At 41.1% G+C, this 53,690-nt stretch overlaps 14 protein-coding genes across 14 annotated transcripts; 9 read left to right on the top strand and 5 right to left on the bottom strand.

Moving 5' to 3' along the window:
• Positions 1-5,142: 5,142 nt before the first annotated feature.
• On the top strand, positions 5,143-6,684 carry EAF01_010887 (uncharacterized protein; the record flags this gene model as incomplete). The annotated part of the gene is made up of 1 exon (XM_038919144.1): positions 5,143-6,684. One exon carries the CDS (start codon positions 5,143-5,145, stop codon positions 6,682-6,684), a length of 1,542 nt encoding a protein of 513 aa, XP_038765427.1.
• A 2,761-nt stretch (positions 6,685-9,445) lies between these two features.
• On the top strand, positions 9,446-10,622 carry EAF01_010886 (uncharacterized protein; the record flags this gene model as incomplete). Its single annotated transcript, XM_038919143.1, has 2 exons — positions 9,446-9,454; positions 9,507-10,622. The coding sequence occupies 2 exons, from the start codon at positions 9,446-9,448 to the stop codon at positions 10,620-10,622; spliced, it is 1,125 nt and encodes a 374-aa protein (XP_038765426.1).
• Positions 10,623-11,739: 1,117 nt separating this feature from the next.
• Positions 11,740-14,084, bottom strand: EAF01_010885 (uncharacterized protein; the record flags this gene model as incomplete). Its single annotated transcript, XM_038919142.1, has 8 exons — positions 11,740-11,828; positions 11,900-12,173; positions 12,240-12,525; positions 12,572-12,951; positions 13,001-13,168; positions 13,228-13,787; positions 13,842-13,978; positions 14,080-14,084. 8 exons carry the CDS (start codon positions 14,082-14,084, stop codon positions 11,740-11,742), a joined length of 1,899 nt encoding a protein of 632 aa, XP_038765425.1.
• Positions 14,085-14,875: 791 nt separating this feature from the next.
• Positions 14,876-16,831, top strand: EAF01_010884 (uncharacterized protein; the record flags this gene model as incomplete). Its single annotated transcript, XM_038919141.1, has 2 exons — positions 14,876-14,885; positions 14,958-16,831. 2 exons carry the CDS (start codon positions 14,876-14,878, stop codon positions 16,829-16,831), a joined length of 1,884 nt encoding a protein of 627 aa, XP_038765424.1.
• Positions 16,832-17,386: 555 nt separating this feature from the next.
• On the bottom strand, positions 17,387-19,012 carry EAF01_010883 (uncharacterized protein; the record flags this gene model as incomplete). The annotated part of the gene is made up of 3 exons (XM_038919140.1): positions 17,387-17,585; positions 17,688-18,502; positions 18,557-19,012. 3 exons carry the CDS (start codon positions 19,010-19,012, stop codon positions 17,387-17,389), a joined length of 1,470 nt encoding a protein of 489 aa, XP_038765423.1.
• A 406-nt stretch (positions 19,013-19,418) lies between these two features.
• Positions 19,419-20,903, top strand: EAF01_010882 (uncharacterized protein; the record flags this gene model as incomplete). Its single annotated transcript, XM_038919139.1, has 1 exon — positions 19,419-20,903. One exon carries the CDS (start codon positions 19,419-19,421, stop codon positions 20,901-20,903), a length of 1,485 nt encoding a protein of 494 aa, XP_038765422.1.
• Positions 20,904-21,589: 686 nt separating this feature from the next.
• EAF01_010881 (uncharacterized protein) lies at positions 21,590-24,513 on the top strand. Its single transcript, XM_038919138.1, has 3 exons — positions 21,590-22,120; positions 22,532-22,984; positions 23,040-24,513. The coding sequence occupies exons 1-3, from the start codon at positions 21,985-21,987 to the stop codon at positions 24,089-24,091; spliced, it is 1,641 nt and encodes a 546-aa protein (XP_038765421.1). The 5' UTR covers positions 21,590-21,984; the 3' UTR covers positions 24,092-24,513.
• Positions 24,514-27,148: 2,635 nt separating this feature from the next.
• On the bottom strand, positions 27,149-30,805 carry EAF01_010880 (uncharacterized protein; the record flags this gene model as incomplete). The annotated part of the gene is made up of 4 exons (XM_038919137.1): positions 27,149-27,310; positions 27,365-30,555; positions 30,615-30,733; positions 30,789-30,805. The coding sequence occupies 4 exons, from the start codon at positions 30,803-30,805 to the stop codon at positions 27,149-27,151; spliced, it is 3,489 nt and encodes a 1,162-aa protein (XP_038765420.1).
• Positions 30,806-32,520: 1,715 nt separating this feature from the next.
• EAF01_010879 (uncharacterized protein) lies at positions 32,521-34,396 on the bottom strand (the record flags this gene model as incomplete). Its single annotated transcript, XM_038919136.1, has 3 exons — positions 32,521-34,128; positions 34,183-34,284; positions 34,343-34,396. The coding sequence occupies 3 exons, from the start codon at positions 34,394-34,396 to the stop codon at positions 32,521-32,523; spliced, it is 1,764 nt and encodes a 587-aa protein (XP_038765419.1).
• Positions 34,397-34,675: 279 nt separating this feature from the next.
• EAF01_010878 (uncharacterized protein) lies at positions 34,676-35,272 on the top strand (the record flags this gene model as incomplete). Its single annotated transcript, XM_038919135.1, has 1 exon — positions 34,676-35,272. One exon carries the CDS (start codon positions 34,676-34,678, stop codon positions 35,270-35,272), a length of 597 nt encoding a protein of 198 aa, XP_038765418.1.
• Positions 35,273-35,919: 647 nt separating this feature from the next.
• On the top strand, positions 35,920-37,473 carry EAF01_010877 (uncharacterized protein; the record flags this gene model as incomplete). Its single annotated transcript, XM_038919134.1, has 2 exons — positions 35,920-36,120; positions 36,175-37,473. 2 exons carry the CDS (start codon positions 35,920-35,922, stop codon positions 37,471-37,473), a joined length of 1,500 nt encoding a protein of 499 aa, XP_038765417.1.
• A 349-nt stretch (positions 37,474-37,822) lies between these two features.
• On the top strand, positions 37,823-39,164 carry EAF01_010876 (uncharacterized protein; the record flags this gene model as incomplete). Its single annotated transcript, XM_038919133.1, has 2 exons — positions 37,823-38,274; positions 38,330-39,164. 2 exons carry the CDS (start codon positions 37,823-37,825, stop codon positions 38,940-38,942), a joined length of 1,065 nt encoding a protein of 354 aa, XP_038765416.1. The 3' UTR covers positions 38,943-39,164.
• A 1,942-nt stretch (positions 39,165-41,106) lies between these two features.
• Positions 41,107-42,087, top strand: EAF01_010875 (uncharacterized protein; the record flags this gene model as incomplete). The annotated part of the gene is made up of 2 exons (XM_038919132.1): positions 41,107-41,357; positions 41,727-42,087. The coding sequence occupies 2 exons, from the start codon at positions 41,107-41,109 to the stop codon at positions 42,085-42,087; spliced, it is 612 nt and encodes a 203-aa protein (XP_038765415.1).
• A 1,451-nt stretch (positions 42,088-43,538) lies between these two features.
• On the bottom strand, positions 43,539-44,564 carry EAF01_010874 (uncharacterized protein; the record flags this gene model as incomplete). The annotated part of the gene is made up of 2 exons (XM_038919131.1): positions 43,539-44,241; positions 44,308-44,564. 2 exons carry the CDS (start codon positions 44,562-44,564, stop codon positions 43,539-43,541), a joined length of 960 nt encoding a protein of 319 aa, XP_038765414.1.
• Between the last annotated feature and the right edge of the window lie 9,126 nt (positions 44,565-53,690).

The raw sequence follows: 53,690 nt of genomic DNA, 5'->3' as shown, positions 1-53,690 counted from the left end.
ACCTATTTTTGCAATCCTCATTCCAAGGCGAACCTCCTATCCTATCATCTCACAATGATCTATTGAACATTTCGTGTTTCTATAGGTGTCAATTGGGTTTATGCAAACTGATGATGGTGCTTTGGGGAGACTTATAAACCGCGGATAGATATATGTGGGTTTGCCAAATCAATGATTTCTATGTTGGTACAAATAGATATATAAATGCTAGAGATAATTCATGGGTAATGGATATGCATTTGCTTTACGAAATGACCAGATCATGACTGAATCAGCATCATCAGACAAAATCTCCTTGAGCCGTTCGCAATCACTTGCGGCTTATTGATCTAAAAGTCCATCGTATTTATTTTACGGGAAAGCCATAGTTAGTGAGAGAAGTGTACTAGGCGATATTATTGAAGTTGGCGATGAATATCTAGCTGCTGTGAGATGCGATGCAATCTATATTAAAGAGTCTTCGTGCGTTGATATTTTTGATCTAGAGTATGATATTCCTTGCTGGCTGAGTTTTGTCAACCTTTGGCCTTTCTTCACAAATCGTTCTTGGAAAATTAGACAAATTCTCTTTGGCGGCCGAATTTGAGTTTTGATATTTCATAGCAGCTTTGATTTTAACTTGTTTTAATTTTTTTTCGCCATACTCTCCTCGGTGGACTGGGAAAACTCTTCAAAAAATGATCTGATACATCAATACAATCTGATTTATCAGGATTGCAAACGACTCTTGTGGGACTATGGACTATCATCATGGAATGTTTTGATCAACTGCTGTCTTTTTTCATCATACTTGAGAAAACCGGAAGAAGAATCAAAACGTGTCATTTTAGATGAATCTTCCCTATTGGTTGAAATGGTGAAAGTAGGAGAACTAAGGCGAAACGACGTCTTACAAAAGAGTTGTGAAATCACCAACCCATACGCCGCAATCAATCCCCCAAGATTGAGAGATGACTTCGCTTCAAAAATCGGTTACTCATCATACAACCGCTCGCTTATCTGAGGCTTTGATGCGAAGGTATCTTGCGTTTGGTTAAACATCATGATAGCGATGACTGCGATATATTGTAGATAATCGACAGACTGTCATAGGTTCTTCTCTTCTTTTTGCCTTGAAGCTTTCCAGAAGTATGTAAATATTTTAGAAGCTAAGAACTTATATCTACATGGTATATAATATTCAGTCACTATATTTCGTTTCGTTCAATGGGACTTGGCCTCTGTAAAATCATCAGCTTTTATCAGTAATATTGCTTTACTGAGCGTTGTATACAGTGGAATAGTGCTGAAATGAAGCTCTTAGTCTACTCTTACACTATTCGCTATATAATCTATACTCAAGAGGAACGAAATAAAGGAGGTGGTATAGGGAGGTAGTATACTATGGGGTATGTCAAATCCAGAAGAGGAATATTCCAAGATAATGGATCCACGATTAACGAAAATTTAATCAAAAAAATCGCCAACTCGCGAACGTAGAATTGATGTCTTTTGGGTCCACAATGACTTGGTCAAATGAAGAAGGTCCGGTTGTACGCCATCCAGCGTTGGGATTTGTAAGGCTCTTCTCCAATTTTTTAGATTTTCCCAACAACTTTATTTTCAAATCTGTTGAATGTCTTGAATTCTCAGTTGCTTTCTTAGATTTTCTAAAGATTGAAGTAATGACACTTTTGAAGAAAGTAAAGAGTGGGAAATCAAGAATCCTAGTTTAGATAAAAAGGACCAATTAGAATACTAGGCGGGATATCAACTCATGAAATATATTATGTTACTATTCGAAGTTATCATCGTATGATATATCATTACTCAGGAAGTCATTCATTGGGATAATCACTTAACAGATGGATGTTACTTGTCATTATGTATACCAAGAAACTACCTAGTATATATTCTCAACATTTCGCTCATCTGAGGTTTCAAGGCGCACTGCAGCTAGCCGCGCTCAACAAGGTGCCCCTATCTTTATTCCTGGAATTGAGATCCCCCGCATGTATCAGTTGTCATTCAACTCGCGGTGTTACTACACTCGTTTCTGATGTCAGGGTCCTTTCGGTTTGGCTATTTGATTTGATAACTTATTCGGGGTCAATTCGATACATTAGGATATACGAGAGCCACAAAAAGGGTGATTATTAAATCTTTTTCCCGGGTAGAGGGCATTCTGATATTAAAAGTAAGTGCTCGCTTGATAATAGTTATATGCCGGACCACTTTCTTTTAAGTGTTCATTGTTGCAATATCGTTGAATTCATAGTATTTCGATGAATCATAATTTCTCTTGGTAAGTTCCTGCTTCCCGCCTTTTCAGACAATTCCATCGCAATTTTTCCCAAGAGAAAGTCTTGCAGCGACTGATTTTCAGAGAAACAGGTTTGTTTCGTCTCAAAGTCATCGATTTTATTAGTCAAGAAACTATGAAAGATAGACTACAATGACAAAACCTCAATCGAAAATATTGCTGCTAGCCAATGCAGTCGCAAGATACCCAAAGAAATAGATATCTGTTGAGGCTCCTCTGGATTTGGCCCTACTAGTAACGAAAATGTCTTTGGCGCAACCATCAACGAGACCGGTGTACTTAAATACGTTGTGCACAATCGGAACACACAAGGTGTTGTTCTAAAGTGCCCTCTCCCTAGTACACAACAGCATCGTGGCATTTTGTTGTCAGAAGCCCGCATTAGATGCTATCTTCACCTCAGACCATTGAGTGCCATGGAGCGAAGGGAAGATGTTAAAGTCGGAAATAAATATCGAGCTTTCAGGTGTAGATGATCTCAGGGCCATTCAGGAAGCTTAAGAAACGGTTCATAAATTTGAATCTATGGCTTACCAAGAAGCCAATATGACCACGGTCACTCCAGTCATATCGCGCCAGGACAAAATTTATCAAGCCTCGAACTCTTTCGAGAATACTCGGCACAAGGCAAGATTCCGTCAATCTTGAGAGACATCAAAAAAAGAGAAATCGATCATAAAAAGAAAAATCTGGATTGTCTATCATCAATTTCAGGAAGTGGAAAATCGGCTGCTATTTCATTCTTTGCTAATGCAACAACCTTACTCATTGCTTTGCTGTCAAATTCAATCCCTGCTGCTTCTTCCACCCAGATATCCTCGATTAATATACCAACGTCATCGGCAAGTCAAACGCATATTTTACATGATGCAGCTAACTCCAACAGTACATCCGGCTCACTTGTATGCCCTGGAGTGGTTTCACTTCTACGAGCGTCCCAACTCAAAGCCCAACGCCAACATTAGATGATAGTCTACGATGAGATTGAGTATTCGAAGAGATATAACGGTATGTTTTAGGGTAAGCATGTTTCATGACCCAGCATTATACAAATAGATGGCGACGATTATCTCAAGCGTTATGTTTTAACAAAAGTGAGTCCGTTTTAAAAGAGAACTTAAATGGTTGGGATATGATGCTTGTGTTGAAAATAAATGTGTATCATCTTTTCACAACCTAATAGTCGGAAGTTGCTTCAGAGAATGAGAACATTCTATAAGGTTGATCTTCTTATATAATCTATCTCATCTCACTTTATGTGAAAATGCTCAATTCTGTAGTAAGAAAGCTTCAAGGAACGAGGCTATCAACTTCGAACTACGGTTTGTAAACTTCGTCATATTGAAAATACGTGACTCATTTTTGTTAGGAGATGCTGTACCTATGTCTAATGACTAAACGCCAAGCAAACAGAGCAACTGATTAATTCAGTAGCGAAAGAAAACAAGCGATACCTGCCTAACGACATATTTATGCAAAAAATTAATTATCATACCGATGATACTCACCAGAAAAATATCAAATCCATACATTACAAACACGAGTATCGAATTGGATATTGAAATACAATCTCAAAATCTATTCTTACAACAGACGCATCGTAAATGTCATTGAAACATAAAGACTATCGAGATAGAATAACCGCATTTACAGGCACATCTTCCGAAACGTACCTTTGTTCCTCAATCTCATCACCTGTCCACTCACCAATAAGACAAACAAAAGATAGAGAAGCAAATCGAAGAATACGTATATACAAGCCAACTTTCAAAACGATTAGAACCAAAAAAATGATATTCTATCTAACTCTCCCTTGCCCAACAATAATTTTGTTGAGAATCAACTCATCTATACTCGTAAAAGACTAGCTGCTATCACTCTTATTTGAAGGCTTGTAGTATTCAGCCGAGATTAGGGCCTAAGGCGGCTGCTTGCAGATACGCAGTTACTCTTTCAGCTACATATAGATTAATACGAAAGTTTCCGTTAAAGTAGCTTTTTAATTCAAGTTTTACTCTTACTTTAAAACTAAGCATGAAGGAGATTTATTCTTAAAATAATTCTAATACTGAGAAGAGCATCTAAGTACAGCGTCGAATTAGGGGATGCCCTTCAAGATTTGAGAAGAAATCGAAGTAGATGGTCTTTCATCCTGACATGGGCTGAAATTTGGTATGCAGGCAAGCGAGACTAATAAGCTAGCATCTATCATTATTTCGCGATTAGCCTATCACACCTTTCCATCAAATATATTCAGGACCAATGAATAATTGACCGGTTTGCACGGCCAGACAGTAGGGATTAGCAAATGCAAATTGTTTCATCACATCTTTTCTACTCTCCTCTTCTTTTCCCCTCTTTTCATTTTATTCTCAAGTTTTTCAATCGTTCAATTTCCAGAATCATCTTAAGCAATTGTACAAAGGCTCATCAACAACCAACCCTAAGGTTCATTTTGGCATCAGAGTTACTCGCGAACTTCTCTGTGAGTTTTTTTTCCTGCGGACAACTTCATAATAACACTTTATCGTGTATTTCATTATCTCTCTTTTGCTCATAAGTATGAACTTTGTGCATAGCCTCTGAAGAATACTATCATCAATAGTCAGCCTGTGTACTATCGCATCAATTACTTGCGTTAATCATTATTCAACTTGTGTATGTGTATACCCGTTTGTTCGTAGGACACATCGGTGTTTAGAATTACACTTTGAATCTCAGCAAACAGCGTTGTCTCGTGTCTGTTTGTACAATTTGAACTGAATGTCGAGAATTCAAGTTTTGAATCGATGCTAATGCCATTCATTCATAGCATACTGAGATCATATACCCGCCAAAAGATGAACGATCGACCGAAAGAGGATGGACAAATCGCAAAATCAATGGCAATGAAAAGTGATACTCTCCAAAGTATTACGAGTGTTCCTCCTGTTATCAATTTACCCAAGCCTTCTCAAACTACTTCCGGTTCTAGTAACATCAAGTCTACTGATATTTATTCAGATTCTGATGACGAACTTAACGAAGATAAAGAGGTAGAGGAAAGATCTGCCAGACACGGCACGGCTGAGGAAGTGATCACGGTCTCATCTTACCCGAAACGAAATCGTCCATCGGTTAACTATGACGAAGGCATCTGGAGCATCAAAATACCCGGTCCAAAGCGAACTAAGCTAACTCCCACAAATTCGGTCTCAAAATTCCGTGGTGTCATTGTTGGTACTTGGAAGGACTCAGAGCAACTTGACGACCACGACAAACATATCGTCCATGGATTTATCGATGATCGAGAACGACTTCGGTTCAGGATCTACGGAACAAATCGTCAACACAGCAAGTCTCTGGCTATTTCTCCAGGAGCTTACGGCTGCTGGGTCAAATTCCAAAAGATCGCCTTTGATCCTTATCTAAATACAAAGACTCCCGATCAAATCAAAGACTACGTCATTTTCAAGTCACAAGAAAATCAAAAACAATCAGATGGGCTTTCGCGTGAATCCCATGACTTTGACGATGATGTTTCTGCTAAAGTCAATGACATTCAAACATCGCCTAAACCAGAAATTCTTCTTGGATTTTGGGCGGACTCAAACCAGGTGAATAAAAAAGACAAACACGCAGTATTTGGTACCGTTACCAATGGCAATCGTAAATTCAGGTTCATGATTCGAAAATCTACTCGTGATGGGCGTTTCGTGTTAGGCAATTTTCCGCTGGGCATTGGAAACTATCAAACCCGATACGAAAAGATTGTGCTTGAGGAGCATTTGTCTAAGCTGAAGCGCCCGGAAGTTGAACAGTATATTCTTATTCGTCAAAGAGAAATACTGGAAGGTGGTGATCGTGATTCGCGCAGCCAGCAACTCAACGCAGTCAGACTGGCCAAGGTTGCTGTGGCATCACGATATCCGTCAGATCGAAACGGCTCTAGCTACGATGTTTCCAATCCCGATCCCGAAATTGAACAATCTATCAGACACCGGGAGATATCGAGAGGAAAGATAGCAGATGGAAAGCAGCCGCCACATCCGCAGCGAGCAAATAATATTTCTGTCGACTGTACTCTGGGAGACCAATCTGCCCCCCAAAGAAAATCGTCGGCTGAGCGACAACTCGCAAAGTCGATGACCAAATTGAACAAAACATGGGAAGCTCAACAGGAAGCGAAGACTCAGCAGCCAGTCACCTCTACACGTCCAGAGCCTTCTGCGAGTAGCAGCTCTTTGTCTAACGATAATGTCAAGATACACGATGACATCAAATACACGAGAAGACAGAATGGTATATTCGAGGGGAAACATGTTGGACCCCCACAGCTTTTGAATATAGATGGAGAAGATTACGTCGAGTATCGAGTGTTGACAAAGCCGACCACTTTTTGAATCAAGATTGGTGACTAGCAAGTACTCCTCTATACATGGCTGGAGGCTGACAGATTTTGAAATTGTCGTTTCCTCAATGATTTGGATTCCTGTTTTCGTTAAAATCATTCTCTTTGGATTGGATTCTCCTTTCACATGTGATCTCTTCGATCCTAAACTAATATAACTTCAACAAAACATCTTCTTATACAAGGACGTCTCCAGCTTCGGAATTCTTTAGGTGTGCAAGGGGGTTTATTATTTGATTCTATTTGTTGAGAAATTAGTCTCAAAATATTGTTATCGGGATCAGAATAATCAAAAATGAATTTCATCAAAGTCAACTCTCTAAATGTCTATCATGATACAGAAGTCTTTCTTCAATCTCTGATGGTGTTGCTAGAACATATGAATTCATGTGGAGTGGAGATAGCAAAGATACGTGCGATGAGTTGATAGGCGTAGGCGAAGCATGTATAACAAAACTTGTCTTCTTCACCAAGAATTAGTTTAAACAAGAATAGCCCGGTTCTTACACCTACGAAGTCAGGGGAATTTGTCTAGAAAACAGGATATCCAAAAAGTACTTCTACAAAACAAAATACATGTGATAGTTCCATCAATTGATTTCTACACTGCAAGTCAAAAGTTTGAACAAGAAGATTAAACTAAGTTATGAAGAACTCAAAATAGAGTTTAAAATAGAGATCAGATTAGATATAAAGTGTATTATAACCAGTATAGGCAATAATATTTCCCGTAATTCGTATACGGGTTAGTTTGATAATACGTATCGATTTTTTTCGAAATACATACGTATATAATATAGAATTCAATACTACTAAAGATATTCAATATTATCCTAATATTAAATACTACTAATAAAATACAGGAATACAAATCTCTTATTAATATTAAATAAGCCAAAATATACGGATTTAAGGTTATCTTTAGATTTTATAAAAACCATTAATATTATCGAATATTTTAATCTTTTTGATATCTTTAAATATAAATATCGATATTATTATATTATTTTCACGAATTTAAACATTTTGAAAATATTCTTTCACTTATCTAGACTTTATTGAGATTAATTTTAATTTTTAAGTTTTTATATTTCAATTCTACCATATATCTTCGTATATACCCGTTTAAGTAATATATACAGCAATAAGTTTATATTTCTCCAACACATACTATCTATCATATCAAAAGCTTCATACGCGCCACCGTTTTACTATAGTATACTATTGCCTACACTGATTATAACTTTGCAAGCAAATGCGTCTATCTGAATGGATTACCCGAAGTTTCTATTAAAGCAGACGAATCTCTGTACAGGAATTAAAGGAACTTCGATATCATAGCTAATTTGTCAAGAAGAAATGCCGCAATTACTACAAGAATGGAGATAGATAGGCCTCTAAGATATAGACAATTCTATAGGAATCCTATACAGCTTTATTGTATCCGCACCACTAGAATCGATCTCCTGAGTTCAAGTGAGGAAAACGATGTGATAGATATATGGACAATACAAACATGTATTACCACTCCGTTCACCTGCTGACTATTGCATACAACGTATAAATTATCTATTATAACAATATACCTAAACAAACATCATCGCTTCCCTAAAAATACTCCAAGACGTTGATCAGCAGATTTACCGACAAAATGAGCTCCTCAGCATGGTTACAAAATTGCCCCAATATCTCCACACAAACAAGAAACCGGAGATGAATCAACGAAAGAGGTCGATACATTATCCACTGCTGCGATAATAGACGATTGTACATGTGAAAGATGGAACATTGAAATCTTAGGAAATGGTGAACAAATCAATGACGTCATAGGCAGATTGTGCTAGAAAGGCGAGAGAAATGAAGCGATTTGATAACACTAGTGCTTAATAGATGAACACTCGAGCGATGAGTATTGTAAGAGTGTTTTTGATCACTCAAGTTGAGTTCTTGAGGCACATTAAGATATGATAAGATACTATCATTTACATGTAATTTAGATGATCCATTCAAAAGATTCACTTGCTCCTGCAGCGATAGCATCTATATAGCATAGAAAGTTCAGAAAGTTCCCAGCTGCCACGCGACACTTATACATTGACTATGCTGCTTGAATGAATGTCATGGATAGTTGAATAATCTTTCCATGTGAACAAGCATTTATCATTTTGAAGTAGGTACCTCCCTGGTTCCTCCCCATTCCCATTTTCAATTTGATTCGCCAACTCCCCACGCGCCTTCCTTTTATCCAAGTTCACTCAAGGTTATTCAAACCTTCTTTCTTGTATCTTTACTACAATAATCAATCTTGAAACTACAAAAATCTTTGCTCATGTCAACAAATGTGAAGACGACGCAGAATCATCGTTATACACAGTATCATTTTTCACACGCAAGAAGGTAGGTTCACCTAATCTCTGTATATCAATCCACAAGAGCCATACAGTCAACAAGCGTATGAACTTGATCAAACCGTACGAGAGTGAATATAAAGATGCTAGTGCATCTTGTTACACAAGACTTGACTCAATGACCGTACTATCGTTCGATAATCCCAAGAGAAATTAACTTGGTTCGGTCATCTTCCTTTATATATTAATAGCTACATCAAGCTATTTGTTTGTTCAAAAGACTTCACATGTGTTCACTCTATTCCACATCTGATGTTAACAAAGTCAAATTTGCAACCAGATTCTCGCAACCCATTCATCTAATATTGAACAAATATTTTTCAAGTTTGTCAAATACCAGCAAATATGGATAGTGTGAGTTTAACCCTTTATCCTTAAGAAAGTATTAAAACTGATAGGTTTGAAGGATGCTGTTATGGCTGAACGAGATGGCATTATCGAATTTCGAACTGTAGTGAATGATGGAAGTCCAGAGAATTTTGTCCTTCTCACAAAATTTCAACAAGTAGTTCGAAAGGGACTGGCGGAGATGAACACAGCGTATATCGCCAGAACAGTTCTTGATGCAAGCCACAAAACTCTAGTCATGATACAGAAATCGCAGAGACCAATCAATGAAAAATTGAAAGGGGGCATTGTTCAAACTTTTGAAAAATTGGAGACTGTCATTGGTGGGGTTTGTTATCGTGTTTTCGAGAACCGTGGGTTTGTCGAAATGGTTTACGTTGTTGTTAGTGCGAACAAACAGGGAGGGGGGTATGGGGCGCACATGATGAATCATTTCAAAGACGAGATCAAATACTCTTATAAGGAAACAGTGATGGAAATTCTCGGATATGCCGATCTTACTGCTGTTGGTTTCTTCCAGAGGCAAGGCTTTACCAAAGACATTCAGTTGGAAGAACGCAAATGGGCGGGTGTCATAAAGGACTATATCAAATCGGAACTTATGCAGTGCACCTTGCTCCCAAGAATGCGCTATGTCGAAGCGGCTCGAATGCTTCGTAAGCAGAAAGAATACTTGATCGCCACAATGGCTGCCAACAACAAAAGCAAGGTTCTACATCATCCTCCCGCGCAATGGGCTCGAGGAATTGTTGGCCCAATCGACCCTTACACTGTTCCTGGCATTCGTCAATCTGGCTGGGCACCAGAAATGGACGAACTATCACGCGAGAAAGAACCGACACCCCTCCTCAATCCACTCCAGGATTTCTTAAATCATTTGAAGCAGGGGAAGCATGCCTGGCCTTTCCTCGAACCTGTTGATGTGAAGCAAGTCGAAGACTATTATACAGTAGTCAAGCATCCGATGGATTTGCAGACCATGCAGCAAAAGCTAGATGAGGGTCTATACGATACACCCAAAGCTTTCGTGGAAGATGTCAAGTTGATCATCAAAAACTGCAGACAGTACAATAAGCCAAACACATCCTTTTGTAAGAATGTGACTAAGCTAGAGAGGGAAATGAAGGCTTTCATAAAGAGTGTGCCAGAATGGAGGAAATCTAAACTTATATAAGTTGAATCGAATTCATCTTCTCTTATCGAGCGACTGCTTTTCACACACTTGCAGAAATCGAAAGATGTCAGTTGATGGAAGTTCCTTTGAACCACCCCACGTCTCCAAAAGGCGTTAGAGCATCCGCGTAAACAGCGAGCTATTAAAGCCATCGAAGAGTAATCGAGTCTTCGCTGGCATCGCGAGGAATTAGCTATCTCTTTTCCATAGTAGACACATACAGTAGCAAGTTCTCAAAGCGAATGCAAAAATACAATGGCTTTTCCAAACAATGCAATTATGAGATTCTCATCCATCATGTGGAAGACGAAGCTGACGTTAGAGGTTGGGCTCTTGAAGTGTCTCGTTTTGGACGTGTTTAGTCTTATTTTTTTTTAACTTCCTTAATCCCCTTAGGCTTAGAAAATGTAATCTAATTTCTCGATTATCTCATTGTTATCGTGCATATTCCGATTTACTTTACTGCATCTCGAGGTTCCGTCTCAAAATTCGTACAGGAATGAAAAGACGAAAATGTAGCCTTCTCTCCAAGTACATTAGTGACTCCAACAGATCTTGTAGATTTGATAACAGCCATCTGCTTCACTTACAATACAAATGCTTGCTTGCTTCCCTTTCGACAAGATTCCCAACCGTAAGATGAAGTGTTTTCTTGGGCTTGTGGAAGAATATGATTCCATGTTGCGAAATCTGTTATTGTTCAACGGAGGAAGAAAGAGAGAAATAGCCTGAGCTGATCAAACGTTCCTCAACGAATTCTGGAATCTGAGATGGGATGAAGGGCCACTGAGCGAATTAGCGGCAAGCCACCTTTTCCAGCCACCACATCTCGCTGCTTTAATCATAGGACGTCGCATCAAATACCTACTTATTAGACAGTGAAAAAATCACATACACATACTACCTGGGTATTCATTTTATTATTCTCTGTATATTCCCTGAAAACATCTAATGACGTCTTGATTATCATCCAGGAGATTGCGCCGATTATTATGTAGAACCCCTTCTCCAAGCTCGCCACAACTCCAAGTTCAGCTTTAGTTACAAGCTTGATACCGCTACTCTGCAAAACAACATACAACTACTTAATCCTCACTACTTACTTACAATCGTTCATTCACGAGGTCTGAGATGGTGGCACTACATCAGCATCCTCATCAGCCCTATCGTCGTGATCCTTTGGTCTGTTCCAAGTGCGAATGTGTCCTAGTTCGTGATTAGCTCAGTGATCCTACAAAGCATGGTCCTGAAGATAAGCGTATGAAGAGAAGACATACCAATTTTATCGCTAGTAATAATATGCTCTTCCGTAAATGCCAAAGAACACAGTGGATCATCAGCAACAATTTTCGTGCACACGGCGGGTAAAATAGAAATCTTGGCTCTTGGTTCTACTGGATGATCTATTGTGGCCTCTGATCGGCCCTCGGCGTAGGAAAGGTTTGAGTTTGAGCGAAATCGACCGGCAGTCGCTGTTGTGCCCTGCGTTTCAACCCTTGAAAGGGAGCTTGGCATTCGGGAAGATATACTACCTCTTTGACGAACAGAGGCCTGATTTTTGCGTTAGTCAACATATGCTCCATGAGCCACTGACAATATGAAAGAGTGAGGGCTTACGGCTTTAGGACGATGCAACATTCCAACACTGAAATCCCATAATAGGAGTTTACCATCTTCGCCCACACTACCGAAACGATAATTTCGGTCGTCGCAACGCCATGGATCAAAGGCTACATCTGTTACCCAAGATGTATGACCAGTGCAGCGAGCTATGATGGCAGAATCTGCCATTGACCATATAGATACGAGATCATCCTGACCGCCAGAAAGGACATACTTGCCATCAGGTGACCAGCAAACGCAAGTCAAGCCACCAAAATAGCTGTTGTAAATATCGAGTAGTCTAAGCGAATTAGTATTGAAAATGTGATGAGATGGGATTTGCTTACTGCTCTTTCAAATAGTCAATAACTCGCAAAGTACCATTTTCTGACACGACAGCCAAATGTCTGTTGTCAGGCGAGAAAGCGAAACTGTTGATGGGCTGGTTGGAAAGCTTCCAAAATGAAACTGGATTGAACTTTTGATTTTTTGAATGCACTGATTTATCGATCTGAAGTTTGGCTTTTGGCATGGAAGTTGGGTCCAGATTTTCTTCACTTGGTACACTGCCATTGCCATTGGGTCCGGCCTCTTCTGGCACGAAAGCTGCATCATCTTTCTCCTTGTCGTAAGCAACCAAAGAGCCGTCCATATGAGATGCTAGAAATAGATTCTCGGAACCAGGAATCCACCTGATTTGTGTGACGGGCGTTGAATTTATAACACACTGACGTTGTTAGAATTTCGTATAGACTCCCTCAGGAATTAGTGCTTACATTTTTATTCAACCGTGAATATCTCTGGGTGAAAGGCTCAAACCAGATGATTTCGCCAGTGGAAAACCCCATTATAATATCTATATGGTTTGGACTTTTGGTGACCTGATTGACATCATGACAAAGGCAATGGGCCTTAGTGAACAGAATTTTGAGTAATTGACCTTGCTGTTGTGATCATGAGCATTTGATACTCTAGGATATCCAATGATCGCGACAGAACTTACTTTGTTTGGAGAAGACAAATCCAGCCACTGAAAAGCTCTATTAATATTGGCGAACCCAAAGTACCCATCAATTGGACGATCTTGTAGCCTCTTGACCACATTTTCATTGACAATACATCGTGAAATAAATGAAGAATTACTCTTCAAAATACCACTCTTTGGTTTGCGACGTTTCCCAGTATCTTTAGTCGTCAACGACAACAATGAATTTCCCTCCCCAAACGCCGGTGCGGACCCTATGGATGTAGCAGCTCTCGCACTGCCATTGACCGAAGTTCCTCCACCATCACTACTCCCAGGTGCCTCCGAAGAATTACGATTCTCATATGGGTGTTCTTGTATACTGGATTGAGCCAATCCCGTCCGGGAACTTTTGTTGGTATCGAGCTTGTATAAAGGAGACGCGTAAGGTTTCGTGCTGAATGATAGGAGAGAAAGTTTGGTTCCAGCAGTTGCAGCTTGCGGTGTCGTAGATAATGGATTTGGGTTCATGACTGGAGTGTCGGATGGATGATGAGGGGGTGTCGCAAGATGCAGGTCATCCTGCAGCAGGTATGTCCCTATAAAAATGATCTCAGCATTGAGTGCCTGGAATCCTGCAAATGGGACCTCACCTTCGCCGGCAAGCAATTGGAGCCCCTCGGGATGCTTAAGCAGATTATTTGTCTCTACCATTGGCATAGCCATTCCATTTTGAACAGCGAGATTGTACGCTGCCTGCGATGGATACCGCGGCGGTGGTGGTAACACACTATGTTCATCGTTAGCCATGCGACACAATGCGACACCCATCGGTAATTTTGGCACGAGTTCATTTGCTGTACTCTGGATAAATTCGAATGCGACACTTACAACATGACGGCTATAGTATTTTGGAGCGAAAATCAGTGGACTAGAATCAAACTAATCTAAGGCTAAAGACTATGATGACGAGCTTGTAAGCCGAATGAGAAAGGAAGGTGTCAATAGTTGAGTTTCCTCACGAACAACCAGTTGAATGTTTGAAGATATTATTGGGGGCTGCAGGAACAAAAGTGTGGGGTAAGATGCTTGTATTGTCACCCTGAAGATCTGTTTAATGAAGGGATCGTGAGTGTGTGAATGATTGTACCAAAAGATCGGATGATTGTGTATATAAAACAGGTAGATGGTAGTCACGAAAAGTCCAATTCAATCCGTCGGAAATGTGGTAGAGATGGAATGGTGCAAGAGATTGGAAAGGCATTCCAAGCTTTATCTAAAGAGGACTTCATCCATTATCCTATGCCTATTATTACCTATTCATCAAGCATGGCACGGAGCATGTCAACGTCGCCATAAACCTAAATATTAAACGTGGAGAACGTATTCATCTCCTAGGACAGAAGTAGTGCTGATAGTCCGGAAAACAACCTCTCGGATCTGATTGTCCGAGTACCTGTACCTTCGTACGGAGTCTTTGAACAAACAATCAATCACATACACTCGTACAAGTAAGTTACACATTAATCAATCAACACTTATTGAGCCACGAGTTCTATTCCACCATCAAAAGAATACGACAAGCGCGAGTGCTGTATCTACACCGTATAGTGCTTGCCAGCTTGAGTACAGCGCCGACGGCGTGAAACAAGGATGAAAGTGTAACAGCCCAAGGCTACATATAAATATGGCTACAGGTTAGCTATCATACCTCCCTCTAGAAGCTTTCTACATTCTTCAATCTATGCTGACTGCTATGGATATACTAGTACGGATATGTGTCTGCGGGGACGATGGGACTGGGAAATCGAGTCTCATCACATCACTAGTTAAAGATGTATTTGTTACGAACAAAATTCAATCAGTTCTTCCTCAGATCACCATTCCTCCAAGCATTGGAACTCCCGAAAATGTTACCACAACAATTGTCGATACCTCTGCAGAACCCCAAGAACGCAATACACTACGGAAAGAAATAAGAAAATCAAATGTTATCCTCTTGGTATACTCGGATCATTACAGCTATGAGAGAGTGGCTCTATTTTGGATGCCATACTTCCGCTCGTTGGGTGTGAATGTGCCGGTAGTACTATGCGCCAATAAATCGGACTCGACTACAAATGGGAACACAGCACAAGTGGTAGAGGATGAGATGTTACCAGTTATGGCAGAGTTCAAGGAGATAGATTCATGCATACGGACGAGTGCTAGGGAACATCACAATGTCAATGAGGTGTTCTTCCTTTGTCAAAAAGCTGTTACACATCCAATTGCACCACTTTTTGACTCCAAGGAGGGAATTTTGAAACCTGCGTGTGTTGCAGCTCTAAATAGGATATTTTATTTGAACGACAAAGATCAGGATGGATACTTGAATGATCAAGAAATGCAGGACTTTCAAGTCAAGTGTTTTGAAAAGCCATTGGCTCCAACTGATCTCGAAAACATAAAGATCTCAATCAGTAGAGCTTCCCCAAGTTCTAATATGGAGAGGGGCATTGATCAAAAAGGGTTCATTCAGCTCAACAAGATATTTGCGGAGAAGGGTAGGCACGAGACTATATGGATTATTTTACGGAAATATCATTACACAGATAGTCTAAGTTTGAAAGATAGTTTCCTTCATCCTAAATTAGATATACCAGAATTTGCTTCTGCAGAACTCAGTCCCGCTGGTTATCGATTTTTCGTCGATCTCTTTCTATTATTCGACAAAGACAACGATGGAGGTCTAAACGACAACGAATTAAATGCCCTATTCGCACCTACTCCCGGTCTACCATCACACTGGCTCGAATCAAACTTCCCAGCTTCTACAGTCCGCAATGAAGCTGGCCACATAACCCTTCAAGGTTGGCTTGCACAATGGTCTATGACCACATTTGTCAGCCCCGCCACTACTCTCTCATACATAGCCTACCTTGGTTTTGAACCCACCCCTGGGAAACCCTCCACAACCACCGCTCTGAAAATTACCAAACCTCGCAAAAGACGTCGCCGACCTGTTCGTACCGAGCGCAACGTAGTTCTTTGCTATGTTCTCGGTGCCTCTTCGTCGGGTAAATCTTCCATTCTCGACGCCTTCCTCAATCGTCCCTTCGATCACCTCTACCGCCCCACTATCAAGCCCCGTGTCGCGGTCAACAGCGTCGAACTACCCGGAGGTAAGCAATGTTATCTAATACTCGAAGAACTCGGCCAACTCGAACCCGCCATCCTCGAAAACCAAGCCAAACTCGACGCCTGCGATCTCCTCTGCTACGCCTACGATTCCTCCGACCCAGACTCTTTCTCCCATATCATCAACCTCCATAAAAAGTACCCCGCCCTCTCATCTCTCCCCTCCATCTGCACAGCCCTCAAAGCAGACCTCGACAAAACAACCCAGAGATGCGAAAAACAACCAGATGAATATGCTCACCTCATGAATATGAATGCACCAGTGCATGTAAGTGTCACGTGGCATAGTATCAGCGAGCTCTTCGTTACATTAGCAGAAGCCGCAACGGATCCATCGAAAGCTTTTCCGAAGAGTGAGGAGGAAGCACCAGATAGAACGGGAGTATGGATTGCTCTTGGAGCTACGGCCTGTGCGCTTGTGGCAGCGGGCATGATTTGGAGGAGGACCTGGTATGTTGGGTAGAGAGATGGGGATCGGGATCGAGATGGTGGGACCTTGAAGGCTGAGACGTGGAAAATTATCTTCTCTGGGCTGAACGAGAATCTTGGAAGGATAAAAAGAATAGGTACGATATAGAGCAGGGAAAACGTGTTAAAGCTAGTTATGTGTAGCAAGCTCGCGAGAATAAATGATACCCAATCCAGTTCAGCTCAATCGAGTCGATGTCATGAAATATTTTGGAAAGGGGAGCGGAGACCATTGGGCCTTTTTTAAGATTAAAAAATAAAAACGCCTATCCTTCGCAGTGCCAGTACCCACCCAAAGGTCGAAAAGAAAGTAAGCTGTCTCATGTTGAAATCACTGTAGTAGAAAATTCAAAATACCATGACAGTCATACACATCAGTCACCTTCATCCTCACATTCTCATTCATAATTCATTCTGTGCCATTGTATGATTATCTTAATCTTACAAAAATGTATGTATTATGCATGCATGCAAGTTCATCTCTGGTATTTCTTTGCCTCTCTCCTTTTCACCACCATCTTCGCCTACTTCAGCTGGAGCTTTCAAAATCTTAGGCTCTCTCACTCCCCCTCAATCTAACCGCCTGTCCATATTTCTGCAATTTGGTAATCAGCTGATCACCTTGCTTGACAACATCATTGTATTGCTTATTCTTGTCGTCGGGCCTGTTGGTTTCGATGATGCCCTTGCCAGTGACGCGGTCAATGGTACATGGGATACGGTCTGCAGCAATAAATTTCGCCAAGTCACTATTGGAGGGGTGTGATGTTAGTTAATTCCATTAATAAAGTCAAGTGAGACTAGTAATTTGGGGGGGGGGGGGAGTAGTGAAAGGAGGATTGAAAACATACCGATCAAGGAAATCTACTGAAACACCGAAATCATTTGCCATGCTCTCGAGACCTACAACTCGGTAACTTTGAAGAAGTTGTTGGTAGGCTCTCAAACGCATTTCTCTGACAAACCAACCACGGTGCTCATAGAGGTAACGATCTTGAGTAAGGAAGTTGACTTCGACAGCAGCGAGGGCCCCGAAGAATGAACGGTAGCTACCTGTGTATAGACTTGAAACGAGTTGAGCCAAAGGAGAGAAATCGAGTGCTGCCTCTGCTTCTTGAACATCTGTGCCTGTGCCGAGGGTGGTGAGGTTTACTGCGGTTTTGGTAGCGGTAGGAGTTGCTGATGTAATATCTTGCATCTCTTCATCAGCACCAGGACCGGCGGAGATAGCTCCTGACAATGCTAAAAGTTTATCTTCTCCATCTCCAAGAATGGCTTTGATTTCTGGGGCATCGACGACTTTGGATTTGAAGTCAACGCGTTTGAGTGAGACTGAGCCGGCGAGAACCGAGTATACGACGAGGGATGAGTATGAGCAGAGTTCGTAACTGGTGAAAGTGGAGAGACTGTCTAAGAGGAGTGGTGCGGCGAGGTTGTATGACCTGACAGTCAAAAGGTAGAGTCCAGTGTATGCCTTTAATCTATTTCGACGATCCCAGTCTCCACCACTTTCTACTAAAGCCTTTGCGCGGTCAACGTGCTTCTTGACTAATAACTTGTCGCCGTAGAATAATCCCATGCGAATAATGGCGAGGACGAGATCAATCTTAGTTCCCAAAACACCAGTTTTTTCGAATATTTCTTCGTACGCAGCAATTGCACGGTCCTATTAATTCTCTGCATTAAAACCAATACGCACCCTCGCCATAGATTTACATACCTTGTCTCCAACTCTAGCCCAAAACTCTGCCCGCTTTCCTCTTGCAGCTTGTACTTCAGTATCTCCAGCCTTTTCAGCTGCTTCTTCCTCTTCCTTCTTGAACCCCTCCAGCTCCTCTTCATTTTCCTTTGTTAATTTTTGATACAAAGCTTCATCCCACGGTAAATCGACTTTTGGTATTGAGTTCTTGCTCGCCACCAATCCAGCCGCACTTGGCTTTCTACCAACACTGCTCGATGTATTTGAGGAAGTCACTCCAGCATCGTTCAAAATACCATCCTGTGGATGTGCCAAGTATCTGTAAAGAGGAGCCATCTTATGTTCGGCAATTGCATCTTGAAGGCTTTTCAAAGATGTTTGTTGGGTTGCTTTGGCAGCGGATGGGTTTGTAATGGTGAAGATGTGTTGGGCGATTGGGAGGAGAGGATACTTTGCGTATTGAGGATCGGAACCCATCTTGACAGATATATTGTGATATGAGATGGACAATGAGTATAGAGAGGGGAGTCGATTTTGTGATTTGATACGTTTTGGAAGAAGGAAAAGGTTTAGTTGTTGCTATGCGATTTGTATTTACCTATGAAGCTCTGAGCTACTTTTGGTATTCCAGGCACTAGTGTGAACGCGAGGCCGGCAAGGCTAAATTCTGGCCGCCCGTCATTTTTGGATCCTGGTGGTCTGTCTTACCTCTAAGCTTACCTACAATCTTTGTTCTCGACCTTCCTTTCCTTTCTTCAATAAAACACGAATCTCAAACACAAGAGTACAACAATTTAGAAATTAATATTCTTATTAGTTTCAAGTCAAAAAATCTTTCACACAATCTACAAAAACTTGACTTTTGTTAAAGTTGCTATTCAAGATGACGGCTGATGATAGTGGCCCTGAGGAACAACCTCAGCCTTTCAATGCTACAAAACTCGAAGCCGCAAAGAAACGCAAAAGATCAAGTTCACCTACGAAAGGCGCAAAGCGTGTCGCGAGATCACCATCTCCTTCTGATGTCTATAAGAGTCGTAGGTCACCATCGCCTGTCCGAAAACAAAAGCGTCCTGGTCAACGAGCACGAATTGGTGATTCCGAGCGCAAAGCAATCCGACAAAAACAAATTGAACGTGAAAGAGAAATCGAATCAGCCGTAGCTGCTCAAGGAATTCATAATGCGGTCAGAGAACATTATAATGCAGTTCCACAACGAGGCAGAGAATGGCGTAAGACGGACAGCAAGATTAAGGGCTTGAGAAGCTTTAACAATTGGGTCAAGAGCACGATCATCCAGAAATTCTCACCAAATGAAGATTATACCCCAGGAGCGCAAGAACGTGGATCGCGTGGAGATTATCAATTTGCCGAAGGACCAGATCCAAGTCAAGAAAAGGGTCTGTTGGTTCTCGATATCGGTTGTGGTAAAGGTGGTGATTTGGGAAAATGGCAACAGGCACCTCAAAAAGTGGAATTATATGTTGGATTAGATCCAGCGGATATCTCAATTGATCAAGCCAAGGAACGATATCGTGAAATGAAAAGTCGCGGCGGAGGGTGGGGTGGCAGAGGCCGAGGTGGATACAATAGACAACCAGCTCGAATTTTCCACGGAGAATTCTTCACTCAAGACTGCTTCGGAGAATCAATTGAACGAATTCCTATTATTCGAGATGTCGGTTTTGATAGCTCCGGAGGACCCGGAAGATTTGGTGGCGGTGGGTTCGACGTGGTCAGCATGATGTTTTGTTTACATTACGCATTCGAGAACGAGGCAAAGGCTAGAACCATGTTGAAGAATGTCTCAGGCGCATTAAAGAAAGGTGGTAGGCTAATTGGATGTATTCCTAACTCCCACGTCATATCGGATAAAATTGAGAAGTTTCACACTGGAGTTGCCGCAAAAGCAAAAGCGCTAGAGAATGGCGATGGTGAGAAGGCTGAGGAGAAGGTGGAAGATAACGCTGAGGATGGAGAAATAGAAGAGGGCGAAGCTGAAGATACAGCTCATTGGGGAAATGAGGTTTACCAGGTCCGATTTCCAGGCAAAACTCCTACCGATGGTGTCTTTAAGCCACCTTTTGGATGGAAGTATAACTTTTTCCTCCACGAGGCCGTCGAAGAAGTTCCCGAATATGTCGTACCATGGGAGGCGTTCCGTGCGATTGCGGAAGATTATAACCTCGAACTGCAGTATCAAAAGCCATTCAATCAAATCTGGGATACGGAGAAGGACGATGATGTCTTAGGTCCTCTGAGTGAGCGTATGAATGTCAGGGAAAGGGGCCATGGAAAGCTTCTTGTCAGTGACGAGGAAATGGAAGCTGCTAGCTTCTATGTGGGCTTTTGCTTCTACAAGGTTTAAGCTCCTGTACCTCGAAGGTTTCAGGTCCTGCGTTAGATAATGCAGATGCATCAGCGTGGAGTCGGTTGAACACCCCTTGGGTCGACAGCATTGGGGTTTTGGAGCATCATTGGGATTTCGCGGGGACTTGTTTCATTCATTTAGTTGTGCTCATGTGCATGGGATTTGGAACGAAAGGAGTATTCAAATATGGGGCTGAGCTAATAGTAGATATCATGCAATGGTTTGCCAATGACAGACACATATTCAATGAATTTTCACGGTATCCTTCTCCAATTATCTCGGGTTCTATTTATGTGCCATTCTAGAAATACAGAAAACATGAAGCCGGCCCCAACATTTGAACATCTTGACTACTGATATATATATGCATGTCGGTATCAGATATTCAACACCTTCCACATTGTGTGATGGTATAGAACATAATCGGCCTAAGCTGACAGTCCGAATGTTACCATTTGCCCCGAAAGATTTTTCATTCGATAGGTAAGTAGGAAGAATTGCATAATCTGCTTGCGTGCATGGTTATCTCTGTGAGATGATGCAGATTTATGTCTTGTGTTTCGACTTTTTGACATCTAGAATCGAGACTCAAAGCTAGACTGACAGCTAGAAGTGCTTTTAACACCTCATCTTGTCACAACGTTTGTTACTCTGTAGATATTCCCAATAAGCAGCAGATGTGGAGCACGGGTAGATCATACCCAACCTCTAACCTTAGTTATCAAAGCTCTTATCAGGGTCTTTTTTGAAACTCGACCTGTTTTTTTCAGACCCGTGTTTTCTTCCAGAATTGTTGGTGTTGTATGGTATTCTCTCAATACCAAAGTCATTCACTCTTTACCTACCTACCCCTTCATTATCGATCGCTTCATTCCGCTCGGATAATAACATCCATCTTGACTCCCAGCTGAAGAAAGCCATCGCCGTTTTAACACATCACCACTATATCGTCTTTTATATCTGGACGATATAGTATTACCTTGGAAGTTTGAGTTCCCTAATCGGCTACACTTACCTCATATATCTTCTACTATCAAGAATAGTATCTACACTACACTATACCACACGACACTACACAATGGCTTCTATCAACGCGTCATTGGGCACTGGCGCGAGAAGATGTATCGGTAGTAGACAGTATATATCTACGGGCAGATCTCCACGACAACATGGGACGAATGTATTTCGATTGACAAGATCCATTGCTGCTGCAGGTACGTTGTTTGCACATTTTCATTTGAGTTCTCTGCGTCGTTCATATATAATTTCCAATTGAGTCAGAGAAAAAAAAAAAGATTCATGACCGGGATGATTCCGAACATCGGCGTTGACATTGGAGCTCTGAGTCTCTGACTTACCCTGACTCAAACGGCGTCAATCCCCATCGTCCCTCTCTCCGGGATTATGTGGGATGACCTTATCCAACCACACACACAAGTGACACAACCAATACAGAAAACGGTGGGGGCAATTATCGTCCGTACCCCATTTTCCCCTACCTTGAGTCCTTCACATTATCTGGAGGGGAGGATAAGTTTACCGTTCGACTATTTTTCATTGATCATGCGATGACTTGATGTACATAAATTAAACCATTTGTCTAACCATCATTTACCTCATCATAGATTCTCTCCATTCCCGCTCACTACTACAACCCCGAATTAGAACCATGTCTACCACTACCACTCTCCGCAGTTTGAACGTCAACAACATCAACCCTCATGTCAAAGAAGCCAAGTATGCCGTCCGTGGAGCCCTCGCGGTCAAATCAGAAGAATACAGAGCCAAGCTTGCAAAGGGTGATAAGGACCTTCCATTCAATACAGTCATAAGTGCCAACATTGGAAACCCGCAACAGTTGGATCAGCAACCTATTACTTTCTTCAGACAAGTCTTGAGTTTACTTGAGTACCCACCGTTATTGGAGAAGGAAGATGTATTGTTAAATGGCTTGGGCTACAAGAAGGATGTCATAGAGAGAGCGAAGTGGTTATTGAAGGAAGTTGGAAGCGTGGGTGCTTATAGTGCTAGTGCTGGTGCGACGGGAATCAAAAACAGTGTGGCGAGATTTATTGAGAGTATGTTCTCTACTGTTTGCTATTCGCATGGCTGGCATGGCTAACCTCTTTCCAGATCGAGATGGATTCCCCGCAGATCCAAAGGACATCTACCTCTCCGCCGGTGCCTCCGCTGGAGTTAACACCCTCCTCCACATAATCTGTGCCGGTCCCAACACAGGTGTTTTAGTACCCATCCCACAATATCCTTTATATACCGCCTCCCTCTCCGTCCTCAATGCAAAATGCGTCCCCTATTACCTCGACGAAGCTCGCAACTGGGGTACAGACCTCCAGGCCATAAAAGATGCATATGCCGCCGCTGTCAAGGAAGGAACCGATGTCCGCGCCATCGTCATTATCAATCCAGGTAACCCAACCGGTGCAAGTCTTCCACCTCAAGATATCGAAGCAGTCATCAAATTCGCCGCCGAGAAAAAATTGGTTGTGATGGCTGATGAAGTATACCAAACCAACGTCTTCAAGGGAAAATTCCACTCTTTTAAACAAATCCTCCGCGATCTCCAATCCAAGACTCCTGAGAAATACGACAATGTCGAACTCGCTTCTCTGCACAGTATTTCAAAGGGTATGGTTGGCGAATGTGGACATCGAGGTGGATATTTCGAATTGTGTGGTTTCGATCCAGAAGTCGTAGAACAGATATACAAATTCGTCAGTATCAGTTTATGCGCACCAGTTATCGGACAGTGTCTCGTCGAACTCATGGTCAATCCTCCAAAACAAGGCGAACCATCCTACGAACTCTATAAGCAAGAATACGATGGCATCTTTTCTGGACTCCAAAAACGCGCAACAGCTCTCTATGAAGCATTCAAGCAAATGGAAGGTGTAGAATGTCAAGAACCGCAAGGAAGCATGTATCTATTTCCTACAATCCATATCCCAGAAAAGGCGGTAGAGGCTGCGAAGAAAGAGGGTATGGGCCCAGATGAGTATTATTGTCATAAATTACTTGAGGCCACGGGTGTCTGTGTAGTGCCTGGAAGTGGTTTCGGTCAAAGAGAAAATACGCTGCATTTCAGAACGACATTTTTGGCGCCAGGTACAGAATGGGTTGGTAGAATTATAAAGTTCCACGAGGGATTTATGGGAGAGTTCAGATAGAGGGTTATTGCTAGATTGGAGTGTGTAGAGAATGAGAGAGAGGTAGAGAGTATGGAGTATGTAATGCAATTGCAAAGATGGGGAAAGGGAGAATTCACTCCACTGAATCAATAGATGAATATCTAGCAGGCTGTAAAAGAGCATTCCTTGAGGACAGTGCTTGAGACGATTGGGTAAATACATCATGATAGGAGAAAATGAGGGAACAGGATGACAAGAAAATAAACGAATTTATGAAATTAATTATTTCTTATAACGTAACGTATGGGGAACTCGGACATATGGGGAACTCGGACACTTTTTCAATTATTCTACACGCGATCTTGTTCTACGAGCCACACAATCCTCCAATTCCAATTCCGAATCACTTGAACTATTCTCTAGCTCTTCTTCTTCAATCTCTTCTTCTGATTCTTCAATTGGGCGTTTGCGTGGCCGTCCTCGTGGCTTTTTCTCCTTCGGTTTTTCCTCCGCCTCACGTACCATTTTCAATACTTCCTTAGTACTAAAGACAAATTGACCTTGTAATTTGACTCTTTTGCCTTTAGTTCTTTTCTTTCGAGTCTCAATTACCTCCTGAGCATCAGAGAGCTGTTTCCGAAGTAGGGCTATCTCAGCATTTTGAGATTCTACAAGCCTAGTCATTCTCTTGGCATATCGACGAGTTGGCGATGCAGGAGAACCACTGCTTGCTAGAGCTGTATTAAAGATCTGATTTGCTTGCCTTAGTTCTGTTCCATCTGGAGGAGAACTCCTGAGTATAGACAAGTCTAGGTCTTGATTGGGGGTTCTCATTTGTGGAGTAGAAGGTTGCTGGGAGGAGTTAAATGGTAATGAATCGAGTACTTTTCGTGGGGCAAAAGGTACTAAACCAGCTCCTCTCCAGCCAGCTTTAATATTAGAAGAATTCAATGCTTTTTTTCTAATATTTTGAAAGAGTTCTACCCATTCAGCTCTTTGGATTCGCTTTACACCAGCTCGAGAATATCGATCGACCTCTAAAGCATGATATCGTTTCATTGGCCCATACACCGCAATATCAAGTGGCTGAAGCAAGTGAGAGCAATGAGGAGGTAATATAAGTAAATCAATATCATTATCTATACAGAAAGCAATAAAGCTACCTGTAATATGGCTTGAATGGCCATCCATGATCAAAAGTCGAGGTCGGTCACCTGACACTTTCTTGGATTCTGGTTCGAAAACCCTTTTTAACCATTCTAATCCATGGCTATTTGAGGTCCATCCATTTGTACTAGTAGAGAACTGCCAGCTTTGAGGTGTGTCCTTTGGAATCCATGCAGAATTCGTATTCTGAGCCTTGAAAATGACCATAGGTGATAGAGCATTTCCAGCTGCATTGACACATTCAAATGCAGTTATCCATTCTTGCTTGCCAGCCGTAACTTTCCAATTCGATTTCTGAGTAGAATCGACTATAATGCGCGTACTTTGAGTACTTCCAACTCCAAATCCGGTTTCATCCATATTATACATATCATCTAATTCATACTTTCGCTCAATGAGACGCGTGCGAAACGCGTCAAACCAAGCCTGAATATTCTCCGGAGTTGCTTCTTTAGCCCGATTAGACTCTAATTGACGTGAATAGCATGTTTTAAGTTCTGGATGTCGTTTTTGGAATCTATAGATCCATTCGTGGCCTATAGGTGGAATTTCTGTCGAGGTAGGATTTCGAGATGACGCGACCCGAACGCGTCGAAGACGAATTTCGTCGGCCATTTCCTTCACCAACATAGGTGTAGCAGGGAATCCAGTGATGGTAAGTCGTGAAATCCATCGTACAAGAGTATTTTCTTCTGCGTTTGAAAGAATTTGAGCCATTTCGTGGGTTTGGGAACGTGTTTTCTTCCCAGCCAGCCTATCAGCTAGGGTAGACTTAGGGACTTCAAAATGCTCTGCAGCCTTTCTAATTGATTTAAATTCTTTCAATTGAAGTGAAATTATAGCCTTTTGAAGCTTCTCTTCAATTTGAGCAGATGTAGAAGGTGATTGGGTATGCATAATAAAAGTTATTGCGGTTTCAAGTTGGTGATGGGCTAAAAGTGTCCGAGTTCCCCATACGTTACGTTATATCTATTCATTTATTTATTTAAATTATATATCTATCTATCTAAATAAATATCTACCTACCCACCTTTTATTCACTTTTATTACTACTACTACCGCTAAAGTTACAATTACAATTATAATTACAGTTATAATTACAATTACAGTTGTAGTTGTCATTACTAATTGAGTAGATATATACCTTATAAACAAGAAGGGAGGAGGTATCAATATCATACTGTGTATATATGTATATATATATATATATATTGCGTAGCATAGTATAGTGTTATGGGAGCTGCCTCTAGGGTTATGTGGAAGTGTCTAGAGATCTCTCGAGGTGGTTTAGACTAGACTTCAAGTAGGAATTCAATAAGGTTGTAACTGGTTGCAATTCTCGTAATTATAGTAATAAAACTAATGATTGTTCTCTTGAGCACGAAGCTCTACATTATAATGAAACCCATTCCCTATATAGACCTTCGTACTGAAGTCGACCGATAAGTCGATTATCGTAAAGCCGATTTCGACAAGTCGGTTTCCTGATCATGTGATGTCCATCCTGTGACTGGTAATGATGCTATTGCTTATCTAATCTGTGCTCTTTAGCCGATTATCCCCTACAATGCTGTTTCTGTAGGTCCCAATATCAAGGCCTTAGGTTTATCTTATAATCCATGTTGCGGTGCGGGTACCTCCGTAACATATAGCATAGCATAGTATACAATAAAATGACTTTATTACTAAATCACTATCAATTACACTACCAATTACCTCAGTAGATACAATTAGGGAAAGGAATACACATCTTCTATTCTATTCACTTTCTATCCTGCATCGTTGCTTCACTTCTAGGTACGTGTGTACAATCCAATCACCAAACGAACATCCACCACCGATACACCATCCACACATCCACCACCATTAATCATCCACTCTACTCAAGTATCCATCCTATCTAATTTCAGAAACAACTCCCCATCCAATCTAAGCCTTGTTATCATTATCCAAACCCTTAACACCCTCTAACAAACCATCTGCCCAAGCCGGCGTTGCGACTCCCGAGCCCTTTGCATTTTTCGTCAATCCATTTCGAATCTTCAGGACGCTATCTACAATTACCGCGTCGATGCCTTCATTTACTTGTTCCTATTTTCTTCATTAGTATGTAAATTCCGGTAATAAGACGAAAGTAACACATACCTGAACCTTAACGGGATCATTATTCAACACTCCATAACTGACACAAACCAATCCACTATCCTTAACCACCTTAACCAATCTAGGACTATTACACAAAGGTTCCGCCGCACTAACCACACCTAGCAAGTTCCAACGACTTGCAAATCGAATTGCCTCTTGCAAACTACTAGCTCTGATATCTCCTACTGGACTTGTACCCGCATCTGTGAGGAAAAGAATTGGAATACTTGGTTGCTTGAATGATAACAGTAGACAGATATCTGGATTGAACGAACTGAAAATGACCTTGCGCTTTTGCTTCATGTCATATACTTTTGCAAGAACTGTATCGCAGAAACTATTGAGTTCCACAGCATAAGTATCCATTTCTTGTTCTTCCGTTTCGTGAAGCATAGGATATTTCATCTCAACATTGAATCCGACATTTTGGGGAAGTTCTCGGAACATCTCTTCGAGGGTTGTGAATGGTGCTTGAATAAAGTTTCCACGAGTATTGCCTTTGTATCCCTTTTCTTTGAAATCACGAGTGTGCTTCATTCTCTCTGCCATGTCATTTTCGAACTCTCCTTGGCCTAATGATAACGATCTTTGACGATCCATACCTCTTTTGATGGCATGAACTCGTGGGGAATCTTTTGGAGGGGATGGAGGACGTGTTGAACGAGATGTGGTCTCATTTACATGAAGAAATTGTTCCAATGTTAAAGTATGAACTGGTGCATCAATACCAGTTTCGGAAACAAGGAAATCATGGTAAATGACTGGAACATGATCCTTTGTAAGTTGAACATCAAATTCGACATAGTTGGCTCCAAGATTAGCAGCTGCGATGAAAGACTGTAGAGTATTTTCACCGAGTTGAAGTGACTTATTTGCAGAAGTATTCTTGCCAAGACCTCTATGACCGATGACTATTGTTGAAGACAACTCTTTCCAATATGTTTGTTGCGCGGTGATTCCCATTTCTGGATGCGAAAATGGAGTAATGACAAGGAAGTTAAAGTTCACAGTTCCGATGTCCTCCAAAGTGTCTTTGGAAATGATTGGTACAGTGACATCTCCTTGAAGATTCATACGCTTCAGTCCAATCGTTGGCCTAATGCTAGACAGAATTGCCATTCCTCTTCCAATCTTATGCTTTTCGCTACCAGCATATGTCGGTACGATATCGAAGTATAACTTAACATTGGAGGCGTCTAGAGTTGTGAAAACAATAGGATCGGTAGAAATATTATCGTGAATGGGAAGATCAATGATTGTAGGTTCGCCTGTGGCCCCTTTTGCTGAAACCACAATTGATAGAGCAGTATCGAGTTGAGTAGAATGAGCTTCCGAAATAGGAATGTTTTCCAACTTCACTGCAGGGATATTCTTTCTCATATCCATTGAACCCAGGCTAACAAGCACCATGCTTTCATTTGTAAGATATCGATGTCCGAATGTCTTGACAGGCTCAGTAACTCGAGGAGAGTTTGTGCTCTGTGATCGGAATGTTTCGATTGAGGAATGATTGGGTGGAGACGAGTTGCCACTGTCGGCAGACTTTTCGCTCCCAGAATTACCCTTCTCCAATTCAACTTCTACTAGTCTCTCTGCAATATCCATATGACCTCTCAAAGCTGCATGCTCTCTAGCTGTCCATCCTCCGGCATCAGCTTTAGATAAATCGGCGCCAGCTGATATTAAGAGCTCCACAATACCAAGGTGGCCATCAACACAAGCAACATGTAATGGTGTCCACGAGTAGACCTTCTCAGTGAGTTCGAAATTGGCCTTTTGATCTATTGTACCTTGAATAAGAATGTCTGCACACTCCTCATGACCGGTTCGTGCGGCGATATGCAAGGCAGTCTCATCATTCGAGTTTGCATCTTTCCAATTGATATCGACTCCGGCATCGACAAGTAGTCTAACAATTTTCTTGAAGTTGGACTTTGTAGCCAAGGCAAGAACTGCACTTGACTTTGCAATATCACGTCTCATAGCAGCTTTTTTGTCGCTAGTACCCTCCCAGTTTTCACCATCGAGAAGAGCTTTGGTTGTCAAAGCATGACCACCAATCACACTAAGATGAAGGGGTGCCAAGCCATCATTATCTTGCCATTCTGGTGCATCAATTCCATTTTCGACATTGAATTGGCCCCAAGTCTGCATAAATTTCATAACTAATTGGCAAATAACAACAAAGCCGAATTCGGCAGCATAATGTAGTGGAAGACGGCCGTAAGAATCTTTGCCACTTAATGCTGATCTTTGATGGGGTTCCAAATTATTCAATACAAAAGACAGAAGTTTGACAGATTCATCTTCTAGACTCAGGAGTGTTGATTCTTGAAGTTTTTTCGAATTTGGCCCGGGGTTAGGCGAGAGGGCCGGCGTGATGAATCTGACGCGATCCGTATCTATGAAAGAAACACTCTCAGGCTCCTTCTCTTGTGACTTTGCGGCAATCTTTGAACGGCTGATAGAAATGACGAGACGATGGATACAATTACGGGCATTGATATCATCTGGTTCATCTAAAGAGTGTATCATCTTCAGGAAGTAAACGATTGAGTTCTTGGACTTGCAAGATATGGAACGTTGCAATAAGTTCAAAAACAGCTTTTGCATCGATCGATCACCGGCGTCAAAACCAGCCTCTGCAATGGCTTCCTTCAGGGTTGGAACATCATCAGTTCTAATTGCTTGATCAACCGTATCAACCAATCCACTGGGTAAATTGAGAATTGTTCTTGATGAGACTCTCTTGATTGAGTGAGCGGAATGAACCGACAGCGCGTCATCGCTGATGTTCTTCTCTCCCAAAACGGCAATCCAATCATTTGTCGTTTTCATAGCTTTGGATAAGGCAAAGTTTGCAGCAAAAGGCTTCAAATCGACCTTCGAAGCCATGTACCTCGCTTGGGTACAAACATTTGCAACCTTCTTATCCAATTTCTTAGTGATCTTAAGGAAACCTTTACGATTGACCTCACCAAACCATTGCAGCTTCCTCAATTGAGATCGAAGCTCAAGAAGAGCACCCAATAGCTCTTCGACTTCATTGCGATCTAGCCCTTGTGTGGTATAAACTGTGGCATCGCTATATCGTTGTTGGAGGAGATTAAGTCTGCGGGAAGCATCATAGAATTTCTTGTTATAAAACGCGTCAACATCTTCGAGGTTACGGTCGAGCGAGAAAAAGAATTCTGAGATCGAGATCAGTTAGGAAAAGTACAATATGTTATGAATGACGTAATAGGCACACCTGCTAAATCAACACTTTTTCCATCTTTCGCAGCGTTCGCAGCAGCTTTGATAAGCTTCTTCAAGCCCTTATAGTTGATGTATGAAGATGACCATTCTGGGACCTGAGAAGCAGGTAGACTAGAAGCATATGAGTACTGTGAATACCTTCATATCAAGAGGGAGAAAGACTTACGTGCGTCCGAACTTCATGATGTGAGAGTTCGAATTGTACAGAATATGTATGTTGTTTTGTATTGATTTGCGCAAAAGTTGTAGTACAAACCAAAATAAAGTTAACGATTCAAGAAATCAAACCACCTGGGTTATCTCATAGAAATTGAAATGCAGCTCCGTTGATCAAACAATAGTTGCTCTATGTGATCCATTCAGTCGCTTTCTCGATTCCTTTATGAATATTCGGCGGATGAGGATCCGTTATAGAATTTAGCCGTAATGATGACCAAAATCGAGGGATATTATGAGTCGATTCTCCTTTCTTGTAGTAATCAATTTCTTCGATTGTAGAATGTTTGCTGTGGTTAAGATTCAATGAGTATATCCACGTTTTGTGAAATAGTTTCGGATTCGTCAGAATTCTGCCTTTCGATAGCGGGGCGGTGTGGATAGCTTGAGTGGCGTTATCAAAAACGGTGTGTAGGAATAAGCTCGGATATTAATAGACCAGACCACCAGAAAGAAGTCTCTCCCCCTTTATTAACCTTTACTAATTAATGAGCAGCTGGACAAAAGGTCTTGTGTTCTCTTCCTCCTTCCTCCTCGAGACTCAAGTAAAGAAGAAAAGGGGTTCACACGAATAAATTTTAGAGAGAGAACAATTGAATCAAACACTAAAGCCCTCAAGGGTTTTCTTTCATGTTTTAAATATTTTACATACGCCAGGATGCTCACGGCACATAAGTCCCACGTACGCATGCGGACTTCCATGAAAATCATCATTGGTTTATCGACCGGGCTTTTAATTGATATGCGGTAAGGTGCTTCTCCCCGTAATCCAGGATAGTGCCAAGGTAGCCAAGGGCTTGACCCTGCAGCAGACCATCGAGAGAGTTACGGTGCTTTCGTTCCCGGTTGTGCATATGCATTTCTCTTCCTTTGGTGGCTCTCTGGGGCTGGATATGTTGTAGGACGGAGGACATCAAGACCACATGATTTAGATAGAGATGTGTGCTGGCTACCGGGCTTGCCGAAATCGGTACGCGTTGTTTGTTTAGAAATTCGGCATGCATGAAGTTATATTCAATTCAAGTTGAAATCCTGGCATAAATCAGTGAAAGTTTTTTAAAGAGACTTACTCAAAAACTGGAGTAGGGGGGTACTTGACTCGAATATCATTAATAACCTTTTGTTCCGTGTACACCGCATCTATTAATAAACGCCACATGACAGCGGAAGGTAGATCAAGGGACCAAAGTTTGTGGATCCAACAGATCTTTGTAAAACTTCTACTAATTAATCATTTACCAGTCCCAGGGAATTGGTCATGGAGATCTGGTCGAGAAGAATAACTTAACGACTTGTGATCAACGCATAGACCTAATAAGATTCGAGAATGTTTGATTTGGAGTAGAAACCATTTTAGGGGTCTTACCCCGGACTATTTGGGAATGATAATGAAACATTCAAGACTTACACCGACTAATTGTGTAGGACTGGCATAGGCTAGCTATGGCGGTCTCTTTTGCAATGCATGATCTGATATAGACCCGAGTGGCCTACTGCACATATTTAATACGGGATACCGAGAAGTCGCCACATAATGCTCGACATCTGTAACGCATTGCATCAACATCACATAAAACGGCAATGCACATTGTACCTCAAGCAATGATTGCTGTAAGACTGCGATTTGCGAGTGATGGAAGCAAGTGGGGTATCTTATCATGGAGAACTTTTGTAACAACGAATTAATGCCAACCACCTCTTCCTCTGCCCCTACCACCCCCTCTACCACCCCCTCTATGTCCACGTCCTCCTCCAAACCCTCTTCCTCCACCTCTTCCACCTCGACCTCTTCCCCCTCCTCTACCACCAAATCCTCCATCTCTTCGTTCTTCTATTGGCAGTGGTCCATTCTGCATTCTGATCTGCTTTTCCTCATCGGAAGCGTAGAATTTGTTTTCCATTCCAAGGAGATCGCAATATTCTTGCATTTGAGGGTTATTGTATTCCACCGGGCCTTCGTTCACAATCTCTGGCATGCCATCAAAGAAGGGTGGTGCAGTGATTACGAAGTTCTCGGGAATCTCTAGTTTGTTTTGCTGAACAATGTGCTCATCAACCCATGCTTGCTCTTTTTCGATCAGAGTTTTATAATGATCCTCTCCCTTATCCTCGGGGAACTTGCTTGCTTTATCCCCTAGAATTAGGCCGGTGTTGAATGCCCGCGTAATAGCTAACCATTCCGGATCATATTCAAACTTTGGTTTAGCTCGTGGAGTAGATGTCGAAGCCGTTTCCGAGCTGTCATAGGGCTGTACCTCTAGGAGCTGTAGAAATTTACGACCTGGTAAACACTTATCTAGAGCAAGAAAACGAACTGCTTTGTTTGTGATCTCGGGTGGTGTTGGCTGTCCTGGCTGTATCCTAGGCTCTCGATGAGCTGAGGGTGCTGGTCTTGAGAAAGCAGCTGGTAATTGGGCTCGGATATCAGATGGGACTGATGACGGGATAGATTCCTCTGTGGGTGCTGGTATTTGCTTGCTTTCAGTATTATTCGTTGTGGCATCAACATGCTTTGGTGCGTCCGTAGCTAGTGGGCTAGCATCATCATCATCATCCATATCAAGGTCAATCTCATCATCGTTATGTGGTACTATAGGCTGTTGCTCGACAGTTGCATCGTTGATTTCGGCTAGGGGTGCGACTTCGGTACTTTTGACTTCTTCCTTTGGCTCCTCCACAGCGTTTGACTTTTGAGCGTCCTCGTAGGTTTTCACCGCAGAAAATTTACAGTGTAAATGTGCGGCAAACCAATAGGGTGGCCTTAGACGATCCATAACATAGCTGGCGGCCAAATTCCCCAGCGATCCGTCATTAGATTCTCTTTCAAAATCTGGTTTCATATTCCACAACCTCTTCACATCTCCATGCTTCTCAACAGCCCTTGGCCAATCATGACTGATCCCAATATCAACCTGCGTTCCTACTTGTAGAAGTTTTCTGACATCATATTCGCGCACATGGTATATCGATTTGGCATCATCCTGGTTGTACGGCAATCGTTCGTAATGACTTTTGTTGTAATTGTAACCCTTCCAAATTCCACTCATACCAGCGATTCGCACTCCGCCTAATCGTAGCACATTTGCAGCTCCCATGTAATAAATGTTTGGCGCAACCCATCCTCCATAATAAAGTTCCCATAGATGACTGCTAGCTTCGTGATTGCCGCCGACGAAAATGGTAAGGTATGGGGCTTTCTTGAGTCCGCTATAATATGCGTGGAAATCGCCAATTTCTCGATATTTGACTGGACATGACATTACTGTAAGATCATTTGCGTTTCTTACTGCCTGGAATAGTCAGCCAAAGAATTCGTGCGTGAATAACGAAGGGTTTTGTCGAACCTGGAAGTCCCCTCCAATTATGAGAAGATCAACGCCATCCCAACTTCGAGCTTCGCAAGCTTTCTCTATTGAAGAATATATTGCATTAAGAGTGCCATGGCCCTATTGAAATACTCAGCAAAATGGCTAAGTAAAATGATCAGAATGCCTTAAAACCTACGCATCCCTCTACAGAAACGCGCAAACCATTTACTTCTTGAATGGAGGCAGCCATTTTGGGCAGTCCCTTAGATGACTTCTTGCTGGAATAATTACGAGTAATTGTATAGATGTAGCCTCTCCCATTGCACAAATAAGGCGATTTTTGTATTCGCACAATATTTCGCAGATGCTTACCGTTGAGAAACAAATTCATGCTTTGTTCATCAGTTCGCTTGCTTGCTTTGGTCTAAGGTTATCTCTCAAGCACAAACCGAAAATCATAATTTATTAAGATTTCTTTTCACACAACGCGTCACAGTTTCCAGCTGCCGACTCTCCATAACACCTTATGATGATTATGGCAGATTTAGAATTAGCGGCGCGTCTACGATATTTGAATGAGTCTGCACATTTCCTGGCAACATCAGCACCTACGACATCAAAATATCTAGTGTCGCAATGCAATTCTCTATTGTTTGATCACGAAATTGAACAGTCGGATTTGTCAAAACGAGGATCATGCAATGCTTGCGGGGCTATTATGATATTGGGATCCGAAGGCAGATTAGAAGTCAAATCGCAAAGTATTAAAAAGAAACCAATCCGAAAAAGAGCAAAAGCCGCCTCCAGTGTGGAAAAGGCGATGATATATACATGTGGTTCTTGCAACAAGATGACCAGACATCGTTTGAATCCAGCTCCTGTGGCATCGAGGTCTAAGAATGGTGCAGTTCAGCATGGAGCTGTCTCTAAAACCGGCCCCTTACCAGCGCAGAACTTGACAACTGCAACTACCATAGGTACACCTTCGACGAATGCAAGTAGCAAGAAAAGAGCCAAGAATCGCAAGCTCGGTGGGCTTGGAGCATTGCTAGCAAAGCAAAAAGCATCACAGACAAGCTCATCCGGGTTCGGTCTGGATTTGATGGATTTGATGAAGAAGAGTTGAAAAATCCAAGATGTTTCCTACTTTTCTCGAGATTGTGCAAGGTTCAACAAACATCAATCAGATATGGGCGGAGAAATCGTCACTGGAATATCCGTACTGTACTGTGCACCTAACGCCATGGTACTGTTAACATGGGACATTTCGATCTTTGGAGCCAAGTATTCATCGCAGTGTTGGATCTTGGCCATACAGTTATGGTTCGAATATATGCGATATTGTATACTTCTCCAGGGAACCATTAAGTTGGGGCAAATTGTTGGATTAACCATATGCTACGACGAGACAATGTGTGGCTCCCTATGACGGACGTCAAGTTTTTGATTCAGTCGCAAGGATCCTATATATGAACAATCCGACGATAAAACACACAATACAAACTCCCCATCATAATATAATAATTGTTCTTGGACCCTTTTATCAATGACAAACCAGACATTCCACTGCTTTCTCGGACTTTCAGCCTGACGCCTGATGAGGTAACGCGCCCCGCTAAGATTATATAACCGGGGTAGAATCTTATCAGACAAATCGAAAAATATAATTTCTCGACCCCTCATAAACAATTGCCCCTCCAATTTTTTACAATCAGTATTCTGCGTCATATTAAATCTACACAAAATTAATCAACAACAGAAAATTCAGATATGATGGCCGGTACAAATCAAACCGAAACAAAGCCAGACGGTGCTGTCTTCGACGATTATTTTGAGAGCTTGGGTAAAAAGGCACAAAACCTTTCAGCCAACGAACAAAAAGATGGTATCGCAACCAGCAGCACATTAGAGTCAGATGAAGAACAGAGAGTAGTGGATGAGATCGAGTCATTGTGTATGAACTGCCATGAAAACGTACGTTTTGCAACCATCTCCTGTCAAGAATATCTACTAATCCTCCACTCTTAGGGAATCACCCGATTACTCCTCACGCGAATTCCTTACTTCCGCGAAATTATCCTTATGTCCTTTTTCTGTCCCCATTGCAACTTCAAAAATTCCGAGATTCAATCTGCTGGTGAGATTCAACAGAAAGGATCAAGGTTTGAATTGCGCCTCACCACTCTCGAAGACTTCGCTAGACAAGTAGTAAAATCTGATACTTGTACTGTCAAATTCATTGAGTTGGATCTTGAAGTCCCAGAAGGACGAGGACAGTTGACCAATGTAGAAGGCCTTTTGAGCATGATTCTTGATGATCTTGCTCTCAAACAACCTGAAAGAAAGGAGCAAATCCCAGAAGTTTACGAAAAGATCGAAGATGTTATTACCAGAGGCCGAAAGATGCTCGCAGGCGAGGCCTTCCCTTTCAGATTGTCTCTTGATGATCCAGCAGGAAATTCATGGATTGAGCCAGACCAAAAGGATGGTGTAGGAAAGCTCGCCAAAGTTCAATACCCAAGAACCCCAGAACAAAATGAGGCTCTTGGTCTCAGTGGTGAACAACCTACCGAAGCCGCAACTGGAGGTCAACCTACCGCCGCAAGTTTTGAAGACGACGACATCATCCCCAATGAAGTTTATTCTTTCCCAGCTACCTGTCCTGGATGCACAAGGCATTGTGTCACACATATGAAGATGGTTGAAATCCCACATTTCAAACAAGTCGTCATCATGAGTACTGTATGTGAACATTGCGGATATCGTTCGAACGAGGTCAAGACTGGAGGTGAAGTTCCAGAAAAGGGTAAATGCATTACTCTAAAGGTAGAGAGTCCCGTAGATCTAGCCAGAGATATCCTCAAGTCAGAGTCATGCGCATTGGAATGCCCTGAACTCAAACTATCAGTCAACCCTGGAACTCTAGGAGGAAGATTCACTACCGTTGAAGGTTTACTTACACAGGTACGAGACGATTTACATCAACAAATCTTTGATGTTGGTGATGCCGGAGAAGGTGGAGATGGCATGATATCAGAATCTAAGAAGAACTGGAAGATATTCTTTGATGGTATTGACGAGGCCATCAAGGGCGAAAGAAAGTTCACCATTATCCTTAGAGATCCGCTGGCTAGTAGTTACGTACAGAATTTGTATCTGCCAGATGACGATCCATCGATCACGACTGAGGAATATGAGAGAACAGTAGAGGAGGAAGAAGATCTAGGTCTCTCTGACATGAAGACCGAAGGATATGTAGATGAGGTTGGAGATGAGAAGAGGAGAGTGGAGGCTGAGAAAGCCGCGGCTGAGGAGAAAAAGGAATAAGCATTTTCCGATGCTTACTCGAAACATAAAACGTCTGATTTTTTAGAACAATGATATCCACCAATTACAAAAGCCTGGCTTACACTACATTTCTGTTTTCCCACCCGCGCATATGGCAAGTGCCCTGAACTTTCACACATTTACATGCTTATGATGGTTGCTATCTGAATTCCATATCTTTTATACCTAATGCATTAAATTCGAGTGTGTAACACAATTTTGTATCATAGTCTATTCTACACTGAGCCCAAATCGATCGTTAGCCGTCGCTACTGCAGTAGCGCAGCTAAGACAGCATTTTGCCCTCAGGACCCGCTTAAATTGGGTTTACCAATCAAGAAGTAGCGGAATGTCACTGGTACCTGAGAAAGCTTGGGCCAAGTCTAGACGAAATCCCCTACAAAGTCTGAGATATCTTCCTGTGTGTACTTATTACTTCTCAATCCCTCCTACCACTCAATACAATAGCTCTTTTCACATGAATCTTTCTTTCTATACTCGCAACCTTGTACGGAAAACGATAATTGGAAGACCAACAATACAAATGATGAGTCTTCTTACTCCTATCGCCCGGGAGTTTCGAACGTTAGCACAATGTCCGCAACTTGCCATTGCCGAAGCAGAGGATGACATCGAAATCAGAACTAAATATCGTCCTTTCTTACTGGATTCTGAAATGGAAGCTACAGATTGGATCTCTCAGTTAGAGTTAGACTCTGTAGTTACCCAAGTGGAAGAACACTTAGCGAAGACTAGCTCTAGATTAAAAGTCTTAGTTCTCTATGGGAGTTTACGGCAACGGTATGCTTCCAGTTACCGGGCTTCGTGTGCAAGATATGTCTAACGAGATATCAAGATCTTATTCAAAGTTGATGGCTTTCGAAGCTTCCCGAATTCTCCACCGTCTTGGCTGCGATGTTCGAGTGTTCAACCCAAAAGATCTGCCCATTCGCGATTCAGTCGATGCATCTCATCCCTCTGTCCAAGAACTCCGAGAACTTTCCCTCTGGTCTGATGGTCACATCTGGTGTTCTCCCGAGCAACATGGGAATCTAACTGCTGTTTTCAAGAACCAAATTGACTGGATTCCACTTGCTACTGGCTCGGTTCGCCCAACTCAAGGTCGCACGTTATCGGTAATCCAAGTTAATGGCGGATCTCAAAGTTTTAACGCAGTTAACAGTCTTAGAATTCTGGGGAGATGGATGAGAATGTTTACATGTCCTAATCAGAGTAGTTTGCCAATGGCATGGAAACAATTCGAAGACGAGGGAGGCGATGGGAGTGGAAAAGCGAGATTACTCCCAAGTGGGAATAGAGAGAGGTTGGTCGATTGTATGGAGGAGTTCGTCAGGTATACGATTATTATGAGGCCTCATTTTGAGATTTTTGGTGATAGATTTAGTGAGAGGAAAGAGAGAGCAGAGAAGGAGAAGAAGAAAAATGAGGTTCCTGTAGATAAGATTTGAGATTTAGATTTCGCTTCAGTACATCAATTAGAGAATGGGGTTTGAGTTTTTCGTTGCATCACTATTTCTTATCGTCCTACTCTATCTAAGCCAACCCCGTCACTCTACACCAGCTGTCCGCTCCTCATATCAATCTTAAATCGCCCTTCTTCCCTGTCCCCCCTTCGGTATTACTCCACACACAAAGAACTCTCAATACCTTAAACAACACTCCACTTCCTACTCCACGATCTTCAGACTCTTTATCTCCTCATGAATCTACCTCATATACGAATGGCGTGCGCAAATTCAGGGAACCAATAATGGATGCACAGATTCGTGAGATGATCAGAAAGTTGCATTTGGGGATAGATTTTGATGTGTTGTCTCAAGACTTTGAGATTTTGTACAGGTGGCTAATTTATATCAAGTTACCAGGAATACACTTTTAATTAAAATCAAATATTGTTCAGATCATTTGTGATTTTTTACACCTTGAGAGGATCTTATGAGTTCGTGTACCCGTTGGTGAACGATAGGGGATATGATTACTTTGAAAGGTCACTAGTGGGTGTACGTATTGACGGGATACTCCAAAAACGGACATATGAATAATCCTTTGATAAACTAAATTGTATATTTTAGGAATTGTTATAATTTTTGATAAGAAATAGAAGAATCGAATTGTGAATTCTGATATTAAACAATTGAAGAATGAATCTATTAGATTTTTTGGAAGTTGGGAAGTGTCCCGTCAATCCATACACTCATTAGTGGTTATTATATGATGTATGTGACTGCTCGATCTTACCCAAAACTTCCACAAGATTACTTCCTATACACGTATGCAGGCGAAAAGTCACTAGTTGCACGTGTTTTCATCGTCGAAAACTAAGACCCATTCCAACCAGCCGAGAAAGCCTTTCCGCCACGATGAGTTGCTGAACGTGGTGATGTATAATCGGACATTTATTCACTCGGAGCAGTGGATGCACTGTGTCCTGTCGGCGGTGGCAGACCAGGCGGAGGTCTACTTGAAAAAGCTCAACCAGATCTCCCCGCTAGTACTGTTTTGATGAGACGTCTCGTACAACTCTTAGATACATTTGGCGCGTATGAAACATCCTCAAATTCGACGAAAATCATTTAATTATACTGTCTGGCTCCAAAGCATAAGCGCTTGAAGACTTTCTGCTTAGGAATTATTGCCATTAGCTCGTCCTGGGATGTATCCCTCGGAAGGTTTCTCACATAAAGAGTATTGCAAGGGGGATTCTGTCCCAGAGGATTGATTGGTGGGAAACGATGACGGTGGTAATCCTGAGTTGTTGATTTTTGACAAGCAAGCCGCGACCGGTCAGTGTACTCTCATCAGGATGGTTTCCGATGGGCTTTTGTTATAAGCTCTTGATGAAGGATCGGACCGCTCAATCTTCATTTGAGCTCCGACGGCGACAGCAAACTTCGAAAGTAAACGCAGCTTTAGTCCACCTAGAGAGCTTGGTGATAATTCAGAAACTGGTTCGTTCATCGAAGTGAGAATTTGTTTAGCCCCATCTACTACGCCACTTTCGTCTTTCTGGGAGTAATGAGCGATGAGGCTTTCCATCAAGAGCACTGGATTGGGCAAAGATAAATCTTTCGCTCCGAAAGCGGAGCTGATTTGGTAAAATGTGTTCTACAGAGAAACTACATAAGCCTCGCCAAGCGGATTCGATGCAACTACATGGCTATAGACTTCCAGCTTCTCCTGGTCCACGATCAACGAGCCACAGTCACCATCAATGACACTTGAAAAGGTACCGTCAGTTCAAGTTTCGCCCGGAAAGTTCTCAACTAACGGCTAGAATCAGATAAATTACATTCCACACCTGACAGAGATCTTCGCTCGGTTTACCTCCAATATAGGAGTTGCCATTGAGCATAACACCCTTTCTTGTTCCGCTCACGCCAGAAATCATGAACACTTTGACTTCACTAGTTTTGGTGCTTACGAAATTATTCCAAAAAACTTGGGATTCGCGGGATCATTCTCCAAAATAATGCGTTAGGTCGCTTGTAGTATTCACCGTCAAACTCAATCAAGGCTCAGTCGAGGTTCGTCGTTGTTCTATCTATTACAGACAGGATATCTACCTTGTGGCCCTTTATAGATTCACCATACTGTTCAGTCGGCCCGTGATCAATGGTTACGGTTCAAGTGCATCCTTCTGCCTTAAATCATGATGATATTCGAAGACTAGCTCTTGAATTCAGGGCAAATCCACAAAGCACATGCGAAGAATTCAGAATTAAAGTAATTCCAAATATTTCGACAGATCCAGAGGTTGTAATTGACCAGGAGCGTGATGTTAATGTCGCTGTGCAGATTACGTTGATGATTGATGGCTCTGATAAAGATCGTCATTATGAAGGCTACGAGATCGGCGGCTTCCGGTCAGTCAGTTAGGATAGCTCAGAGGAGTTCGTCGATGTTTTTAAGAAAGTCTTTTCAATAGACGTTCATGATCAGGAGAAAGTTCGAAAGGCATTGAATGAGAAAAATGCGTTGAAATGGTGGAAATTAAGGAAGCGAGCACATATCAAATTCCTTCCAACAGACAACATAGCAGAGCACCTTTTACATAACCCCCAAGACAATGTCGTTCGTCTTTTCGCCAAACGGCATTTCTAAAAGCTCATCTCCGACTTTCAGCCTGTCAACCTATAGAGCTCGGAATCACTGAAAGTCTCAAAGTGTGAGATTTATACTTGATCAATCTTGAAACCCTACTCTCGTCAGCTAATCCTAACTTGCATTTTTAGAGTGACATTACCACCGCAACTGCTCCTAGGGACATTACATTCATTGCAATGTATACTGTTCCCTCCAGCTGATGAAAAATCGTCTCGATGTTTGGAGAACATTATTCAAGATTCGGAATCGAGTTTTGACCCCGATTGCATGCTTCATGAGAGATACAATAGACCGGTACCGGAAAACCTGGAATATCATTACTGGGGTGATCGATTTGCTAAGTTGAATCATCTTGTGACACATCCAAGGTCGAGTCATCGTATTAGTCAATGGATACAAAGAAACGCTTCGGAGAGGAATGCCTTGTTTGTAGCAATCTTGTCCCTTGTTCTGTCGGCACTCTTCGGTCTTTTGAGCGTTATTTTGTGAATATTTCAGGCATAGGTGGCATATATGTCTTGGAAAGCGCAGGTGAATGCTCCGCAAGCTTCATGATATGTGGACGTTGGAAGGACCCGTGAATTAATGACAATGGTCTCTAAGACAACAAGACTTCGACATGTGGCTTCGAAAAAGAGTTGATTTGGAAGTATTTTCTTCAAAGTACTGGTAAACGAGAGCGAGCGTGATGGGGGACTCATTGGAGCAAAGGGCGGTGAAGATTCGGAAGGCGCTGGGGTAAACATGATTGATAATTACGGTAACAGGGTGGAGAAGTTGAGTTGGGATAAATGAAATCAAGAATCAGATTGTTTGAAACAAAATGAAATGCTACAATCTTTCAACTCAGAATCATACTTGGTCGCATCCGACTATTCCGCTCAGACCATCTCGCTACCCCTTTTCCAGGCCCTCTGCCCCACATCTACTTTGCCAGAGAAGCTCACTCAAGAATTGTAAAACTAGAAATGCTCTAGCGAACCCTTTAGAAAAGAGTACAAAGGTAATATCAGCCTTCGAGAATTATCTGAATCGAAATCGCGCAGCTTGGAAGTGAGACGAGCGCTTTGATACCGCATCCCTACTCCCCTTAAATGGACAGCTTAATATAGTCCGATAAGACTGGATGAAAGGAGAACAGCTGAGAGTTGATTCTAGCAGTCGGTTAATTGTAATAGCGATGCAAACTTCAGGTGGAACACAGATTTATAGACAAACTCGCATGCGACTCTTATATATGCCCTCGCCCGGGTACTATGCTTGAATAATATCCAACTTCGTATTATCGCTAGGCGCATGATTGACCCATGTACCACATACATTTGCACTCTTCTGTTGTCAATTTCTATTGTTTAAAATGACTTAGACTGGGAGCTCGCATCGGCGATTCTGGTTTACGCTTTGGGCTGGACTGGTTCCCAGGGGTAGATGGGAAGTAAATTAACCTTGTTATATGAATGTTCGTGAACTTTCGAGGTTTCTAAGTCTTGACTAAAACGTTTGATATCTCATGGGTCCGATCCTCGAATTCACCTCCAATGAGTCTCATATATGGAGTCAGTACAGATTATGTCGGTCGATCAATGGTCTGGGGATTAACATACGTTAAGGTTTTAATGTAGCGATTCATGGCTTAGATCATAGAGCCAGATTGTTTTTACTTGAACAAGAATAGATGAAAAGATTCAGCCCTAGCCTTAGGCCTTAGAGAAGAGGTGACTGAGAGAAGATAATCGCTTCAGTCAAGTCCTGTAGATTTAAAGGGTATATATATGAGCTGAAACTTTCCCCTTCCTGACTACGACCTAATCATCGATCGATTCTATGAAACCCGTAACCCAAAATTCAGAGCCATACATAACCTTAAATCTAATCGTCTTAACCACGACCCATGATCCATGACCCGCAACCCCTAACACCATGAAATCACTCCACTCTAGTTAGCCCGCTTGCACGGTTCTACTATCATCCTTGTCACCATCACCGTTGCACGTCTTTTGCGCTTTCGCATTCAAATCAGCGTCACTTGCTAATAACAATTGAACTCCAACGTCGAAGCCCTTTTCAATAGCAATATGCAGAGCAGTCCAACCCATGTAATCAAACGCATCAAGGCTTTGCTCCCAATCTCTCTTGTCGTGTTCCCACAAAAGCAATCGTAAAACATCTTGATGCTGATTCATGGTAGCCCAGTACAATGCGGATCGTCCCCGTCGGTCTACATCACTGATACGAGCGCTGTGTGCAAGAAGTAGACTGACTACGGGTTCATGCCCGTCTATTGATGCATGAATTAAAGCCGTTCGCATTTCATCATCCTTTTCGTTGCAGTCGATATTGTGTGATGTGAGGGTGCGGACGATCGTCTCGTGACCTCTGCGAGCGGCGATGTGTAGCGGACTGAACCATCCTTCACTTTTTCCATCTGCTTTGGGTAATATTGAAGTGGGCTGTTCCTTTGTCAAACTCGATTGACTGGAATTGCTGTAATTTTGCGGTATCAATGCCATGTCCGGATGAATATGCGGTTCATTTCCAGAGCCTTTATGGTGTGCATGATCGGAGCGGGTGGGTGAAAAGAGACTTTCTAGGGTCCCATAAAAGTTGAAGCAGTCTGAGCTCATAGGGCTGGCTGATGACTTCCTTGGTGTTCTCAGAGAAATGAAGTCCACATTTGGGTCGAAATTGGCTTGATAGTCGGTCATTTACGGTGTCGAAAACGAGCTATGGCTGCGTGATATTAAGCTGTACATGAAATTGATGTCGTCTAATCCTTGAACACCATTGTTGGGTGTGCCATTTGGAGAGCCTGCCGTCGAACTGCTAGATGCCTGTGTAGAAGTGGCCACCCTGGTGAGATACTCGGACGACTTTGTGCCAAGGTCCATGGAATCTTGAAGATCTGGGACTTCTATCAGATCCGTTTCAGTGATCCTGCGCACTGTCGGATTTTTCACCGTTCCCATCTTCGCAGATCTTGGATGGCTCAATGTCACAGTATTTGCATACACCGTTGCTGAACCAGGAACCTATTTCCTTGCCGCCTGCTTCCCAAATTATCGCTCATTGTTTTCATACTTGGAAAGTGAACGCTTACGCTCAACATTTAATGCAACCAAATCCTTTGCTACAGGTCTAAAAAGTATGGAAACATTACTCGAAATTCTGGTGATAGTGGAAACGGCTATATGAAGCAGGTAATTGACTCGAGATGTACAAATAACTTAGTTGAAGAAGAGTCATTCTCGCTGCTAAAACTTCCTAAGAGTTGTACTTAGACTGTGCACAAATTATCTATACCCGTGGATTATCTGTAGATAATTCTTTTTATAAGTTATCCATTAGAAGTTCTACTTGCTTTACAGATTATCTATTGAGGCTTTAAAATTACCTATTTTATACAAATAATCTATAAATATATAGATTCTTTAAAAAAAGTAAAGAATCTTTATTTTTTTACTTAAAATATAAAGCTATTCCTAAATTATTTTCTAGCTCAAAAGTAATTCAAGCTTAAATTTATATTAATTTTTAAATGTCACGGTGTGAGATCACATGACATATTGGACCTCTCGGAGGGGTCCGGAATGGGCGCTTGCGCCGGAGCGCAAGTGAGCTAGGGCCCGATCGGGCTAGCTCGCTTGGGAAAATTCTGTATTATAGTTCTTCAAACTATATCTTAATCTTAAAATCTGAATCTATTATCTGTATCGCTATAACTTTGTTATATTAGAGCAAAGTTATTGAAGCCTTATTCTTACCTGTCGGCTTCGTGATACTCTATAGCTCCTACTCCATAAACATCGTTTCCACGATGCCCATTCCATACCCACCCAACCAGCCTGAAGATACCTTAACTTTTAGCGTTTCTATATCTGAAGATCCTTAAGCCTAATACCAATATTTTCAATCGACATTTATATATTATTGTTTTTAATAAATATTAATTAAATCACTTAATATTATTATAGTATTAAGGGAACTAATTATAATAATAAAATTCTATTATTATAATAAAATAATAAAAATTCAATATTATAAGAAAAATTTCTTATATTCTTTATTTTCTTTATATAAGAAAGAATACTATTATAAAATAAAATAAAGAATTCTTTATTCAAAAAGAAATCCTTTATTAGCTCTTTATTCAAAATAATAATTCATTATTTTGAAAAATTTGAAATATCACGTGGAAGCTAGTCCAAATGCGGAATGACAGACGCAATATTAATTTTTCTTTATTATAAAATTGATTTGAAATCAATAAAGAAATTGATTTCAAATCAGAATTTTCATGTACGCCACCTACGTATTATAGGCTGTATAGAGGGCAGGAAAAAAGCATAAATAAGTGGCTTAGGTCCCTGTATTCAGATCTTTTTCTAGAACCCACTTTTATATGTATTCAAGATTATATAATACAATAACAATTCAAGCTTCAATAATAATAGTAATTCTATTTATAAATTCTATAAGCCTAAGCTTCCCATATAGTACTATTATAGTACTATTCCCAATCCAGCCTAGTCAATCCCCTGCTAAGCGCATAACCTGCAATATATATTATATTAAGCTGGAAAGGATTAATTAATCACTCGAACAAGAACTTTCCGAAATATTAGTTAAAAAATATATTTAAATTATATCACAAAAACAAATCGTTATATAAAATATCTATCTATTCAATTACCTTATTAAATCTATATTTACCATCTTTACCTATATTAAAATTATATTTTTCAAGATTTCTATTAAATTTACAATTACATTGATTCTACTTTCTATTAAAATTCAATTAAATGAAAAACTTCTCAATCCTACCTCATTCAATAGTATCAAATTCAATCTCGATTGCTTTATAGATTAGATTTAGAATAAGATATATACTAATTCCAATCACTTTAATACCACTTATGCCCATTTGTCCTATATCATCAGGAGACTTATTGAAACTATTGCCTTGCAAATCCGTCTGTACAATATGAAAAGAGAATTTATTCATTTAAAGAATTATATCAATTTACTAGATATTCTAGAATAAACTTATAAAAAATATAAATAAGACTATAAAAGCCTGAAAACAACTAATATCCTTATAGTAAAAGAATTAATTATTCTATACATTTTATGCCGAATTTCAACAACTAGTACTAGAAATAGGAATGGCTGATAATAATATAATTCTAATTATCCTATTGGAATAAAATCTGTTTAATAAGTTGGTAGACTAGATTATCACTATCAAACCATCAATGTATAATACCAACGCTTACACTACATTTTACTAGAAGCTGAAGAATTATTATAGATATTTGAAATATAATTATTTAATCACTACTTCATTTCAACCTATTTATATTTTTATTTTCACTTCAATCTATAATTGAAAAATAACTCTTCCACCTATCTTCATTAAAAATCCAATAGATTTCAATTTTCAATAACAAATTACTAACAATAGTTTATTATAAAAAGAATATGACAAATATTATTACTACAACTTTGTTGATTACTTAATCTACAATTATGTATACCCTAATATCCATTCTATTTAGCTCCAAGTTACCATTATTATAATTAGTTTCATTAAAAACAGTCCTATATTGAATAACTTTTCGAAAGGTTGGGGCTCTATATACTTCTTATTTTGCTCCCCTCCTCACTTATTAATCAATTCGATTAATTCGGGAAACGGAATATGTTTAACCTAAATCATAATTAGAACGATTCCCTATATATTTTCCGTTTATCTACCACTATTACCCATAGCCTTTTATTGGAAAATGAACTGAATAATTATACGAATTTTATAATCCTATTTATCAAACTATTTATAGGAAAGGAAAACCTCCTAATCTATATTATAATTAATAATAAATGTGAAGGAACTATTTTCGCTAATTAAAACTGAATATTATCCCAGAAAATATCTGTACAATAATTATCTGTTGCTTTCGAAATTATAGGATTTAATAGGAAAATTTTATTAGAAAATTAGGTTATATCCTATATCCATATGAAATTTAAAATCAACAATTATACTGAAAAGAAGATTACTTTGTATATAACCAAATTAGCCTATTATCCTATTATATTGAGAATAACCTAATTTAAAAAGTATAATCCATATATTGACTTTATAATTAATTCATTTCAATTTGATAGTCCATTCTATTACAAGTTCTATAACATTTTATCCCATTTATTCCATATTAAAGCCCTATCTAACATCCTTTTAAAAACTCAACCTATATACTTACCAATTTATTCTAAAGAATTAGAAAATTAAGATATAACTATAATTTCCTTAAAAATATAAAATGTTTTAAATATCAATAAAACAAATTGATAACATTTTAAAAAAAAAAAAAGAATTCAATTTATAAAACCTACCATCTAAGTTCCAAAATTGGAAAGATATCTTTTCCTTAAAAAATATGGAAAAGCTACCTTCTTATCGGCCTTACGATTACAAGATTTAATTCTAGGAAGAAGCCGTTCTGCTATTTAATGCTTTATATTCTATATTCATATTAAACTAAAAGCTCTGAAATAGTAATTAAAGGAAAATCTTAAGAAAGGGTTCATTCAGCTAAGCTCTTCTCCTATTGAATTATTTGTTCTATTTATCAAGAAAGCTAATAGAGATCTCCGGTTTTGTATAAACTATTGTGCCTTAAATAATTTGTTTGTTAAAAATCAATATCCCTTATTATTAATAAAAGAATCTTTAAACAATTTAAAAAAAATGAAATATTTTAATAAGATTAATATTATTTCTACCTTTAATAATATAAGAATAAAAAAAAGGCAAGAATACCTAATTATATTTTATACCTAATTTAGCCTATTTGAATTCTTAATTATATTGTTCGGACTAATAGGAGTATCTGTAATCTTTCAGAGGTATATTAATGATTTTCTGTAAGAGTACCTGGATGTATTTTATACTACCTACCTAAACGATATCCTAATATACAATCAAACTGTTACGACGGCATCCAACATACCGCGTCACATGACATAAATTACACGTGATGGAGCGTCAAGGAGCTTCAGCGCTCCTGGAGCGCGTTGCGATCCTTAACGATCCAACATATAGGAGAGGTCCTAGGGACCAGGAGAGAGAACGAAGGTCTATATAAGGGAATGGGTTTCATTACAATGTAGAGCTTCGTGCTCAAGATCAATCATTAGTTTCATACTATAGTTACGAGAATTGCAACCAGTTACAACCTTATTGAATTCCTACTTGAAGTCTAGTCTAAACCACCTCGAGAGATCTCTAGACACTTCCACGTGACCCTAGAGGCAGCTCCCGTAACACTTTGAGCACCATTTCTGCTTCAAGTACCAATTCAATACCAACCGCCAGTATGGCAGCCAACAGTTCTTCCAGAAGCCAACAGGCTCCAGCAAGCAACTTCGATGATGTCGAAATGACTGATGCTCCCAAGGAGATCACCATCAACGAAACACTCAAGATTGCCTTACCAGACAAATACCAAGGAAGTCGACAGGAACTCGACACCTTCCTATTACAACTTGAAATCTATTTTAGATTCAACCAAGACAAGTTCACCGAAAAGGAATCTAAGAGTATTTGGGCCGTGTCATACCTCAGAGGCGAGGCAGGCAAATGGATTCAGCCATACCTGCGCGACTATTTCGAGCATGACGACAGGGAACGCATGCAACCCACAAGAACCATCTTCGACAGTTTCGAAGGATTCAAGACAGAAATCCGTAGGATCTTCGGAAACTCCAATGAGTTAGAGGTAGCGGAAGAGAAGATCTTCAACCTCAAACAGACAGGATCGGCATTGAAGTATGCTACGGAGTTCCGAAGATATGCGGGGACAACTAAATGGGACGAGGTCGCCATCATGAGTCATTACCGTAAAGGACTCAAACCAGAAGTACGTTTGGAACTTGATAGGGAAGGGGAGGACGATGACTTGAACGGACTAATCAAAAGCTCCATCGATGCCGATGACCGACTATACAGGTACAAACAAACCCAACGATCATACAAGCCTCAGACAAATCATAGGCAAGGGCGCTACCGCAAGAATGAGGGTAGACCACGTTACAGTACACAGAGTTACGGGGACCCCATGGAACTAGACGCCACGCACCACAGGAACGGGAATGATGATCCAGAGAAAAGACGAAGGCGAGAAAACAACTTATGCTTTGAATGTGGAAAAGCAGGGCACCGGGCAGCGGATTGCCGAAGTAAGAAGACAGGAGGAAAGAAAGGCAACTTCAAACCCAAGTTCGGCAAAGGCCAACTTAACGCTACCTTTGTATCCCAGGAACATCCAGCTAAGACCGAAGAAACTGAGACCTTCACCAGTGAAGAATTCCGGAAATTATTGGACGAGTTACCGCGAAACCAAGAGGGTATGAATGCAGTAGACTTGTGGGAACAGGAGTACTACCGAACCCCATCACCATCGGTAACGGAAGAATGTATTAAGGAAGAGATACCAGCAGATCACGCGATGATGAGCTGGACTGCTTGCTATGATGAATTCTGCGGAATCCATCGATCAGATAAAGAAGCAACCGGATGGTTCCCCAAGAAAAGAAAGACAAGAAACCAACAATCCAACGAAACAGACAAAAAACAAGTTACCCAGCAATTGAATGCTACAGGACAAGCAGGACAGATATACTGCAAGGTCAAAATAAACGGACAAATACAGCAAGCCATGATAGATTCAGGGGCTACAGGAAACTTTATTGCACCAGAAGCTGCAAAGTACTTGGGAGTTCCACTCCAGAAGAAACAAAAACCCTACCAATTGCAGTTAGTTGACGGACAACTAGCAGGATCTGACGGGAACGTTTCACAGGAGACACGACCAGTACAAATGAACATAACCCAACATTCAGAGGTTATACAGCTTGACGTTGTGCCATTGGGCCAACAACAGATCATCTTAGGGATGCCATGGTTGAAGGCACACAATCCTAAGATAGATTGGTCACAAGAGACAGTGACATTCGATCAGTGCAAGAACGGTCACAAGGACACGTTCAAGGCGTCCGCGAGACGGAACACGCGCCAAGGGGAGTTGAACGCGAACAATCCCGGCGACGTAGGACACCCAGTCCAGGGTCCTCCATTAAGAGCGAAGGCCAGTACACCTCCTCTACAAATGCAGAAGCCAACGACACGGCAGGAAATCGCAATCAAGGCAGAAGAGCCTATGATACCAGAACAGTACAAGAAATACGAACATGTGTTCAAGGAACCAGGGATCCATGAGGCTTTGCCAGAACACAAGCCATGGGATCATGAGATAATATTGGAGGAAGGCAAGATGCCTGTGCACACCCCAATTTATTCAATGTCAGCCGATGAGCTGAAGACGCTCAGGGAATATATCGATGACAATTTGGCCAAGGGATGGATCAGGGAATCCACGTCCCAAGTGGCAAGTCCAACTATGTGGGTACCCAAGAAGGATGGTACTAAGAGACTAGTTGTGGACTACAGAAAGCTCAGCACGCTTACCAAGAAGGATCGATATCCACTTCCATTAGCTACGGAATTAAGAGATCGATTAGGCGGAGCTACCATATTCACCAAGATGGACCTGCGCAACGGGTACCATTTGATCAGAATGAAGGAAGGCGAGGAATGGAAAACCGCTTTTAAGACAAGATACGGGCTATACGAGTATCAAGTTATGCCATTCGGGCTAACTAACGCACCAGCTACTTTCATGAGACTTATGAACAATGTGCTGTCACAATACTTGGACACCTGTTGTATATGCTATTTGGACGATATCCTAGTATATTCAAACGACGAGGTCCAACACATCAAAGATGTCAGCAACATTCTTGAAAGTTTAGCCAAAGCCGATTTGCTATGTAAACCAAGCAAATGTGAATTCCACGTTACGGAAACAGAGTTCCTAGGATTCACCGTGTCAAGCCAAGGGCTCAAGATGAGCAAAGATAAGGTCAAGGCAGTGCTTGAATGGAAGCAGCCAAACACCATTAAGGAAGTACAATCCTTTTTGGGATTTGTCAACTTCTACCGAAGATTTATCAAGGGTTATTCAGGAATTACTACACCCTTGACCACGTTAACCAGAAAAGATCAAGGAAGCTTCGAATGGACCGCCAAGGCGCAGGAGTCCTTCGAAACGCTCAAACAGGCAGTGGCCGAGGAGCCAATACTGTTGACATTCGATCCTGATAAGCAAATCATAGTGGAAACGGACTCCTCAGATTTTGCTATAGGCGCAGTGTTGAGCCAACCAGGTCAAAATGAGAAATAGCAACCAATCGCATTCTACTCTCGAAAGCTATCACCAGCCGAATTGAACTACGAAATATATGACAAAGAATTACTGGCGATAGTCGACGCATTTAGAGAATGGCGAGTATATTTGGAAGGATCAAAATACCCAGTACAAGTGTACACAGATCATAAGAACTTGGTTTACTTCACCACAACGAAGCAGTTAAACAGACGACAGGTCAGATGGTCGGAGACCATGGCCAATTACAATTTCAAGATTTCATATGTTAAAGGATCAGAAAATGCTAGAGCCGACGCTCTTAGCCGAAAACCAGAATACCAAGAAAATAAGTCGTACGAATCATACGCAATATTCAAGAAAGAAGGCGAATCACTGGTTTACAATGCACCACAGCTTGCAGCTACTCATATATTGGAAGACAACCATCTAAAAAACCAAATACAATCACATTACGACAAGATGCTACAGCTATACGCATACGCAAGGCAATAGAACCAGGATTCACAATAGAAAACGAAACCATATACTTTCATGGGAAAGTATACATTCCGAGTCAAATGACCAAGGAATTTGTGACGGAACAACATGGGTTACCGGCACACGGACATCAAGGAATTGCAAGGACGTTTGCAAGATTACGGGAAATCAGTTACTTCCCACGAATGAGAACGATAGTTGAAGAAGTTGTTGGAAATTGCGATACCTGCATACGGAATAAGTCCTCTAGACACGCTCCGTATGGTCAGCTCCAGACCCCAGACATGCCTTCTCAGCCATGGAAGTCCATTACATGGGACTTTGTGGTCAAACTACCACTCTCGAAAGACCCTACTATAGGAGTTGAGTACGACGCAATACTCAACGTAGTAGACAGATTGACAAAATTTGCATACATGATACCATTCAAAGAAACATAGACTGCTAAGCAACTAGCATATGTATTCTTTAGGGTTATAGTAAGCATACATGGAGTACCAGATGAGATAATCTCGGACAGAGACAAGCTCTTTACCTCGAAATTCTGGACTACCTTATTAGCACTAATGGGTGTTAAAAGAAAACTATCAACAGCCTTTCACCCACAAACCGATGGTCAGACAGAGAGGACCAATCAGACAATGGAAGCATATCTTAGATGCTACATAAATTATCGACAGGACAATTGGGTAGAGCTATTACCTATGGCACAATTCGCATATAACACATCGGAAACGGAAACCACAAAGATTACACCAGCACGCGCGAACTTTGGGTTTAATCCTAAAGCATACCAAACACCGATACCACAGGAAGTTAATGCCGAATCAGCAATAATACAAGTCGAACAATTAAAGGATTTACAAGAGCAGCTTGCTCTTGATCTAAGATTCATATCTTCCAGAACAGCAGCGTACTACAATACGAAACGTAGTATGGAACCTACGCTTAAAGAGGGGGATAAAGTTTACTTGCTACGACGAAACATTGAAACCAAAAGACCAAGCAATAAACTCGACCACAGGAAACTAGGACCATTCAAGATTGATAAGGTAATAGGAACCGTCAATTATCGGTTAAAACTACCAGACACGATGAACATCCACCCAGTATTCCACATATCCTTGCTCGAACCAGCACCACCAGGAGCGCCGAATGCGCCATTAACGGAAATCGAACCAGTCAACCCGAACGCCATATACGATGTCGAAACAATACTAGATTGTAAATACGTCAGAGGCACAATCAAATATTTAATCAAATGGTTAGATTATCCACACACCGAAAATTCATGGGAACCAAGAACAAACCTCAACTGCCCTGAGAAGT

The sequence above is a fragment of the Botrytis porri genome (genome assembly GCF_014898465.1).
Source record: "Botrytis porri strain MUCL 3234 chromosome Unknown BPOR_018, whole genome shotgun sequence".
Classification (NCBI taxonomy): Eukaryota; Fungi; Ascomycota; class Leotiomycetes; order Helotiales; family Sclerotiniaceae; genus Botrytis; species Botrytis porri.
This window is presented reverse-complemented; position numbering and strand designations above follow the sequence as displayed.

What these genes read in the sequence shown, in the direction of transcription:
- EAF01_010881 (XM_038919138.1), top strand. Translation starts at nt 21,985, where the DNA reads ATGGCTTCTATCAACGCGTCATTGGGCACTGGCGCGAGAAGATGTATC. An exon ending in AAGATCCATTGCTGCTGCAG is followed by an intron (nt 22,121 to 22,531) that starts GTACGTTGTTTG and finishes ACCTCATCATAG; the next exon opens with ATTCTCTCCATTCCCGCTCA. An exon ending in TGTGGCGAGATTTATTGAGA is followed by an intron (nt 22,985 to 23,039) that starts GTATGTTCTCTA and finishes ACCTCTTTCCAG; the next exon opens with ATCGAGATGGATTCCCCGCA.